Source organism: Gossypium hirsutum, chromosome A11 (assembly GCF_007990345.1).
Source record: "Gossypium hirsutum isolate 1008001.06 chromosome A11, Gossypium_hirsutum_v2.1, whole genome shotgun sequence".
Taxonomy (NCBI): domain Eukaryota; kingdom Viridiplantae; phylum Streptophyta; class Magnoliopsida; order Malvales; family Malvaceae; genus Gossypium; species Gossypium hirsutum.
In genome coordinates this window covers 109,360,302-109,432,390 of record NC_053434.1, presented here as the reverse complement: position 1 = coordinate 109,432,390, position 72,089 = coordinate 109,360,302, and the positions used below count along the sequence as shown (strand labels likewise).

General features: G+C 32.0%; 4 protein-coding genes and 1 long non-coding RNA gene across 6 annotated transcripts; 2 read left to right on the top strand and 3 right to left on the bottom strand.

Moving 5' to 3' along the window:
• Nucleotides 1-24,715: 24,715 nt before the first annotated feature.
• LOC107888756 (guanosine deaminase) lies at nucleotides 24,716-27,664 on the bottom strand. The gene is made up of 5 exons (XM_016812952.2): nucleotides 27,337-27,664; nucleotides 26,905-26,964; nucleotides 25,752-25,942; nucleotides 25,164-25,268; nucleotides 24,716-25,000 (listed from the first exon to the last, which is right to left on the bottom strand). Exons 1-5 carry the CDS (start codon nucleotides 27,350-27,352, stop codon nucleotides 24,812-24,814), a joined length of 561 nt encoding a protein of 186 aa, XP_016668441.2. The 5' UTR covers nucleotides 27,353-27,664; the 3' UTR covers nucleotides 24,716-24,811.
• Nucleotides 27,665-32,310: 4,646 nt separating this feature from the next.
• On the bottom strand, nucleotides 32,311-34,784 carry LOC107888763 (40S ribosomal protein S24-1). Its single transcript, XM_016812966.2, has 5 exons — nucleotides 34,463-34,784; nucleotides 34,019-34,060; nucleotides 33,742-33,912; nucleotides 32,664-32,750; nucleotides 32,311-32,549 (listed from the first exon to the last, which is right to left on the bottom strand). The coding sequence occupies exons 1-5, from the start codon at nucleotides 34,532-34,534 to the stop codon at nucleotides 32,517-32,519; spliced, it is 405 nt and encodes a 134-aa protein (XP_016668455.1). The 5' UTR covers nucleotides 34,535-34,784; the 3' UTR covers nucleotides 32,311-32,516.
• Nucleotides 34,785-35,770: 986 nt separating this feature from the next.
• Nucleotides 35,771-47,149, top strand: LOC107888772 (uncharacterized). Of its 2 annotated transcripts, XM_016812977.2 has the most exons (6): nucleotides 35,771-36,606; nucleotides 37,339-37,441; nucleotides 38,034-38,089; nucleotides 46,043-46,207; nucleotides 46,667-46,780; nucleotides 46,856-47,149. In XM_016812977.2, exons 1-6 carry the CDS (start codon nucleotides 35,932-35,934, stop codon nucleotides 46,946-46,948), a joined length of 1,206 nt encoding a protein of 401 aa, XP_016668466.1. In that variant the 5' UTR covers nucleotides 35,771-35,931; the 3' UTR covers nucleotides 46,949-47,149. The 2 variants fall into 2 exon arrangements, with proteins under 2 accessions (XP_016668466.1, XP_040937630.1); XM_041081696.1 differs by lacking the exon at nucleotides 38,034-38,089 and having other exon boundaries at nucleotides 35,774-36,606; nucleotides 46,047-46,207.
• A 4,315-nt stretch (nucleotides 47,150-51,464) lies between these two features.
• On the bottom strand, nucleotides 51,465-55,069 carry LOC107888781 (probable serine/threonine-protein kinase WNK9). Its single transcript, XM_041081695.1, has 7 exons — nucleotides 54,453-55,069; nucleotides 54,296-54,333; nucleotides 53,892-54,119; nucleotides 53,557-53,777; nucleotides 53,180-53,337; nucleotides 52,650-53,088; nucleotides 51,465-52,563 (listed from the first exon to the last, which is right to left on the bottom strand). The coding sequence occupies exons 1-7, from the start codon at nucleotides 54,528-54,530 to the stop codon at nucleotides 52,004-52,006; spliced, it is 1,722 nt and encodes a 573-aa protein (XP_040937629.1). The 5' UTR covers nucleotides 54,531-55,069; the 3' UTR covers nucleotides 51,465-52,003.
• Nucleotides 55,070-57,675: 2,606 nt separating this feature from the next.
• Nucleotides 57,676-59,107, top strand: LOC121209867 (uncharacterized). The gene is made up of 3 exons (XR_005905018.1): nucleotides 57,676-58,228; nucleotides 58,356-58,420; nucleotides 58,546-59,107. It is a non-coding gene; the product is annotated as an uncharacterized lncRNA (long non-coding RNA).
• Nucleotides 59,108-72,089: the final 12,982 nt, after the last annotated feature.

Genomic DNA, 72,089 nt, shown 5'->3' with positions numbered 1-72,089 from the left:
TATTTGTTATGAATATCTTATTAATTGAATGGCCATCATGATCAATATAAAGTTTTAATGTCCTTTAAATTCTAATAGTTATTAGAATTAGATCTCTACTTCTCCTGTACTTCTTATGCCTATAAATAGAGACTCTGATGAAGCATTGTAATCATCCCTTTTGATCAACAAAGTACATCCTCTATTGTTTTCATATTTTCTTTGTTCTTTATTTTCTCCATCTCTCTTTATTTTATAACACGTTATCAGTACGATCTTGCTCAAAGTGATAGTTCCTTTTATCGATGATCAAATTTATCCTTCATGATTTTCAATATCTTTGACGGCAAGATGCAAAGTTTTTACAGGAAGTTTCTTTTATTTTATGTTTCATATCTGATTATTATTTTTCATTCCTCTTTCATTATAAGTTATCATTTTTTTGATTAACTTATTTTACTTTTTGTTCATAAAGATGGTGGAAGATTTGATACATCGAGAAATAAGATCCACTCTCAAAGTCTACTTTTTGATATTTGCTTGGGGATGATCTCTTTCTTTTCATTACAAAGGATATTTATAATCATTACTTCTCATCCATGGTAACAAAGTCGATCTAATTAACATCTTTTGAAATTTGATTTGATTTCTATTAAAAATTTCAATTTATATAATTCACTATCCATATCTCTATAAATTTATAAAATCTTTCATGCATTTAGTTATTGGGATTTTTATGTGGAGATAAATATTTTTTTTTATTTTTAATAGAATTGATTGCTTTAATTTTGATTTTGATTAAGATATATGATTATTGTGGAATGTGAGTAAAAATACTTTCTTGTCTTGAACATTGTGATATTGATCATGTCTATGATAATTTCATATCATTGTAAAATTTGAAATGAAATTATGTATAAAAGGTGGAGGTTACAAAATGTTTATTTTTAAACATTTATAGTTGTAAAGTTATTTTAATATGACATTATAATATTTTTTATTTTCTTGTGCTATGATACATAAAATATATATTATCTAACCACAATGATTTATTAGTGACAATGAATTTATTATTTGTTATGTTTAATATGTTTTATTTATTGTAACACCCCTTACCCATATCCAACGCCGGGACAAGGTTCGAGGCGTTACCAGACTTAAATATTCACAAACACGCAAAATCGATTCATAAAATTTCTCCCAAAATTAAAACTTTTCAAATACATGTATATCGTCCCTTATACGGGCTTTCGAGGCCTAAAACATACATCAGGGTGGTTCGAGACTAAATCGAGAACTTTAGAAAGTTTTGGGAAACTTATAAAAATTTTCATGAAACAGGGCCACACGCCCGTGTGGACACAGGGACACGCCCGTGTGTCTCCAACACGCCCGTGTCCTCAAACCGTGTAACTCTCTGTTTATGACGTCAGCAAAACAAATTGAACCACTGGACAGATCACACGCCCGTATGCTAGGCTGTGTCCTCCACACGGTTGAGACACATGGCCGTGTCTCTGCCCATGTGGCTAGCACTTAGGCTATTTTCAAAGCCTTTTTGTTACCATTAATACCTCACATACTTAAATACATTATAGACACATACAATGTAGCATCAAGTAAATTATTAAACATCCTCCATTAAGACTCAATTGTAATATTCATATATCATCATACATGTGTTTTGCTTACTCATTTTATACCAAGTCTAAACACACCAATTCACAATCAATTGAACATGTCATTTTGATTATTACTTATACATTTATACCATGCTTGCCTAAGTCATTCCACACCAATTTCATGTTCAATCAGTATTGACTTATTGCTATATCACACTTTTATTTTCTGATTATGACCACTTTGTTTGGTCATAAGACATTCATCAAGCATACATACCGTAATACTAACCATTCATGTCAAAAAATTATAATCACATGACCACATCACAAGGCATCAATAAATAACTTGGATAAATAGGCTTACAAGCCATAACCCATACAAGCCACATCTCATGGCTAAACACAACGAATCAATTTAAGCCAACATCTTGGCCAAATCAAAAGAATACACATCATAATGACTAAGTCCCTATACATGCCATTCACTTGAAGACATTAAGATCCATCAATACTCCAAATGTGGTAGCTTGATAGTGTGATGCTGCCTCCGACGATCTCCAATCCCGAGCTGACCTAACAACACTAAAGAAATGGAGAGGAGGGAGTACTCTTATATCTTAGTAAGTCTATATGAAAATAATAAGCAATTTATCCACATGATTCCATGGTAATATAATCATAATTGCATTTTTACTATGTTCCAGTTAAGCTGTTTACTCGAGTCATAGTCACTCAGTTACTCATAAAATGAACTACGGAACTCCAAATCAAGATCTTCTAATTTTCCCTGAAAATATACCCACATGTCTTCTTATCATAAAATTTTTATAATTTTTGGATTATCCAATAAGTACAATTTATTCTTCAAAGTCTCCCCTGTTATGCTGTTTGACAGCTCCAACATTTCCTCACTAAAGATTTATTATCTCTTAGTAAGAGATTCAAATGATGTTCTCGTCTATTTCTATTGAAATTAGACTCATTAAAACTTTATTCATATAAATTCTAACCCATAATCATTTTTGTACAATTTTTAGTGATTTTCCAAATTTGAAACAGGGGAGCCCGAAATCACTCTGACTCTGTCTCACAAAAGTTACAATATCTCATACTATGAAACTCTTTTGCTTACACTGTTTCCACTATGGGAAACTAAACTCAATAAGTTTTAATTTCATATTTCATACAATTTCTAATTCGATTTCTACAATTTTGGTGGATTTTCAAAGTCACACAATTGCTGTTGTCCAACACTGTTCTAGTGCAATATTATGATAACTATCATAGGATGACAGACTAACATGATCACCAAGATTATTCATCATTCAAGCATTCTAGCTCATTAATCAAATATTCATATATATATACATGAATGTACCTTTTCATCATATATCATCTTGTAACAAAGCATTACTCATGAGTATAACATACGTACCTGCACATATCCGTAGCATATCGAATAACTTTACCTTCATTACCGTGCCATCTCGGGACTTTCATCGCAACATTCATTATAATACCCATTGAACACTTGGAATACTATTGGATACACGGAAACTTGCACATAAGTGCCACATAAACATACGTAGCCAAAGCTACCTTATAACATGTAACACATCCATAATGAACTCGGACCTCTCAACGAGCTCGGATGTTACATGTATCTCATCTATTATGAACTTGGATCACTCAACAAGCTCGAATGCCATACATATCACGAACTTGGACCACTCAATAAGTTTGGATTCTCACATATATCACGAACTCGGACTGCTCAACGAGCTCGGATTTCTTAATTCCTGGTGACATGTCACTTGTATCCTAAACTATTCCTAAGGTTCAAACGAGGGTTTACACACTTGCACATAGCATCTTTATCGCACTTACTTGTCATGTCGTGAACAATGACCATAATACAATTCATGCTTACAAATTCACCATTCTCATATTCATGACATAAACATGGCATTGCTCATAATTACATTTAGGCATTTGTCACATACTACAATCATCATATCAACTATATAAATATTCACCACATAATTTTAACACATCAATTTAAGTTCAAGCATAAACAATGATATTATTGCATTATTATTGACATACGAACCCTACCTCGAATACAAGCACGGCTATTTATTCTGATTTAGTCCATAATCTCATTCATTTCCAATTTATGCTCGAATCTCATTTTCCTTGATCTATAATATCACATTTAGCTTACTAATTAGTCACATTATTCCTATGGGTCCAAAAAGTATACTTTTACAAATTTGCATTTTGACCCCTAAACATATATTTGCACTTTTGCCCCAATGCTCGTAAAATGATTTTCACTCAATTTCTTTGTACTTCAAGCCTAGCCGAAACATTTTCATAACTATAGCATCTCCTAATTTCCACTCAATCACACTTTTATGGAAATTTCTGTAACTTTTACAAAACGGTCCTTTTAAGCATTTTCACCGAAAATTACATAGCAAAACTCGCTTATTTAACACCCAACATTCATTTTCTACCGTTAGACATCAAAACACATGCATATCATTCATAGGTAAATTTTTAAACATGAACCCTAGCTCCAAATAATGGTAGAAATAGATAGATCAAGTTACCGGGACTTCAAAAATGTAAAGAACATTAAAAACGGGGCTCGGGATCACTTACAAAAGAACTTGGAAGCTTGAACCAAACCCTAGCCATGGATTCCATGCAAAACTTCGGCCAAAGGTTGAAGATGGACAAAAATTGGCTTATTTTGGCTTTTTAATTCTTTTAATTATTAGATTACCAAAATGCCCCTAACTTAAAAATATTCTATTTCATCCATTTCATGTCTATTTTTGTCCAACAATTAACCAATGGTCTAATTACCATTTAAGGACCTCAAATTTAAAATTTCAAATCTATTTGACACCACAAACATGTAGAACTCAACTTTTGCACTTTTTACAATTTAATCCTTTTGACTAAATTGAGTGCCCAAACGTCAAAATTTTCGAACGAAAATTTCATGAAATCATCTCGTGAAATTGTAGACCATAATAATATAATACAAATAAGTTTTCTTCTGTCGGATTTGTGGTCCCAAAACCACTGTTCTGACTAGGTCCTAATTCGGGATGTTACAACTCTCCCCCCTTTAGGGATTTTCGTCCCTAAAAATCTTACCAGAAGAGTGGTTTAGTTTACACATAAACTCCACTATCACATAATCACTGCTAAAGAATTTTTACTCAGGCTATGTTTAATACTTAGCTCTTTAATTTCTCATACGAAAGTCATGAACAATTCTGTGTTATGCGACGCATCAATCGAATCTTGACTTTTATCAAAGATTTCATGTATACAAGGGTTGAACCCATACCGTCATAGAATATACATACACATCATACTTGAATCCTCTCAGATTCAAATGGTGTAGCCAGCTCGATCATCACGGCCTTAAGTTCTCTACCATTTTATAAAGCCGACAGTTTACTAATTCGACCTCTAGTCATCATTAAAATTCAGAGTCTCATTTAGCTTTTTCAATAATTCACGATATAAATCCCGGATCTCAATCCGATTAATAAAAACTAACATTTTAAGAAATTTAACAATCTCAAAGATACTTAATCCCATAAGTCTAATGAGCGGAAATTCAGTACTTACCGACATGATTTGTAGATTCATCAATTACTTAACAACAAGTCTCGTGACATCTTTCTCTTTCAAAGATAGGAATAATTCTGATATGAAATCTATAGTAATCACATTCTCATTTCCATTCAATTACCACCACTGGCGAAAATCGTTCTAACATCACCTGATATTCAACTTTAACCCTGATAACATTTCATGTATCAAACACAAAGATCTGTCGAGTTCAAAATTTGAACACCAATACATTACTCCCGTGTGCTTCCTTGCAAACTCTCTGTATAAGCTCTAGACTTTCTACCCAAGCACTTGTAACCACATTTTCGTTTTCTCAAAGATCATACAACAACAATCTCAAACTCAAATCTTTCCATGACAGCAGATATATTAAGCTATCACATTGCCTTTTTGTCCCAAAACATATCACAATCCTTTTAACGACAAATCATAGAAAAATCAAGAATTTCTTGCCCGATGTACGCTAAACCAAGTCTAATGTTCTGATTAACAATGTTCTCGTCTGTTCTAAGCTTTACTAACATGCAATGGACCGTTCAACTTTCACAAGGCGATAACTTTATCATTCATAGCAACTTTAAAGCATATCAAAGTCTGCTAGGAAATATACACTTTTCATTCAGACTATTCGTCTTTTACCCATAAAGAAATGAAATTTTATTCCCAGACATAAATATCTCATTTAATCTTTCAAACAATAACCAACACTGATTGATCAACCAAGTTGGTCTTAATTATCAATAAATGACATTTCAAGAAATCCTCTCTTCCAGCCTATAGAACGATTTAACATGTAATCAATCAAAATTCATTTATCATGCTAATCAAAAACCATTTCAAATGCATTAACTCAAGTAACAAGGATATCTCAACTAAAGGCATCAACTTCAATTAACTTACTTGAGAAAAGAAATCCACCATGCAAATTGTAACTAGCAATTTCACCACTTATGCCTTTGTCGATGTCAAAACCTTACACAAAGTTTAAAGAAATCCGAATACTAGAATCATCATGTTACTACTATTAACCCAAAGGCATATTCATAATTGACATAGTCATCATAGGCCAAAGTATACACTTTAGATACGAGTCATGATTAATAATTTTCAGAATAAGAAGACCAATGTAACAGCCCGATTTAGACCCTAATCAGAACGGTGGTTTCGGGACCACGAATCCTAGTCAGAAAAATATTTTAAAATTATTTTTTGTGTTTATTTTGTGTGAATTTATATCTGTGAAATTTTCATACTTTAATTTTATCGTTTGAGTATCCGATTAAATAAAAGGACTTAATCGCGTAAATTAAAATTTTGATAGTTTAAAATATAGGGGTCGAAATGTTATTGGCTTCCTAAATTGGAGTATTTATGTTGTAAATATCCCATTAGCCTATTGGCTGGATAGTAATAGGCATATATTTTACTATTTTTATATTATTTCATTAAGGATAATTTAATAAACTAATAATATAAACTAATATAATATAACATATCATAAAAAAATAACTTTAGTGTTCATACTTTTCTCCATTGCCGAAATAACAAATAAGAAAGAAAAAGAACTAGGGTTCGGCTTCATTCAAGCTCAATCAAGGTAAGAGTCCAGCTCGGTTTTTGATAATTTCTACGTTTTTAAGATCGTTGCTTCGAGTACTACAAAACCCATGCTTAATTTTTTTTTGTTTTGGTGAATATTTTGAGTTATGCCATTGTTGAGAGCTTGTGATTTTTGTTGTTTGATGATGAAATATGAAAGATATGTTTTAGATTAACATGTTTTGTATTGGAGTTTTTGATGATTTTCAGTAATTAGGACTAAATTGCAAAAATAATAATTTGAGGGACTAAAATATGAAATAAATAAATTATATGGGCTTGTATGGATATGGGTAATATTCGGCCTAACTTGGGTATAGAGAAATTTTGTGTATTTTGTGTTTTTTGCAATAGGGACTAAATTGTAAAAAGTGTAAATGTCAGGGGTAAAATGGTAAGTTGCCCATTTATGTGTTTTAGACTAAATTTAATGAAAATATGTTTGAATAAGCTTAAGTTGAATATGTTTAGATCAAGAACCAAAGAAATCAGATTTGGATCGGGGGAAAACGAAAGTTGTCGACTAGCTGCCCTGTTCCGTTTTATAACGTTTGAGGTAAGTTTATAAGCAAATAGACATACTTAGTTTTAATTAAATGCAAAATATATATGCTGAAATGAAAGTTATAATTTTATTTATGTTATAGTCGAATATGATTAAGCTTGATTACTATGTTTTCGAATTGGTTTCGACCGAGTTACAACGTCCAGAAGCCCGGTATGAACCTTAGGAATAGTTAGGATACATATGTCATGATATAGGACTCCGATATTTTTGTGTCAGTAAGACCATGGCATCGATATGTGACTCCGATATATGTGTGCGAGTAAAACCCTGTCTAGAACAGTGGCATCGATTTGTGATTACATGTAAGACCACGTCTAGGACGTTGGCATTGTACGATATATGTGTGGTTATCTGAGTGTCCTATCCAATTCCAAACGGTTCATCGGGCTACGATAAGATGTGAACGTACATGTTGTATAAGCTAAATGACCAGGTATGGAATAGGTTATTATTACTTGTGATAAGGTAAATAAGTACTTAATGTTTGTTACAATTGACATATGAGGTAAATATAGAATGTGTATAATTATAAAAGTGTGTTCGCTCTTGATATGCATACTATGAATGTCTTCGAGAGGATACATGTTATGTGTATATATGTAACCATGTGTATTCGGCCATTTAGGTAATATGTGTACATAATAATATATTATGATACCTAAACTTGTGATTAGGAGAATACGTATATTTGACTATCTGATGACATATTGGCTTGTAAATGGAAGGTAAATTATTTTAGCTTGGTTAAATGAGCATTCGGCCAAGGAGGGAATTATGTACGAAAAAGTATCATTTATGAAATTTGTAATTTGAGATTAAACATAATAATGCTTAAGTAGTTCGGTTTAGTTTAAAATGAATTGGTTATATCATTAAATTTTTTATTTGCTTATGACTTACTAAGCTATGATAGCTTACTCTATGTGTGTATGTTTACTCTGTTTTATAGATTTTGGGTGATATTACAAGCTCGGGGATCGTTAGCAAAGTTCATCACACTATCTACTGCTTCGGTATTTAAATATTTGAACTCGAATTATGGCATTTATAGGCTGGATATATTTTTGAAATATTGCGTTTTGGTCATGTATAATTAAAGCCATGCGAAAATGACTTAATTTCTAAGCTTTGATTTGTTTATGTTTGATCATGGTTTAATCTGTTTTGGCTATTATAAATGTGTTATAAATTATAAGATATTTGTGTTAATTGTGACATTTTTGGGAATTGAATTGATAGTGATGCTAGTTAAAATGTGTAACTGATTGTGTATTAGTTCACTTTAGAGATTATGTACATTATGTGTGAGTAGGGTACTTGACTAAACAAATCGGTTGGAATAATGCAAAGGTTGGTGAATGTGAACTTGCTAAATATATATGTATATATTTGAGTGATACTTGTCACTATAGTTCAGTTATGTTTCAAAATGATGGAAACATGATATGTAATATAGTTTAAGTGATGAATATGTGGTATGTATTGTAGGTGTTATATGAATAATTTGGTCGTTTGTCTTGATATATATATATTCAATGTTAAATGTGACCTTTACTTTGGGGAAATTTGCGTATTATATGCATGGGCATTAATAGCATGTTCGACCCTAGTATAATGTATTTAAATTACATAGGTGATTGTTTAATAAAGTTTGTAACATGATTTCAATTGGCTTAATTATGGGTTGTATGGAAGTTATTAATTGATGCATGTTGGGTGAGTAATAATCCATACATGCATCTTATTATAAACCTTATTTAAATGTGTCTAGATGTTTTTTTTTAAATGTCGAATGAACAATAAATGTTATGCTACCTTTGTTTAAGTTGATTAATTATGTTTTATATGTGTTAGTAAAGATTCAAATGAGTTCATAGGTATTATTAAATAAAGATTGGTATGAGACATGAAAATAATTGATTGTTAGTTAGGTAGTATATTCATATTTATGAGCACCATCATTAAGTATAATGGCAATGATCATATACATACATGATTTATGGTTTGAGTTTACATTGAAAGAATATTTTAAAATATGATGTTTGTGAGTTTTGTTTATGAATTTGAATTATTAATTTGTACAGATCTGTCATATATTAGTTGAGTATAAGAAAAAATTTTCAATTGTCATATGTTAGATAATGCCTCTTAACCCTAATCCGGCGACGGATACGGGCTAGGAGTGTTACAACCAAAATAAAGAAATCCAAGATAGAAAAATCCAAGATGAAGAAATCCAAGATACAGAAGTCTAATATACGATACCGTACCAATAGATCAATAGTAGAACTCTTGAGAAAATATGAAAGATCTCGATAATTTCTCAGAAAAAGAAGTCCAAAAGAATACATCATTCAAACCCATGGAATTAAATGCTACAAGGATAATGTACCTTCCCATATATATATCGAAATAGAATATCAATTAGATGAAACAGAATCATAGCATCATGTGCATTTTCTCATAAAATCCCAACAGACGGAATGTAACAGAATACCAGAGAGAAATAGAGCAGTGCTGATTATAAACCAATCAGGTTATCAATACTTTCGTCTATACATCATGATTAGAAAACATTCCCATACAATAAAATTTTGTTAGGGGATAGATAGCAACAAGAATACCTCTGAGAACAAATATTCACATAGAACACCTTAGAAGAGACTGCCAAAATCTGTTCAGTTATAACTGCCACACTCAGATATCTTATCTTTCAAATATTATTCCTTCAACCGCTTCTGAATAGATCTATTCACCAAAGTTAACTTCTTCACCAACTGTGATATCGTATAAACCGAGAGATTCTTTAGATCAATCCGATACCATTCTAATTATGCCTCTACTCATTAACCCATCTCATTCTCTAATCATATTTGTAATCATTCTACAGTTGAACTCTTAGGTCTCATACTTGTGAGCTTAGTCAACACTGATATCATAAAATCATTTATAAATACCACTCTGGTAAAAGGGTGGGGTTGTAAGGCCCCTAACTCGTCTCTCATATGCATATGCTTATAGCACTATCTCATCATCATAGTAACAGTTTCACAAACATAACATTCACTTCAGGCAAACTATTATTCACATTTATATGACACGAGCTTCCCAATTATCTTATTTAAACAGTGCACTTATGCATGCATTCTATGGATTCTGAATAACATTACTAATCATTTTCATTTACTCAAACAACTCATGCACATAACATCATACGAGGGCCAAACAAACATGGATAAGCATATTACAATCTAAACTTTCATCTCGCACTTCATCATATACATATCATTACATTCATATGAATCAATCCATCAATTTAACATAGATAAGTTTATTACATTATAATCATTGGTCTCAGTTAAAGATATCGTTAAAATTCATCAACATTCAACGTCCAATCGTGAAAATGAAATTTTTATTCGTAACATGATATTATAAACCTTTATTCATACCTTTATGAATTTCTTTTTTATCACATTCACTTAATCAAACAAGTCAAGTGCACAATATCATATAAACATCAAACAAGCATGAGTAATCCTCGCAACATAAACTTTTATCTCACATGTTATCACATACGTATCATGAACTTTTATTAATACTTTTCTAAGTTTCTGCTCATCATAAATGTACTTTACCGAAATACCTTAGCTTCACATTTAACATGGTCGGTGTAGCTCGATTGGAGAGTACCTTTGTCTAAACAAGAGGATTCTCCTTCGTGCCGAAAAAGAAAACACTATCACAGACTGGTGGCATGTATAGCTAGACTCTCATACATGCTAGGTTAGTCCGAGAACTGACTAAAACATAGCTCTGATACCACTAAATGTAACACCCCTTACCCGTATCTGATGCTGGGACAAGTTTTGAGGCATTACCGGACTTAAACATTCACAAACATGCAAACCCGGGTCACAAAATTTTTCCCAAAGTTAAAACTTTTCAAATACATGTATATCATCGGACCTTCGAGGCCTAAAACATACATCGGGGTGGTTAGGGATTAAACTGAGAACTTTAGAAATTTTTGGGAAACTTATAAAAATTTTCATGAAACAGGGTCACACGTCCTTGTGGACACAGGGACACGCCCGTGTGTCTCCAACATGCCCGTGTCCTCAGGTCATGTAACTCTCTATTTATGATGTCAGCAAAACAAATTGAACCAATCGGACAGATTACATGCCCGTGTCCTCTACACGGTTGAGACACATGGTCATGTCTTTGCCCGTGTGGCTAGCACTTAGGCTATTTTCCAAGACTTTTTGTTGCCATTAATACATCACATACTTAAATACATTATAGACACATACAATGTAGCATCAAGTAAATTATTAAACATCCTCCATTAAGACTCAATTGTAATATTCATATATCATCATACATGTGTTTTGCTTACTCATTTTATACCAAGTCTAAACACACCAATTCACAATCAATTGAACATGTCATTTTGATTATTACTTATACATTTATACCATGCTTGCCTAAGTCATTCCACACCAATTTCATGTTCAAGCCGTATTGACTTATTACTATATCACACTTTTATTTTCTGATTATGACCACTTCGTTTGGTCATAAGACATTCATCAAGCATACATACCGTAATACTAATCATTCATGTCAAACAATTATAATCACATGACCACATCACAAGGCATCAATAAATAGCTTGTATAAATAGGCTTACAAGCCATAACCCATACAAGCACATATCATGGCTGAACACAACAAATCAATTTAGGCCAACATCTTGGCCAAATTAAAAGAATACATATCATAATGATTAAGTCCCTATACATGTCACTCACTTGAAGACATTAAGATTCATCAATACTCCAAATGTGGTAGCTTGATAGTGTGATGCTGCCTCCAACGATTTCCAACCCCGAGCCGACCTGACAACACTAAAGAAATGGAGAGGAGGGGGTAAGCTTATAGCTTAGTAAGTCCATATGAAAATAATAAGCAATTTATCCACATGATTCCATGGTAATATAATCATAATTGCATTTTTACTATATTCCAGTTAAGCTATTTACTCGAGTCATAGTCACTCAGTTACTCATAACTTGAGCAATGGAACTCCAACTCAAGATCCGCTAATTTTCCCTGAAACTATACTCACATATCTTCTTATCATAAAATTTTCAGAATTTTTGGATTATCCAATAAGTAATATTTATTCTTTAAAGTCTCCCATGTTCTGCTATTTGACAGCTCCAACCTTTCCTTACTAAAGATTTTTTATCTCTTAGTACGGGATTCGGATGATGTTCTAATATATTTATATTGAAATTAGGCTCATTAAAAATTTATTCATATAAATTCTAACCCATAATAATTTTTTTACAATTTTTAGTGATTTTCCAAAGTTGAGACAGGGGAGCCCAAAATCACTCTGATTCTATCTCACAAAAGTTCAAATATCTCATAATATGAACCGTTTCCTCTATGGGAAACTATATTCAATAAGCTTTAATTTCATATTTCATACAATTTCTAATTCGATTTTAAAAATTTTTGGTGGATTTTCAAAGTCACACAACTGCTGCTGTCCAACACTGTTTTAGTGCAATATTATGATGACTATTATAGTATGACATATTAACATGATCATCAAGATTATTCATCATTCAAGCATTCTAGCTCATTAATCAAATATTCATATATATATGAATATACCTTTTCGTCATATATCATCTTGTAACAAAGCATTACTCATGAGTATAACATACGTACCTGCACATATCCGTAGCATATCGAATAACTTTGTAACACCCCAAACCCAGCCCAGACGTTATGGTCGGATCCGACATGCCACATCGAAGCATTCAAAATATTTTATATGTCCAGAAAAACTTACTTAGTGTTTTAAAAGATGATTTCATTATAGGTTAAAGTGGATGGAAGCTGTGCATCAGGTAGGAAACCGGAAAAAAGGAGGTGAGTCCATCAGACTGCTTAAGTACCAAGCTCCCTTCAGATCCAATCCTAGACATGCACACAGCCATTGCCACACCTTAATTTCATGTATATTTCTAGGAAACTGATTTGATTAAGTCCTTTTTAGGAAAAGTGATTAATTTTGGAAAATATCTTCATTGCGGAAGCTTTGCTTGTTGTTGTGTTATTTTGAAATCAATTACTGTTTTTGAAAACGCGCCCTAAAGCTATCCAATTCCAACAGTTAATATAAGTAATACCTATCTTAATAAAACATATCAAAACCATCAAAAATAATTAAGCGGCCTTATTACAACTTAAAACCCAAATCATAAAAATAAAAGAAAAGATGTCCAATTCACCGGAAGAAAACAGGAATTTGCAGAATGTGTGGCCACTCCGAATTCCCTCACAGCTCCAAGCCCACTATGGTTGGGGTTTACCTACGTGGATGAAAAATAAGGGGTGAGTTTGGGAAAACTCAGTGTGTAAAATAACCCAACCATAGTCTAAATCAGCTCAAACCACAGAAACAGAATAAGTTTGCCTTAGCCCAGAACAGAAATTCAAAATAAAGCCCATAGGCCCATAACAGAACAGAACAGATATTACATGTTTATGCAGAAACCCAACCATATCCAACCGTATACACCCCCGTACCAACCTTACACCGTGTGAGGAGACAACTCGACCCACCCAACCGCTACACACCACAGAATTTGCAGCATGGCTGCCAGAACAGATAATGTGACAGAGTCACCAGATACAGATAATCGTGGCAGAGCCACCAGAACAGATATATGTGGCAGAGCCACCAGATCAGATAATCGTGGCAGAGCCACCAGAACAGATATATGTGGCAGAGCCACCAGATCAGATAATCGTGGCATAGCCACCAGGACGCTTCCTCCATAATATAACCCATGTCCCCATGCAACAGAAATAATATGTCATGGCATATGTATACAGAAACAGAACATCATGCTTTTCAGAAAAAAATAACCCTAGGGGTATAACGGTAATTTTGCATACATAGGGGTGTTCAAGTAATTTCACTATTCTTAAGGTTTTCATACATAACATAGTCATTTACGTACGATCAGAAACACTTACCGCGTTTTCTTACCAACTTGGGCCCGTTGGCCCATTATCCCGTTTTTGGCCCATTAAGCCCAAAAACATCGAAATGCACGGAATCGCGCACTCTACAGTCTTATCACTTTAATTTACCATATACATCAAACTATTAATCTCATGAGAATTAGCATACTCGCAAGATCCCAAAATACCTGCTTTTCGGCTTTTGCCGATCTAGTCTATAAGAGGGTGTTAGTTACACACCTGTTTGCGACGATATGCTGACGAGATCCACACACAAACTGCCTACAATTGGATTACTAACACATTAATCTAACTATTCAAACACGAACTACATATTAACCCCATACCATATTCGGCCAACCACACCTACAAATCATAGTAAGCTTATAAGAAATCAATAAGCAACTCATTAACAAATTTTTGTCAATGTTTACCACATAATCAAAATTTCACTGCAAGTTGTCTTCCTGAGCAATAGTCACTAAATCATTTATAACTGGAGCTATGAAACTCCAAATCAAGTTCCGTTAATTTTCCCTAAAAATAGACTCATATATCTTCTATCCATAAAATTTTCAGAATTTTTGGTTTAGCCAATCAATACCATATTTTTCTCAAAGTTTCCCATGTTTCACTGCTTGACTAGTCTGACCACTCTTCTTTACGAATCAAATTTCTCATTGTACAGAATTCAAAATATGTTCTCGTTTATTTCATTTGAAACTAGACTCATTAACATTTAATTACATAATTTACTCAGCTTCTAACTCATCTCCCACAATTTATGGTGATTTTCCAAAGTCACGTTACTGCTGCTGTCCCAAGCAAATTTATTACCAAATCACCCTTTCACACACCTAACTTGCATGCATGTTATTTAAACATGTATATCACCAATCAATCATCACATATCTATGATTTTACTTAAGTATAATCTCCATTTCATCATTTTAAAGCACAACATGTTAGCCGATTTTTCCCTTAGCATCTAAGGCACATGCATGCTCATTTGTTTGGCTCAACTTCACCTATCTTCCATTTTTCATCAAAAGAACATGAAACAACAACCAAAAACCAAAATATCCTTCATGAGTTAGGATAGAATCAAGAAGAACCCATGAACATCAAAATAGAAGCAAAGTACCAAGAACTTACCTTTAATTTTTCCTCCTCCTAGTGACCGAATATTCAAGGGTTTTCTCCCCTATTTGCTCTCTCTCAAATTCGGCTATGAAGAACAAAGAATGAACAAAAACCTTCCTTTACTTGCTTTTGTTATTCTTATCACTCAACATTTTATGACACATAAATGATATACTAATATTTGTGTCATACTCATGCCATAATTCCAATAAAAAAATGCCCATAATGCTTATCATGCCCATCATGGAACATTTTCCTAACCCATTATCAATTTTTATCAATTTGTACCATAAATTATTAATATCAAGTGCACATATTGTCTACCACCAACATGATGGCTGGCCACTACTTGTAAAATGGAAGGTTTGACATGCAAATCCTTCTATTTTGCACTCCTATTTATTTGGCCACTACAAATTAGCCTATAGCATTTTCAAACATTTTCACATAGGTCCTATTTCATAATTTCACCCGTTTTTTCTTATGGAACAAAAATTAACTAAAATTGTCGGGTTCTATCTTTAGCTTGGGCCTTCTAGAGGCCCACTAACATAATTAAACCTATGCCAACATTCACAGAATTCCTGAAAATTGGGGCGTTACAAACTTTACATTCATTACCATGCCCATCTCGGGTCTTTCATTGCATCATTCATTATAATACCCGTTGAACACTTGGAATACTATTGGATACACGGAAACTTGCACATAAGTGCCACATAAACATACGTAGCCAAAGCTACCTTATAACATGTAATACATCCATAATGAACTCGGACCTTTCAACGAGCTCGGATGTTACATGTATCGCATCTATTATGAACTCGGACCACTCAACAAGCTCGGATGCCGCACATATCACAAACTTGGACCACTCAAAAAGTTCATATATCACAAACTCAGACCGCTCAACGAGCTCGAATTTCTTAATTCTTTGTGACATCTCACTTGTATCCTAAACTATTCCTAAGGTTTAAACGGGGTTTTCCACACTTGCACATAGCATCCTTATCGCACTTGCTTGTCATGTCGTGAACAATGACCATAATACCATTCATGCTTACAAATTTACCATTCTCATATTCATGAAATAAACATGGCATTGCTCATAATTACATTTAGGCATTTGTCACATAATACAATCATCATATCAACTATATAAATATTCACCATATAATTTTAACACATCAATTTAAGTTCAAGCATAAACAATGATATTGTTGCATTATTATTGACATACGAACTTACCTCGAATGCGAGCACGGCTATTTATTCTGATTTAGTCCATAATCTCATTCATTTCCAATATATGCCCGAATCTCATTTTCCTAGATCTATAATATCACATTTAGCTTACTAATTAGTCACATTATTCATATGGGTCCAAAAATCATACTTTTACAAATTTTCATTTTGACCTCTAAACTTTCACATATTTGCACTTTTGCCTTAATACTCATAAAATGATTTTCATTCAATTTCTTTGTACTTCAAGCCTAGCTGGACCATTTTCATAACTATATCAGCCCTTAATTTCCATCCAATTACACTTTTATGACAAATTTTGTAACTTTTACAACACGGTCCTTTTAAGCATTTTCACCGAAAATCACTTAGCAAAAGTCGTTTATTTAACACCCAACATTCATTTTCTACCATTAGACATCAAAACACATGCATATCATTCATGGGTAAATTTTAAACATGAACCCTAGCTCAAAATAATGGTAGAAATAGATAGATCAAGTTACCGGGACTTTAAAAATGTAAAGAACATTAAAAACGGGGCTCGGGATCACTTACAAATGAACTTGGAAGCGTGATCCAAATGCTAGCCATGGATTCCATGCAAAATTTCGGCCAAAGGTTGAATATGGACAAAAATTGGCTTCTTTTGGCTTTTTAATTCTTTTAATTATTAGATTACCAAAATGCCCCTAACTTAAAAATATTCTATTTCACCCATTTCATATCTATTTTTTCCAAAAATTAACCAATAGTCTAATTACCATTTAAGGACCTCAAATTTAAAATTTCAAATCAATTTGACACCTCTAACATGTAGAACTCAACTTTTGCACTTTTTACAATTTAGTCTTTTTAACTAAATTGAGTGCCCAAACGTCAAAATTTTCAAATGAAATTTTCATGAAATCATCCCGTGAAATTGTAGACCATAAAAATATAATAAAATTAAGTTTTCTTACTTCAAATTTGTCGTCCTGAAACCACTGTTCCAACTAAGCCCTAATTTAGGATGTTACATTTATACCTATTCATTTTATTTTTATATGAATAAATAAATTTTTATTTAAAATAAATTAAGCATTCATTAAGGTTATACAATAAAATGATTATATGCTCCTAAAGAGCTAACATTGCATCAAACTGTAAAAAGCTCTTTAAGAGCTTATATTTTAGTTACTTGTGATGCAAAATTTTATAAAATATAATATTATTTTCCAGATCAAGAAGATATATGTTGAATAAAACCTTCATGTGCTTTACATTAGAACCATATATATAAACAACATGAGATACTCATGTATTTATATTATATATTCCCCAAAGGAATACATTACATTATATTATTGAAATGTCTAATGTGCTCCTGCAATAGCAATATTGTGGAAATGACTTTAACAGTATTTTCGAGCAATCCCATACCTTTTAGTGGGTAAGCAAAATAATAAGTTACTAATGGAAAACTATGAAATTCATCCCACTAGTTTTGCTTCATTCCTTGAAGTGAATGTAGCAGTACATAACAATTATGAAAAATGAAAATATAGAGATTATGATTGTTGTTGTAATTGAGGATGTGATTGGAGACTAATCATGACAACATGAATAGATAGATTTTGATTTGAAATCCACGTATGTTTTGAGATGGTGATTATGAAATAAATAATCAATGGAGGCGTTCAGAAGTCTATCCTACTAGATTTATTGCATTCCCTGAAGTGAATGTAAACATAAAGAAAATAAAATATATAATCATGGACCACTAAAAGTAAGAACATAGTAATAAATAAGAGAACAATGAGAGTTCTCAATATAACTCTTCAAATGGTAAAGATAACTTATGTTATTAATGTGATATGAAAGATTATTGGCCACATATGTGGCATATGCCAAAATATTTTGTTTCTATTAATATTCTTTAAGGAAGGATTTTGAGGAATGATATGAGAATGTAGTAATAAATTCTATCATTACAGATAGAAAATATTTATCTTATTCGGTACTAAAAAAATAAATATTATTCTAATATTTGATAGTACAAAATTAGTCGAAAGTTCTAGAAGAGCTAATATATTAATATCTTATGACGGTTAATCCATTGGTTTTAGAAGATATTTAAAATGGATTTTATATTGAGATTGTAAATAAGGAAAATATTATATTTTATATGAATCACTATTGCTATAAATATCTATTTTGAAAGAATGAAAAATAGAGGATTGGGTTATTTTTAAATATGACTCCTATTTTCAGTCAAATTTGAGAAATAATCTTTCAGTTAAACTCTGTTTACTTGTTTCAATCAAACACTGATTAGTTTAGATTGTTTTATTATTATTTGACCTATGAATTTAGCCTATAAATAAGCTCTTTTACAACCTGAGAAAAAAAACCTATTAGATATTAGAAATCATAACACATTTAGAGAATTTTGTGTTTACGTTTTAAGGGTTCTTTATTTTTAGGTTTTTGAGGTTTAGTTTTTATCTCCATCTTTTGTACTCTTCGTCCTTTTGCCATTATAGTAAAATTATCTTTGCCCGTGGTTTTTTATCCTCTTTGGAGGAGTTTTTCCATGTTAAATTTGCGTGTTCAATTTCTCAATTTATTCTGCTATTTTTACTTGTTCGTTACTTAATCAGGTCGATCCTAACAAGTGATATCAGAGCTAGTTCAATTTTCATAGATCAGCTCATTTAGAGATGGCAACAACAAGGTTTGAAATTGAGAAGTTCGATAGTGAGAAAAATTTCAATCTGTGACAAGTTCGAATGATGGCAATTCTAGTTCAATCTAGCTTGGAAAAGGTTGTTACCGGGAAAAAACCTGAGAATCTAAATAAAACAGAATGAGAAGAGCTTGATGAAAAGGCTTTTTTTGCAATCCAGTTGTGCCTCGTAAATACGATATTGCAGGAGGTATTGATGGAGAAAACCTCATCCGCCTTGTGGAAAAGGTTAGAAACTCTTTATGCGACTAAGTCTTTAGCTAACCGTTTAGTGTTGAAACAATGTCTATTTACGTTTCGCATGAACGAATGTGAGCTTCTTAGAGATCACATCAGTCAATTCATTACTCTTTATGCGACTAAGTCTTTAGCTAACCGTTTAGTGTTGAAACAACGTCTATTTACGTTTCGCATGAACAAATGTGAGCTTCTTAGAGATCACATCAGTCAATTCATTACTCTTTTAAATGATTTAAAGAATATTGAGGTTCATATTGATGATGAAGATCAGGCTATGCTATTATTGTGCTCTTCCTGATTTATGGCAGAGACAAACTCTCGTTCAAAGATGTGAAGGATCATTTGTTGAGTAGAAACAAACTCGACAATGAGTTTCATTTGGATAGCAAGACAGATAGGCAAGCTTCCGTTTTGGTAGCATCAAAAAAAACGAGACAAAAGGTGAAGTTAGGTCACGTCAAAGCAGATTGTTATACACTGTGAATAAAAGAGCTGCTGAGAGTAATGAGGAAGATATAGCTAGTGCTAACTTGGCTAGTGAAAACGGTAATGATTTCTTGTTAGTGTCAACGAGTGGTAACTCCAAGCTCACGTCTGAATGGCTCCTAGATTCGGGATGTTCTTTCCACATATGTCCCAATAAAGAATGGTTCTCCACATACAGTTCAGTTGAAGGTGGAATTGTGTGCATGGGAAACGATTCATCTAGAAAGGTAATTGGTATTGGTACTGTTAAAATTAGGATACACGATGGGACAATTAGGACACTCTCAGATGTTAAGTATATACCTGATTTACGAAAGAATCTTATCTCCTTGAGTATTTTAAACTTGAAAGGATGCAAAATCAATATTGAGTCGAGCGGCATTAAGTATCTCGTGGAGCTCTCGTTTTGTTAAGAGGTAAAAGAACTGGTAGTCTTTGTATTCTAGAAGGTTCTACAGTGACTGGTGAAATCAGACGTTCCTCGTCCATTACAGAGTCGAAGTCAACTCGTTTGGAGCGAAGGCAACTTGGTCATAAGAGGGAAAAATGTATGACCGTTTCGTTGAAGAGAGGTTCTCTTTTGGATGCAGGTTTTGAAAGGTTAGGGCACTGTGTTCGTGAAAATCAGACTCCGGTTAGTTTTGATTTGGCAGTGTACAAGTCGAAGGCTAGAAGTCTTCTAGTTTCTAAGCACAAATTTGACTCAATTAATTCCTGCATAGTTCAAGATAGGCTCGTGGCGAGCTTTGGCAAAGATGGCATTGTGGAAATATGAGTCAAGGTGGAGATTTGTTAAATATGACTCCTATTTTCAGTCAAATTTGAGAAATAATCTTTCAGTTAAACTATTTTTACTTGTTTCAATCAAACACTGATTAGTTTATATTATTTTATTATTATTTGACCTATGAATTTAGCCTATAAATAGGCTCTTTTACAACCTTAGAAAAAACACCTATTAGATATTAGAAATCATAACAAATTTAGAGAATTTTGTGTTTACGTTTTAAGGGTTCTTTATTTTCGAGTTTTTGGGGTTTAGTTTTTATCTCCATCTTTTGTACTCTTCGTTCTTTTGTCACTATAGTAAAATTATCTTTGCCTGTAGTCTTTTATCCTCTTTGAATGAGTTTTTCCACGTTAAATTTGTGTGTTCAATTTCTCAATTTCTTCTGCTATTTTTACTTGTTCATTGCTTAATCAGGTCTATCCTAACAATTATTAATTTATATTTATTTTATAATTTTTGTGATCTTCTTTTGTCATCATCCCCATTAAGGGGTTGGAAACAAAATATTTGACTGTGAAAGATCTATTTATGAATAATAAAATATGATAATTCTATCTAAAACACGTTATGGTTGGATGCACCTGAAGTTGCAATTTTTTTTAAGATATTTGAAGATTTTAGCATATTTCTTGAAGCAAATATTACATATAATTGTTTGGAAATTATATTTATTTTGTTGACTTAGTGACATTATAATATTCACATTAATATAGACATTTCTAGTAGTAAATGTCACAATAGTACTTATATGTGGATATAAAATAAAAAGAATGATAGCAAAATTATCAATTTGTTACAATTTAGTACAATTGAAACGTGTATTAAAATAAACTAAAAGTTTACTGATACAAATGCATTTAACACTTGGCGTGACCAGTTAGACTATCCTGGATCATATATAATGCAAAAATTAATTAAGAATTCATATAGGCATTCATCAAAGATCCAGAAGATTCTTTAATTTAAAGAATCCTCATTTGTTACTTGTTCTTAATGAAAATTGATTGTTAGAAACTCACTAACTAAAGTTGAGATTTAATGTCTTACATTTCTAAAACGAATATGGGCCCATTCATCCACCATGTGGATGGTTTTGATATTATATGATTTTGGTAGATACATCTACAAAATAATCACATATGTGTTATCAATTTGCAACATGTCATATGCAAGATAGCTTGTTTAAATAATTAATTTCAGATCATGCAATTAAGTCAATTCATCTTGCTAATACTGATGAGTTTATATGTCAATCTTTTATTGATTGAGTTTGAAAAACTTTTGTAAAAGTTTGTGCATAATGGTTTAGACAAATTATTAATTAAACATCTCTGATTAATGTCTAAATCATTACTTATGAGAACTAAATTTCCTATTTCAATATGAGATTATGTTGATTTACGTGTTATACGCATCAAGCCAATAAGTTATAAATACTCCCCATTACAATTGGTTTTTGATCAAGAGCTAAATATGTCTCATTTTTGAATTTCTGTATGTGTATATGTTCCAATTACTCCACCACAATGCACAAAGATGAGTAAATCCACAAAGAAAGTTGGGAATATATATTAATTACAAGTTTCTTTATATTATTAGATGTTTTGAATATATTCGAGATTCAATTATGACATGATTTGTGATTACAATTTTGATTCAATAGTTTTCTCGACATTAGGGAGAGAGAAATAATAACTCGTAATGAGTTGGGGGGAAATAATTTAAACTAGAAGTTCAATAAGGATAACTCATTACAATTTAACTATTAGATGTATTTACAAACTTAATAAGAATAACCAAGTGTCATATACTATCTAATATTTTAACTTGAATCAAAGTTCCAATAGGGCAATCAGTTAAAATAAATAATGGATTGATTGGTTCCAAAGATGAAAATTCTTCTAGATGGTCATCTAGTGGAGGCGGGTGCTTCAAAAGAGACCCCAGACATAATTAATAAGTAAAACTCCAGAGAGATTCACGTACTTGAAATTGAAGATTAAAATAATGAAAATAAGAAATCTCGATAAGTTATGTCAATTCGAGAAAATGTGGAACCGAATAATAAAAGTGGTCGACAATGATTTTGCATGCAATATTATTATTGAAATAATGAAATAAAATGAGGGTTTTGAATAAATTTATTGAGAAATATAGATATGAAATAAATTGATCAAAATAGAAAGACACAACTCAAGTGCAATTAAATTCGTGGAGTTTTTGGACCGGTAGTCCAAATATCTAAATGTATAAAGCCAGTAAGGGTGCAATTGAAGTAGTTTTGCACAAGCAGAATAAAAATTTTTTTAAGTTTTTCGCTAAATCCTGACATTGATTATGAAAAGATATAATATTCTTTTATGGTGGATGCAATAATCTTTAAATTTATTATTAAATTGACAGTTCATAAAAGATTTAACTTGCGTTTAATGGTTATTGTTACAACCTTTTATGAATTACTATATATTAAAGTTTATTTTAAAATCCTTGAAGGATTTAGGATGCTAGAAGCATATTGAAATTCTCGAGAAATTATTTATTTATATAAATTGAAATAATTTGAACATATGTGATAAATTTGACTTAGTGAATAGTAGTTGAAAGAGAATTATAAAATGATCCAAAATACCTATTTCTGTTTTATAAAAGAATCATGATTAAAGTTTGTTACGATTATTGTTAAATCTCCTGAAGAGATCAAAATATATTTTCCTAAATTTTCCTCACTCATGACTTTTAAAAGAATAGTACTATAAATGCTTAGCAAATAAATTCAAATAGTTATTTGAAAAACTAGTACTTAAGATTGAATATGTTGAATATGAGAAAATATGTGACGTTTTCATGATGGGAGTAAATACACGTTGCACTCTTTTTCACTTAATTAAGGTTTTGTCTCATTGGGTCTTCCTGGTAAGATTTTTAATGTAGCATATTATGCATATTATAGATTGTATACTATTTTTTCTTTATTAGGTGTTTATCCCACAGGATTTTCTCTAATAAGTTTAACAAGGCACATTATCTACCAATTGTCTTCCAATGAGGAGTGTTATGAATATCTTATTATTAAGTGGATGTTTGTATACTTTAAATTCTAATAGTTCTTAGAATTAAATATTTACTTCTTTTATACTTCTTACTCCTATAAATATACTTTATTTTCTCGATCTCTTTATTTTATTTACACATTAAAATTTTGATTGATTCACATCTACCTAAAAATACCAACATTTAACACCTAAAAATACTAATCAACAAAAAGATCATACTGATAAAAATAATAAAACCTTGGGCATTCAACTAAAGCATTGATGTGATTAAACTTAATTTTAACGAATTTCAGTTTCAGTAACTTTAAATGCTGCCTTTTAGAGTAATATAATAATAGAAACTAAGACAGGCTCTCCCTCTCCCTCTCCCCAACCCAAAGTGTCTCCAAATGTGGTCTAGTCATAGCCTTGGGCCCACCAGCTGGACTGCCACTTACTTTTGGGGACTAGACGAGACCAGACCACCATTGATGGGACAATTAGGCTTGGAATGGCCGTTCTTTCGGTCTCGTATCTTAATCATTATACTTATAGGGTTTTTTTATTTTATGAAATCAAACAATGCGTTGCTTATTATTGATAACTTCAAAGAGGGGGCAGTTTTAACATAAATTTCAAACTGTGTTTCTAGTAATGAAAAAGAAATTAATACAAGGTGAACTTTTCCTTGGTCTTCTCAAATACTTGTTCTGCAATGACAGCACCTGTTCCATCGGCTTGCTTGATCTCCAGGTTAGCCTTCTGGTAAAACCCAGTACCTCTCAATGCATCCGCAATGAAATCATCAAATCCTATTGCTATGGCTGCCTCTGCTTTCGCTCCATAAACCAGCCTCTGCGTTCCCATTACAAAATAAACACGTCACCATTTCGGTTTCATATAGCCACTCTTAAGAAGTGACATCCAACAAGTCCGGGGTTGAAATCTCAACATATACAACCCTGAGTTAATGACAAAGATTATATATGTTAAGAAATAGTAAGGTTTGGCATCGGACCTTGATTCTCGACAGATGGATAGCACCGAAGCACATTGGGCAAGGCTCGCATGAAGCATATATTTCACAGTCCGAGAGCTCAATTTGATTCAGCTTCTTGCATGCCTGACATAGTATGTTATGTTCCAAGCATTAGTAAATAGAAAACATGGATTTCTCGTACATTTATATGAGAACCTAAGAATCATTATATGCTAATTCTAACAGTCACCGATGACAATCGAGCTGAATTAGTCGTATTTCCTCACTATATTTAACATACATGTAAAATTATTGACTATCACATGACTGCTAGAAATACAGCAAATTCTTGCCATCAAACAAAATAAAGCCATAACAATTCCAAATAAATCATAGAATGATGCCGCAAAACCCCACAAAGGAAAGCTACTGTATATTTATATGTAAATCTTCCATTGAAGCTATCATATTTTCTTACAATCAACAAACAAAAAATTAAAGCTTTTCGTAACATTTCATGGTTTTCAGGAATTGGAACTGTTTCAATCAATTCAAGTAAACATATGGACAGGATCGATAAATTTGATTAAATTGTTTTGTTGGTTTGTTTAGTTCTTTTGATCTGACCTCTCTAATAGCAGTAACCTCTGCATGTGCAGTAGGGTCAGTGTTTCTCAAAACCATGTTGTGACAACTCACAACGACTTCGTCATTGCGAACGACAACTGCACCAAACGGCCCTCCATCCTTACATTCAACCCCTTTATATGCTTCTCCAATTGCTTGTGTTAAGAATTTGTGATCTCTATCCTGTACAGCTGGTTGAACAATAAACAGAAACAAGAGCATTTTCATAACCATCGAACAAACATTAAGCATGATGGTTTTCTGAAGGTATCTACATCGTTAATCAAGTATCTTTGAATCATTCACTCCCATGTTGTCCAGAACCCCGTCTCTTATACTTATGACATATTGATTATCCAAGCAATAATGACAACCCTCACTATGATCCATAACTTGTGATAACTAAAAAACCTACTATTGGATAACACAGCTATGCCATCCAGACTCTTTGTTTCTCCCGAACCCATGGCTAACACCTATGTGCAATACATATCTAGATATGGATATGAACTCATCCTCAAGTCTGGGTAACATAGATCAAAACAGCATATCTAAGCAACATACCAGATCAACAATACTGATAACCATCACCATGATCCATAAACTCTGACATAGATTCTTTATTTTTCCTAAACCTGTGTCCAACACCTATGTACGACACATACCCGGACATTGATATGCGGTCATCCTCAAATCCAGGAAACATAAATTAACACGGAATATCTAAGCAGTATACCACATCATCAATGATAACCATCAGTATGATCCATAAACTGTGACACAGCTAAAAGCCATCACATAACACCTACGTTATTTCTACTCTTCGTTTTTCCTAAACCCGAGTCTAACACCTATGTCCGACATATGTTCAGACTCGCCCCAGGTAACATAGATTAACACAGCATATCCAAGCAATATACCAGATCATAAATATCAGTCTGATCTATAAAATGTGACAGCTAAAAAAGTAAACCATAAGATATGTGTATTGAAGGAAGTAAATCTCCATTACTATACTAAAACAATAGGCAAAATTCAATGAATGAAAAAGAATATCTTGAATCTACCGAAATAATTCTAATGGTAGCAACTATGAAGAGGCCATTTAATATTAGCTTTTTAACATTAAATCCTATGAAAAGTTGACAATTACCTTCTTGATGACCAGGAAAAGCAGAGGCAACGGAAATGGTTCCTTCTTTAGCTTCCAACACTGTTTTTTTTTTAAATAAAAATAAAAAGAAACATTAATATTACAATTAATTATTCACAAAATAAGATTGAAAATTGAGACACATAATATTCTTCAAATGCATGCATAAAACCTAAAAACTATAATTTAAAACAAATTGTGGAAAAAGTGAGTTCCTTTTTTACTTCCAGGCATTCACAAATTCAATTGATCTGTCTAATACTAAAACTAGAAATGCAAAGCGAAGTGGAAAAATTCAGTTCTCTCAGATTCTGGAAAAGTAACAATGAAATTTTCATGAAAGATGAAAAAAAAAAGAGAAAGAAAGGATTAAAGATCAAGAAAACAAAATCTTAAAAAATATAAAAACAAAACCCAGAAAGAAAAGCATACCCTTTGCCTCTTCCATGATGAGAAAAAAAACAGAGAAGAAAATTGAAACGCTGGGTTAAGGAAAGGCAAATGGGGGTAGTCAACAGAATATGGGAAAAAGAGAAGATAAAATGTGAAAGAGAGAAAGATAGGAGAACCAGCAAGGCTTGTTCACGTAATTATATAGGAATGTATATTTATATGTAATATATATTATTAAATATTAAATAAGACTCATGGAGGAGAAAATTAAAAATAAAGAGTTACAAAGGAAAGGGAAAAGGAAAAAATTCAAGTTGCAGAAAAAACACATGCAATATAATAAAAGACAAATGGGAATCTCTTTTTTATCTTGGGGCTGATTCAGTTTATTTGTTTTCTTTTCAATGCCCTTTTTTTTAAAAAAAATTATATTTTCCTATGGGAGTCTATGTTTTTTTTTTTTTTTTTTTTTTTGGTTTTCCTGAAAGCACTTATAGGAGTCTCCAGAGTTGTTTGTGATGGGTTATTTTTAGGCTGTTCTCAACCACTAACTTCTTTTTGAACTATTTCTATTTTGTTTTTAAGGTCAAATCTAAAAGCTAAAATAAATATATTAAAACGTTTTAAATTTTATTTTTATTATATTTAAATAAATATTAATTTATTAATTTATAAGTTGTAGGATCGATTTAATTTGTATCATGTTTTCAAAATTATAAAAATAAATTTATTTGTTTAAGTAAATATATGAAAGAATTTTAAAATTTGTAGATAATTTCAGGGGGGGTTAATTTTCACCAAACTTGGTGGTGTTTAAAAGTCATAATTACTTATTTATCCTTTTAGCTTTATGAAAAAATCATTTTACTCATTCCTTTAATTTATTATCCATTTTAGCTCTTAAACTTATTTTTTGTCATATCACCTAAAAATAAATAAAAAATTATTATTATTTTAATTTTATTAATGTGATCCATGCAAGCAATTAAATATTTTTAAAATTGTAAAAATTAAAAAATATATAAAAAGTATTTTAAAATTTTAATTAATTGCTAACGTTGTATACACATAGCAATCAACATGTATGACGTCATCAAAATTAACAAACATTAACTTTTCCATCTATTTTAGGGTGATTTGACAAATAATACAAATTCAAATGTTAAAAAGATGAAAAATTAAATAAAAGGTTAAAATAACTTTTTTTATAAAGTTGGAGGATCAAAAAATTCATTATGCCTTTTCAGAATTACTCATATTTCTATTCCATTCAAAATTCATTATTATTTATTTTATTTTATTAAAACTATTTATAAAAATACAATTAAAATGATATCCATCTTGGATATTTTTATATTATTTATTTTTAATATAATTAGTTTTTTTAAAATTCTAATAACCTATTTTTTTTTCTAAATCAATTATTTATTTGAATAAAGTAATTGTAAATGTTAGTGTTTTGAACTAATGAATTCTAAACAGTTAATATTTTAAAATTTTTCATCCAAACATGCTGTTAGGATCTGTTTGAGTAAGGAATTTGTAGGAGAGATTTATTTTTATGAAGATTTTCAAAATTCTAAAAAATAATTTACTTGTTTGTTGAATATATTAGTGAATTTCAAAATTTGTGGATAATTCCACTTAAAGAGGCGATTTTTTAAAATTTTTCATTATTTTATTTTATTTAATACATGTAGTCTCATTCCAAGATAGAAAAAAACCTTCAAAAATCGTGTTTTTAATAATCTAATATATATTTTTAAAATTTTGTTTTTATTAAAACTATGTATATTTTTTTTACAAATATAACAATATTTATATTGAACCTTTTGAATTATTTATTTTTTAAAATCTTTAAAATTTTAATAACTTAATTTTTCTAAAACAAGCAATCATTAGCATTTCAATAACTTAATTTTAAAATTCTAAACATTTTAAAATTTTATTCAAATACACTCTTAAATTAGAGGATAACATATGCTTAAATACATTAAAATTTATGTGATCTTACATGTTGTGATAGCAATAATATTGATTCCGATATAATTTAAATTCAATATTTGATTTATGTTAATATAAGAAAATCTTAAACTACTAATTTTGGTTTATTTATTATTTATCTTTAAAATTTACAAGTCATTCCATATAAGTTGTTGGGATTTTTTTTATAATATTAGAAATATAAATATTAATTTCTAACAAATTAAAAGCTAGTAGAAAAATGAAGCTTTTAATTAAACCGATAAAAAAATAAAAATGAGAGCTTATCTAAATAAAATCATAAAGTCTTAACAACATTTTCATTATTTTATTTTTGCTAAAAAATATTTGATTCTCTTAATTCTTGTTTAGAAAGAAACCAAACTCTTTTTTTAGAGCCAATAATACGAATGTTTATCTCTTAATCAAATCTATGTTTATTACTTATCCCAAAACATATTTCGTATTTATTAGACGTTCTGAAAATATCTAAAAAAAAGTTCGATGATTTACTGAATAATAGGTAAAATAGAAGCAACGTTGCGACGAAATCCTAAACAAACATGATGGCGACGTCGTGACGAGCATGCATGAGACGTCACGACATCATGGTGATTCTCCAAGTTGTACAGTCACATTTTAAACTTCAAGTAGAACTGCTATTCTAGGGATATTTTAGTATGATTAAAACTCTAATCTAAGTCTATTTAAAGGGGTTATAAGGTGACAAGATGTAGTCACATATGAGTTTCGTGATAATTATGGTGAGAATTTTGTTCTCGTATTAAGACTTTATTTTTGGGATTTGAGATTGTACATTTAGGTTTATTTTCTCCATATTGTATTCTCGTTTGTTTACTCGTTTAGTGAAAAACCGAAGCCTCATTTGCCCTTAATTTTTATCTTCTTGTAGGAATTTTTCATATAAATATTTGTGTGTTTAATCTTCTTTATTTTATTTGTTTATTGCTTATACGGGTCGATTTTCAACACATACCAACCTAACAAGAGATTTTTTTTTAATGCAGTTTTTAAAATTATTGAAGTGAACAGTACTACGTAATTAAATAGGGTTGAATCTACATATTGGTAGTAAAATAAAATATTAATTGGTGTTTAAAGTTAAGTGATAATTATTAATTTTACCGTGATTTTAGAATGTGATTTCCAGATGAGAACCGACCAAAACGTGAATCACACAGTACATTAGATTAAATTAATAAAAGCAAAAGATAGATGGCCAAACCGTAGGTGTGAAGTCAAACATGGCATTCTATCCTTTACCCACGTTCTACCAATTATTAAATTTAAATCATTATTCTTTTTCTTTTCTTTTTTATACTTTACATTATCAAGTGAATTATAACATGTAAAATAACAATAAATTCAACATGAAAGTGAATCGAATTAAGTGAAAAATTGATTTATTCGCGTTGACAACTCCTATTTTATTAATTGATTGACTTGAAATTCAAGTCGAGTCAAATTAAATGAATTTATTTGAGTTTTAAATTAAAAAATTGAACTTGTCAAATTAAAATATTATTATAATATAACTAATTCCATGTTAAATTACATAAATTTAAAACCATATATATTATAAAATATTTTCAAAAAAAAAAGAAAAAAATTACAATAAACTTAAATCATTAATTAAATTATTTGGATCCCAAAATTTTTATTTTATAAAAAAATTAAAATTTTAATTTTCTTTATATATGACCAAAAGGATATTTATATTAATCCATTATTTGAATTGTAAAATTCAACTCAAATTGACTCAAAAAAATTAAATAACTCCTTCCATTAACTGGAAATTCAAAAAAAGTTCAATTTTTTTAAAATTGAAAGTTTTTTTCGCATATGCCAATGTTGACATGTTGAATGATAAAATTGTTTATATAAGTATTAAAATATGTTATATATCTAAATATTAATAAAATTTTTAAAACATTGATATATATATATATGGCGAAATTTCATATAGAAGGGAAGGTTGTTCTTTGCTCCCACGAAACATGGTGGAAAGCTGGAAGAGTTCCAACAAGTTAAGGAAACGCCCATACTGAATGGCCTTTAATAAAAATTCAAACCAAGGAATTTAGGTTCAACAAAATAGAGAGTCATTTTAAAATAAATTTGTAAATGGACATTAACACTTATATCTAATCCTACAAGCTAAATATTTCCCCCTACGAATGTGATTCTGCCGAATTTTTCCACCTTTTATGTCGGCATATAAATAATTTACTAAAAACCACCCTCTCAATTTCAATATTAAACACATTGACCCCTCTAAATTTCATAACTTATCGACTAAAAACAATTATTGCTTTCCTTAAATATTTTTGATCTATTTGATCCTGATACTTAAAAAACCAAAAACAATACACATAAAAGAACTTCATAAAAATAAATAAAATGCATATTTTTTAAGAGCTAAATTTATTATACCAATTAAAATTGCGTAAATTTGACAAAAATATTAAAATAAAGATTAATTGTACATAGATGTTAACATTCGAAATTGACAGATTAAATTGCTCAAATTTTTTGAGAGACCAAATTGATTAATAAATTTGAGAGGGACTGAAAATATAATTCTACAAAGTAATTTTCATTAGCATTATCAATTTAACATCCACAAAAAGTATATCTTTGGGCGTCATTTAAGTAGACTCTCACCTCTTCTAGCCTTTGTAGGGCTGAACCATGGCTGCTGAAAAGCAAGAGAAAGTGGTGTGGCTTTGAAGAGCACAAAGTGGTTCGAACCCAAAACACTACTTGAACTAGCATCCCATAACCTGCTCTAAATCCTAGAAGTTGTGGGTTCATTTCATGCCTTCTACTTCTCAACAACAGGAATTTCCACATGCACTCACTTTTCAGCATGCCATAAATCTCACTCTTCAACAACTTCAAGAGGCACCCATAGGTTCTCTTCAACACAACGGCACCCAAAGAAAACAAATCTTAATTTGTGTGATCTTTCACATCATCAAATAATTACTCCAAAAAAAGAATATGATCTAAATATTTCAAAATTCTGCACTGCAAGAGTACTCAAATTAGAACAATCAGATAATACAACATCAAAATCCACTTTCGAAAACAAAAAGGTAAATCAGGTTCAAGGACACCTAAACACTTGAGGCAAGGCTAGTAAACAAAAGCTGTTGAAAAAGACTGACCCTAAGATAGACATAGATTTCACCTTTTCTTTCATCCCTTTTAGCTCACTTCTTCTTTGCTGCTTCACTGGCCTTGGTCTACAGAACAAGCAAAATGGTCAGAAAATTGACCCTCATCGATCATCAAATTTTTCGGAAGTGAAATCAGTTCAGGTAAACTAACATGAGAACAAAGAAATAATTTAATCTTACCTTCTTTACTCCACGGATCTTCTTAGCCCTGTTCTTCCTTTCCTTCATTTGCTTCCTTGATTTCTCCACCTTGGTGTCGAGTCCATTCTGAAATAGTAACACAAATAATTAGTGTCTTGCATTGTACCTTTGATGCCCTTAAAAGAAACCAATTCAAACGGAATTAATAACAATGAAAAGACAATAAGTATGTGATAGGGAATCAAAAGAAAATAACTGCAAGAAAACCCAGAAGGTTAAAGTAACATTACATAGTTATGCTGACATAAAGATGAAAGCCCTGGTTCAATGCCTTGCATAACTATGTTGCTTGGACTAAGGAGTGAGTATCAAATACAAAGTATATTCAATTTTTTTATAAATTTTGAAGGACTTTCGAAGGTCATGCCTTCATATCCATATTCAAGTATGTGTCAGATATAGGTGTGAAAAGTCAAAGCAGCATAGTCACATAATACATTATAGGGTAATTCACATTCAGATCACTAAACAAACATAAACTATCATACAAGTCTCAACCCTTTAATTCCATCACGTTATATCACTGAACTCCTATTATTAATATATTAGATTACTTATGCAAACTCAATTAAATAATTTTAATTTAAAAGCCATCTTAACATGCATAAGTAACTTATTCTCTAAACAAAACCAAGGTCGGGATTTCATGCTTTCCCACATGTTCTTTGAGCCAACATTTTCATGAGAATTAGTACAACTTAATTTATTAATAATAGAAATTCAATGATGCAATTTGATGAAATTAAAATGCTTATGACCTACACTGACGTAAATGCTACAATAAGTAACCTAAAATGCAAATCACCCCCACTCGTCTTCTTCATAACCATGCAGTACTCAAGTACAAATTATAAAAAAGGCTCTACTTCCAAGTCCATCTTGTTACTTTTAAAAGGCAACATTGCCTCCGTGCTCACTAGTATCACAACATTGCTTTTTTGAGAATACCAAAAACAAAACTATGTGGAGAAAAATACTTCAGTATGCAGTTACTAATAAAACAGACACACCACTAACAAATCCAGAGAAAATGTAAATAAAACACATCAGAAATTACCCTGATCAGTCTGTATTTGGGCTCATACTTCTTTGCGTTCTCGACAGAATCATATATCAAACCAAATCCAGTAGATTTACCACCTCCAAAATGAGTCCTGAACTTGAACACAAAGATCGAATTTGGGTCCTTCACCTCATACATTCTAGCAAGCTTCTCCTTCAACTCCGCCTAACAATACAGGATCGACAAATCAAAGATATGTTAACACAAGCAGTCCAATTTTCTGGAAGTTAAGACAATAAAACAATGTTATTGAGAATCATTAAACATTTACCTTAGAAACATTGGGCCTCCCAGGATGCAAAACATCAATGATCTACAAAACAAGTAAATAACAAGTTTCATCTTCCAAGTTAACAATTTCAAACATATATAAGCTCATCTGACCTTCAGTTTCCCAAAAGAGCAATTTTATTTTATTGCAGGCTTCATAGTAAGAAAAAAAAAGTCACTTGTTTCCAAATGACAAATCAAGGAAAGACCTAAATTAAGCATCCTACAAGCAAACTAACAAAAAACAAATACTTATTTTCTCTCATTTTCTTCTATTTTCTTTCTTTGAGCAGATCTACAGCCGAACTAAACCTTACTGAAAGCAGGTAATGGAAAATAATGTGAAAGATTACGAAAGAAATAAGCTCCGAGCCTTAAAATTTAACGTTGCCCATTGTTTGGTTAACGAAGAAATGAGCGGGAAAAAAATGGAAATGGAGCTTACGAATTGTTTCCTGGAAAGGAGCCTGTTCGTCATGAACTTCCTTGTCCTAATAGTCACTGCCTTGTCCGCCATGGTTAAGCAAATATCTTCCTCTTTTCTTGGTTTCGACGCACTGGAAGCACCAAAAGTTACAAACAGCGGCAGCAGTTCAAGGAGAGAGAATAGCAATAGCGAAAAAACAAGTTTTTATAGGGTTTCCTATGGAATCGACTTATCACTGATTAGGGTTTATTTTAGGTTTTGAATTTGGGCTTTTTTAGTTTTTGCATCTTGGGTTTTAAATGGGGCTTCCCTTTTTTAACGTTAAGTTCTACAAATGGCTATAGTAAATACTTGAGTCTGCCCTTAAAAGGGTTAATTCTGCCTCGTTGTCCTTTTACTCTTCAAAGTTTTAAAACTTTAATCCTTCTGCTTTTAATTTTAAGAATTTAGTTCTTTTTTTATCTTATTTAAAAACTAAATTGCAATCGGTATGACACTGTTAATAAACTTTTGTTAATTTTGAATATGTGGTATTTTAAAATTTAAATGTTTGACTTAAAAATTAAAGTACAATTATAACATATATTCAAAATTTTTAGAAATTAATTTTAAAAGCAAATAAGTAAAGGGACTAAATTCTTTTGGTTAAAAGCAAAGAGACTAATTTTTAAAAAATCTAAATAGTACAGGGATTGGAAGAATATTATACCCTTGTAAAATTTATTTAACTCTAAATCTAGTTAAAATTTTTCATGAATTTTTTCACTATATCTTGAAATATGATTGTGATCTTAGTAATGATGTACTAATTAAAAATTTTATTACAGGGGCATGTGTGTAAAAATTATGTATTTAATTGATGAAAGTAATAAAAAATATATAATAAAATAAAAATGTTAATATCTTATTAAAATAAAGCTTTGATTTAGTGATAAAAATAATATATTATCAATGTAATTAGTATAGATTTAAATTCAATCGTACCTAGTTTTTTTATTGATTCTTTTAAATAAAAAAATTAAAACGCCCTTGAATAATATAATTTATTTTAATTATAGAAGGACATTTTCTAATTTCTTTAATCGAGTTGGTGTCCAGTTGATTCGTGATACCAACATTCAATTAAAGACTTAAATAATAGTATAGATAAATATGATTATTATTTTTAATTATTGGTTTATTTAGCAACGAAAACCCTCATTATTTTTTATGGATGCATTTTGACAAAGCTTCAATTATTAAAGAGAAGAGGGGTTGAAGACAAAATTAGACCTAAAACTTTTGAATGGGAATTTACAAATGAAGATGAGAGGTTCAAAATGACACTATCGGCCTTCTCTTATCATGGCCACAACTCCCTCAAATTTCACCATCACATTCACCCAAACTCATTCCCCGCAAAACCAAATCATTTCTTGATCTCACCTTCCCTCATTCTTCAAAAAAATATCTCCGCACCCAAAGCTCATAATCTCTCTCCATTCACCATGGCAACTTCTACTTCTTCTTTGCTCCAATCCAACACTTTGAACTTGAAACACTATTTCCCCCTTCATTTGCCTCTTCCTTCTCCTCCTCGCCTATCTCATTTCACTGGAACTTTGGCTTTCAACGGTCAACGTTCGGCAAAGTTCACTGTTAAATGCTTCTTCTCGTCGGAGCAGAGGAAACATTTGACGAGCTCGAGTTTGGGCTCCAACAACCAGTTGAGTTCCAGCTCAAATGACAAAAACCCATTCGAGATTATTTCTCAAACAATGTTAAAAGCTTTGAACGCGTTAAAAAAGCCCGCTATAGCCGCGGTTTTATTGGGTTTGTTGCTAATGTATGATCCTAATAACGTAGCATTGGCTGCATCAGGTGGGAGGATGGGAGGAAGGTCTTTTTCTTCGAGTTCTTCATCTTCGAGGAGTTATTCGGTGCCTAGAAATGGAGGGTCGAGGTTTTCTTCGTATTCGGCTCCTTATTATGCGCCTGCTCCATTCGGAGGTGGTGGGTTTTACATGGGGCCTGCAGTTGGGGTAGGTGTTGGTGCCGGCTCGAGTTTTTTCTTGATTTTGGTTGGGTTTGCTGCCTTTGTTTTGGTCTCCGGGTTCCTTTCGGATCGGTCTGAGAGTAGTGTGCTCACTACTAGCGAAAGGACTAGTGTTATTAAGCTTCAGGTAAGCTTTTGGATTTTCTTTTATTGCTTTTTAGTTATTCTTTTGCTTTAAGTATGTTTGCATAGGTGATAAAGTCCTTGAATGATGTTTAACATTAATGAATCAACTGCTTTCTTTAATCATAAAAAAGCATGCTGATCTCCTTGTAATGATGGTGAAGCTAGTTTTTAGATAAAAAGAAATACTATGTTTTAAGGATTTGTTCCTTTGTTTTTTGCATCATTGATGCATATCAATAAATTAATATCCAATTTCAGAGTGAGAATGCTACCGATCAGATGTGTTGAAGTAAGATATGAAGTAGTGGTGTTCAGATGTATGGATAAATACACGGTTAATCAACATGTCGAAATTCAACTGAATAGATTGAATGTGAAATAAATGTGATATACAGAGAAGTTGTAACATCCGGCATGCTAGACAAAAGACACAAAAGAATGGACCAATCCAAATTAGGAGAAATCAAAGTGAGACTTGAGAATGACCCTGACAAAATCGGGTGTCTATGGAGGAGGGTTGCTTAAATGTGAATTCTGGTAGAATCTTTAAAGCTGACTTTAATATGAATTCCTTTTTGTAATAAAGTGTCAAGACTTAATTTTGTATGAATAATTGTCATGTGAAATGAGCTAGACAAGGAAGAGAGATGGACACAGAATTGTGATGGTTGCCATTACTGATGGAATTCAATTACCATTTGTTCATTTGTAGTCTCTTTGTTTTTATTATTAGGTTGGGTTGTTGGGTATGGGACGGTCTCTTCAAAGGGATCTTAATCGGATTGCTGAAGTTGCTGATACCTCTACCTCTGAGGGTCTGAGCTTTGTGTTGACAGGTAAAGCATTCTAAGATCTGTCTATAGTTAATTAGAGTCTTACTGGAGATAGTGGTGGTGTTCTATGCATTATGTAGATTACAGTTGGGAAGTGAAGATAGATGAAAATGCTATTCCTTTTTAACTGTTGTAGCTATCATTTTTGCACTATCTCCGAGTATTAGCCTAGTCATAAAGAAAATATAATAACCCAAGAGGCCATGCACAAGTCTTATAGCTCTATAGCATAACTATCATATTTGTTATTCTGAAATCTGCTTTAGTAAATAGCAACTGCATGAGAGCTAATAAAATTTTTGACATACAATTATGACAAGAAAGGGCATAAGCTTTTTACCCTATTTAATGATTTAGTTTGATTGAAATGCGCATAGAAGCCATTCATTACATTTTGTTCATGGTTAAATGATATTTCGGATGCAAGAAGTGGGCATATGACTGCTTTCTTCTTTTTGTTTTACTGTAGCAATACTTATGACATGTAGAAGGTGCCCTGGTTCTAAGTGGTGTATTCTCTTATTTTTCTTAAACATGTCAAGTTCAATATCTGTCAGACTGGTTATGTTACATTCCTATTTTTTTTTGTTTGCAGAGACAACTCTAGCTTTGCTTCGCCATCCTGATTATTGCATCTCTGGTTATTCATCTGTAAGTTAACCTTTCTGAAATATATACATACATATTTGTCTCCCTTGGTGAACTAATTACATGCGTGGATATGCTTTTTTGTACCTTGAGTCTCCAAGAATCGTTTAATGAACATCATATGCTTAGTGGTAGACGTAAAGGTTCTGGTGCATGCAGATAATGCTCTAAAAACTAAAATGCTGCCACATTTTTCTTTTTGGTACATAATGCAAATATTTTGCATGGAAACCAAATAAATCCGTATGCTACAATCAACTAAAGGATATGTTATCTTGTAAGCTCTCTTGTTTCCTTTTTCATTCCTTGGTTCGAGAAGTCTCCTGTACAAATCTTTACCATATGCATTGGTTCTTTAATGTCTGCCATCCCTGGATAAGTTTCCATCCAACCTTCGTTCTGCCTTTAATGATGTTGAGCCAATGTTTTTCCTTGTTAATAATTCTACAGGAGTTGGCCTCCTATTTTGAGCGGTGCAAAACGATGAATTAAAATTCGAGCTTTAACCTTCGAGTGAGCGAGCAAACTTCTGCAGATCAAAATAGAATTTGCTCTCGAATCCCTTGCAACAGCCGCTCCTCCATAATGCATATAATCTTTGACTTTGTTGATCCATAAACTTAAGTTCCATTCCATGAGACTAGATGTCAAATTGAGAAATGAGCATGAGCTTCTGGAACAATTAGTCTAGATCTACTAGAGTGGACAGGTTGATCAAAAGCTTTTGTAGAAAAGAGCCAAATTAGCTTGTATATATTTGGAATTTACTGATATGCTGTAATCTGGTAGATTAGGATTTATTATTTAGTTTCCTAAAACAAATAGGATCATTCATTATTGATTTCTAATTAGTTGCTTTCCTAGTTTATTAAGATTCCTAACTTTGTGGGATTGTCCCATTATCTTTCCTAGAATCATCGACTGAAATGTCAGTCATCCTAATATATAAGTTAGGTTGTATTTCCTTTATAAAAAGAAGAATTTTCCTACACTAAATTTCTCATGGTACCATAGCTAGGCTCTAAACCCTAAAACAGCATGGATACACAAATCATCTTCTCCTTGGAAGTCAATTCCAGACCCGAACAAAATCCCTCAGCCAAAAACTATGAAAATTCATCAGCCAATATCATCGAAAACTCTCATCTTCCTATCACTAGTCACAAACTCAATGGCCACAATTTTCTTCAATGGTCACAATCCGTCCTTATGTATATTTCTGGTAGAGGCAAGAATAATTATCTCACCGATAAGGATCCTATTCCGATAACAACGGATCCCAAGTGTCGCACGTGGAAGATTGAAAATCACATGGTCATGTCATGGCTAATAAACTCTATGAAAACGGAAATTGGAGAAAATTTCCTTCTTTACAAAACAACCAAGGAAATATGGGATGCGACAAGAGAAACTTACTCCAGTTCTGAAAATACCTCTGAACTATTTGAAATTGAAACTTGTCTTAATGATCTACGACAAAGGGAGATGACTATCTCTCAATATTTCAACACAATAACCGAGTACTAGCAGCACCTTGATATGTTTGAAATATACCCTTGGAAATGTCTAGATGATGTAGCTTTACACAAAAAGATTGTTGATCAAAAGACAATATTCAAATTTCTCCTTGGTGTCAATAAGGATTTGGATGAAAGGGGAGAATCTTGGGTAGCAAGCCTCTACCTTCCGTCCGAGTGACATTTGTTGAAGTCAGAAGACAAGAAAGCAGGAAGAAACTGATGATGACAGAAAAAATGAATTTCCCAGTTGTTGAAGGCTCAGCCTTGTATACACATAACTTATCTCAGGATAACAAGCAAAGAAAAGGAAGACCATGGTGCGACCATTATAAAAAACCTGGTCACCTCAGAGAAACTTGAAATTATATGGGAAGCTTGTTGATTGGAGGCCTAACTGAGCACACCAGGATCAGGATAGCCGAGCAAATGTTGTCAACACTTCCAACAACAACAACACTAGCAAGGAAATCAATCCGTTCACCCAGTAGCAAATTGAGGTACTACAGAAATTTCTCGGACAGATATCACCCACTACTGAACAACATACAAGCATGCTAGTACATCAAGGTACATTTTCTTCTGCTCATATTGCAACAACCAGAAAATTAAGACCATGGATAGTTGATTCTGAAGCTTCAGATCACATGACCGAAGACATCAATGTATTCCACAAGTTCAGTCCATATTCAAGCCCTTATACAGTACGAATAGCAGATGGATCACTCTCAAAAGTGGCAGGAATTGGATCAATCAAATTGATAAAGGACCTTCTTCTCTCATCTGTCCTTTATGTTCCAAAATTAGATTGTAATCTGATTTCTATTAGCAAACTCACCCATGACTTGAATTGTGTGAATAAATTTTATCCAAATCTTTGTGAATTTTAGGCAGCGAATTCGGGGAAGGTGATTGGCAGTGCTGAAATGTGTGGTGGTCTCTACTTGCTCAAAGGGAATTCTCTTCTAAATGAACAAGTTCATTCAAGCTGTGTTTCTAACTCTTTCTCTAATTCTGTTTCTGTTTCTGTTTCAAATGAAAATCAAGTCATATTATGGCACTTTCATTACCTTGAAAAATTGCTTCCTCATTTGTTCATCAATAAAAATTCAAAGGTTTTCATTGTGAAATATGTCAACTTGCTAAACACACACAACATGTTTATCTTACCATCCAATATAAGCCTTTACATCCCTTCTCTATAATTCATAGTGACATTTGGGGACCCTCACGAGTGAAAAATATTAATGGGGCTCACTGGTTCATATCTTTTATAGACGATCATACTAGAACCACTTGAGTATTCCTTATGAAAGAAAAATCTAAAACTGGGGAAATCTTTAAGTCTTTTTATTCCATGATTCACACCCAATTCAAAAGCAAAATTCAGATTCTTAAGACCGATAATGGCAAGGAGTATTTTACATCAGCCTTGGGTTCCTATTTCATAAAATAAGGAATTATTCATGTGAGTTCTTGTGTTGGCACCCCTCAACAAAATGGCATAGCCGAGAGAAAAAATAGACACTTGAGGTAACTAGATCACTCATGTTTACTAATCATGTACCTAAACACTTCTGGGGTGAAGCCATCCTTACTGCCACCTATCTCATCAATAGAATGCCTAGTCGAGTGCTAAAATTTCAGAGACCTCGTAAAGTCCTCCTACAAGCCTTTCCTCATGCTAAATCTTTTTCTTCTGATCTTCCACTTTAGAGTCTTTGGTTGTTTAACATTTGTTCACATACACCAACAGCATCGAACCAAACTTGATCCCAAATCAGTCAAATGCATTTTCCTAGGATATTCTTCTAGTCAAAAAGGGTACAAGTGTTATTCACATGTTACTTGAAAGATGTACAATTCCATGGATGTTACCTTTTTTGAACACCAATCCTATTTTTCCAAATCCGAAATTCAGGGGGAGAACTCGAGGGAATTTCAGCTTTAGGACATTCTTCAAAACACTCAATCCATGTATGTTCTACCCCAAAGTGTCAATCTGGCATCCTTACCCCGTTCCGAGTCCTCAAAATCCAAATCTCCATTCCACATCAGGTCCAAACGACACACCGTCTGAGTCTCAGTTCCATGAGTCCACTAATCCTCAACTTGGTGCAAATCATCAAAAACTTCGTGTCTATTCTAGAAGGAGATGACCTACTGGAAATTAGAATGACACTCAAATCAGAGATTGTCAAGAACTTGAACCGGAGTCTCCTGCTTCAGAATTTCAGACTGGTATGGATTCTTCAACTCTTGAGCCTCTTATTCCTTTTGTTGATGATTCTTATTTGCCTATTGCTTATAGAAAGGGTGTCCGAACATGTACAAACCATCCTATTGAGAAATATGTGGCATATGGGAAATTGCTGCCATCATATATAACATATATTTCAGCTATTGATAATATAAAAATATCAAATTCAATTCAAGAAGCCTTGAAAAATCCAGCGTAGAAAAAGGTTGTTGAGGAAGAAATCAGAGCTCTAGATAGCATTGGAACTTGGACCCTTACAAAGTTACCTCGAGGGAAGAAGCGAGTTGCAAGTGGATATTTGCAGTTAAGCATAAAGTAGATGAAAGTATCGAGGGGTTTAAAGCTAGGCTGGTGGCAAAGGGCTTTACTCAGTCATATGGAATCGATTATCAGGAAACCTTTGCACCTGTTGCCAAGTTAAACACAGTTCGAGTTCTACTGTCACTAGCAGTAAACAAAGATTGGCCCTTGTACCAACTAGACATCAAAAAGTCCTTTTTGAACAGAGATCTTGAAGATGATGTTTACATGGAAATACCTCCAAGTTTAGAAAACTCTTCAAACAGCCATCAGGTGTGAAAGTTGAAGAAATCATTGTATGGGCTAAATCACCTCGTGCCTGGTTTGACAGGCTTTCCAAAACAGTAGTAAAAAATGGATACAACCAATGCCAGGCAAATAATTCCTTATTTGTGAAATCCTCATCAAAAGGTAGAATTGCTATTCTCATTGTTTACGTCGACGACATCATTCTAACTGGAGATGACTCAGAGGAAATTATCAAAACTCAAAAGATTACTTGCTACTGAATTTGAAATTAAAGATCTTGGCACTCTTAGATATTTCCTAGGCATGGAGGTTGCTCGATCTAAGGCAGAGATTGTTATATATCAAGGAAAGTACACCTTAGATTTGTTGAATGAGATTGGCATGCTTGGGTGTAAACCTACAGAGACGCCTATGGATCCCAACCTAAAGTTAAAGAAAAATGTGGGAAGTGTACCAGTGGATAAAGGGCAATATCAAAGACTAGTGGGCAATTTGATCCATCTTTCACATACGAGGGCAGACATTGCATTCCCAGTTAGTGTTGTTAGCCAGCACATGAATAATCCGCATAAGGAACATTTAAAGGCTGTGAATCGGATTCTCAGATACCTAAAGATGACACCAAGCCACAGATTACTCTTCAAAAAGAGTGAAAGTCATGAGATAGAAGTTTACACTGACGCAAGTTGGGCTGGATAATTGACTGAAAGAAGATGAACAAGTGGTTACTACTCCTTTGTTTGGGGCAATCTTGTTATATGGAGAAGCAAAAAGTAGTCTATGGTGTTAAAAAGTAGTGCAGAATCAGAGTGCTCTTGCTTTGGGCATTTGCAAAGGAATGTGGATTTAGAGATTACTAAGAGAATTAAAGGTTGATTTCAAGGACCAAATAAAATTACATAGTGACAGTCAATCTGCCATAAGCATTGCTAAAAATTCAGTTTATCATAACAGAACCAAATATGTGGAAATTGACAGGCATTTCATTTCAGAGAAGGTCAACAATGGAATAGTCCAACTGAACTACATCCCTACTCAACTGCAACTTGCTGACATTCTCACCAAAGCTCTTCCAAGAATCAGCTTCGATGAATTCAACTCCAAGCTGGGATTGTATAACATATACGCCTCAGCTTGAGGGGGAGTGTAGAAAGAGCCAAATTAGCTTGTATATATTTGGAATTTACTGATATGCTGTAATCTGGTAGATTAGGATTTATTATTTAGTTTCCTAAGACAAATAGGACTAGTCATTATTGATTTCTAATTAGTTGCTTTCCTAGTTTATTAAGATTCCTAACTTTGTAGGATTGTCCTATTATCTTTCCTAGAATAATGGACTGAAATGTCAGTCATCCTACTATATAAGTTAGGTTGTATTTCCTTTATAAGAAGAAGAATTTTCCTGCGCTAAATTTCTCAGCTTTCATTGTGAAAGCAATCATATAATTAGCATGTCGAAGAGCATTGAGGGGATTAGGACTTCCTTTGTTAAAGATTGTATCATTTCACACTTTCTAAATAGCCCACAAAATACACACGAAGGTAGTATGGAACCCCCTAGTCTCCTGAGTATCGATATCCTTAACCTGTAGCCATCGATCCATCTATTCTGATAACAAGTTTAAGCAAAAAGAGATTAATTCTTAGAGTGAGAGTGCTTCCAATTCAGACAAACCTAGTAAAAGAACATGAAATAAAATGTGCTCTAGGTCCTCAGTATCCTCAGAGAAAAAGGGACAAAGTGTTGTGAGAAATTATATTTCTTTTCTTAAGTCTTTGGTTGGCAAGTATTTGTTGCAAATCTTCTGCAGAAAAATGATGAACTTAAAAGGAAGTTTGAGCTTCCACAACCTTCTCCATTTATTATTGATCTTACCATGATTGCTTTATCGCTCTTCAGATTCCATAGCAGGCTATATCCCCTTTAGCTGAAAATCTACCTTCAAGGTTGTCCTTTCTTACTAGTTTGTACTTCCCACCAAAATAAGAGAAAGATCTTGTTGTGAACTGCATAATCTTCGAGATCCTATCTGATCTTATGCTCATTTCACAACTTACCGTTACTTTTTAGCAAGCTGCCTATATGAACTTGGGAATAGTTGGTTCTAGTTGTATTCAACTGAGTTCCCGTTTGGGATGTCTGAACCCAACATTGTTCCCCACTCCAAATTTGGATATCTTTGCCTTTATTACAGAGGTTGCTCCTCTTTAAGAATCCCTTTCCAGTTGTAGGGAACCGAAAGTTTAGGACAAACAAGCTCGAAGTCTTGTGATTGACAATACTTGGCTTTTAAGATCTTAGTAATGAGAGCATTAGGAGAAGTCTGGTGTATACCAAGACCACCTTCATTAATAGGTGAGCAAAGTTTATCCCAATTACAAAGATGAAGTTTTTTTGCCCAATCTCATGTCCTCACCAGAAGGATCGAGCCACTTGGTCAATCTTTTCACAGATGTTTTTTGGAGCTTTGAAGCAAGCGAACGTAAAATAAGGGTAAGGGGGCTAAAATAGATATGATGAGGGTTAATCTTCCTCCTTGAGACAAACATTTAACTTTCCACAATGCAAGCTTGCTATTAATTTTGTCAAGTATGGATCAAAAGAACTCCCTTTTCTTATTAATGGCATCAAACTTCACACTCAGATATTTGCTGGGTTGACCTTTTAACATTGAAGATTCCGCTAAACCATCTTCTTGCATTTGATTTGGTGGAAGGACTCAACAAGAGCTCAGACTTCTCAAAATTAATCTTTTGCCTTGAAAGCCTACAAAATTCATTGAGAATACCTTTGACGGCTCTACATGCATGAACATCAGCTCTAAAGAAAATAAAGGTATTGTTTGCGAATAATGGACGAGTGATAGGTGAGGCTCCCATACTGATTATGATCCCTTTCACTTGCTGCTCATTTTCAGCCTTTTTTAGCATCAAAGAGAGGACATTTTGGCACAACGAGGAAAGATAAGGAGATGGGATCCCCCGACATAAACCTCTACAAGGCTTAAATTGTTCTGAGAGGCTTCCTTTCACAAGGACCTGATATGAGACTGTGGATATACATTGCATAATGATTTTGACCCATTTCTGACTAAATTCTATAAGCTCAAGGATTGCTTGGATAAATTTCCGGTTAATTCGATTGTAGACTTCGCTCATGTCTATTTTGAGTGCTGCCATACTCTGAGATATATGTAAGTTGATAGTTACATAGGTAGACATATTTCAGCATACTTCATTAATTGAATGGCTGACAGTGAGGCTTTCTCTTTGGATGTGTGTCTATCTGTGACAGTTTATTTTAGGAGCTCTTATTGTGGATGTAAGTATTTTGTTTTAAGGATTTCAACGATGATAAATTGTAGTTTGAAAGTTCTTGGTTGAAGATGTTCACCACTCTTTGTAATTTATAAAAATGGGCTTATGGGGAGATATCTAGGACTGTCATTCTTTTTGCAGTCCTCATTGACCATGTGACCTGAGGGTCCTATTATTGTAAGAGTTCCATTCAAAGTATATCATTGTTATAATTAGACCTTTTTCTTTGTAGTTCTAGTTTATGAGCTTTCTTTAAATTCACAACTTGATTGTCGTATGCATGAATTTGTACATATCATATAATGTCAGGTAGATGTGAAACGGAGCATAGACGATGGGGAGAAACGCTTCAATCAGCTCTCTATTGAAGAACGGGGTAAATTTGATGAAGAGACTCTAGTGAATGTGAACAATATTAAAAGGCAAAGTACAAGCAGCCAGAAAGCTAGTGGATTTAGCAATGAGTACATAGTGGTAAGACCTTGCCTCTTAAGTTATAGTTTCTGCAAATGTATTGGGTGCAATGTATTGAAGACATCATTCTGGAATATTGTGTATTCTGCATAGCATCCACCCATTCAGTGAGTTGTATCATGCAAGCATTAGAGGAACCCACATACTATGTTTTATCTGCATGGAAGTATGGAGAGATATTGCTTCTTTAGGATAGTAACAAATTACCATTAAAATTGATGTAAACCAGGTTTAAGGGATAAATTTCTTCAGCATTCTAGTTAACCCTTGAACTCTGATATTAAATTTTCATTTGTCTAGAGTATTAATCCATCATTCTGGATGAATAGACTATGAAATGGCATGGTTATGATTGAGTTGTCTTTTTGAGTTTCAGATGGAATAAGGATTATAACTCAAGTTTCAAGTTAATTGTTTCTGTTACTTTCTTTAATTTATATCCAATTTCTGAAATTTCAGATAACAATTTTGGTGGCTGCTGAAGGAATGCATAAATTGCCCCCCATCAATGGAAGTGGTGATTTAAAGGAAGCCTTGCAAAAACTTGCCTCCATCCCTTCAAGCAAAATATTGGTATGAATTGTCTTATTCCCCAACTATGACTTTTCGGGATTGCTCATTCCTGACATCTCTTTGATTATCATTCAGGCAGTTGAGGTCTTGTGGACACCTCAGAATGAAAATGACACATTGTCAGAGCGAGAATTACTTGAAGACTACCCACTATTGAGGCCTCTATAAAATTTCAGAACTAGACACCTTGTATCTTCTCATCAGAGGTATAAATTGGCACTGCTTCTTAAATCCTTGTGTTCATTTGTATATAATAAATATATACTGTTATACTGAGGTTCTGGTTGTCTAAAAGTAGATGTAGTCTAGTGAACATATAAATGGAAAGGATACATATTTGCTTGAAAGCATTAATTTTTTATTTCCCTATTTATCTTTCTGGTCCTACTCCAAGACTTCGATCACAACCTGTACTTGTTACCTCATAGCTCTGCTCTTGCCTTCTATGATATATTGTCGCTCTGACTCTTCATTTTTCATGAAGTATCCATGTTTGACATATTTTGTGACATGGGTATGGGATATGAGCCAACAAGGAACCTCCAAATGCATTGAAAAACTTATAGCAAACGGACTACACCTGTGTTGGATACATACCTGCCAACACTCACATCCAAGTCCGAGTAACATAGTTTATAATCATTCACTTCATAATGATTCTAGCACTAATTTCACACCTCCCTTTGGTTACATAGTTTTCCCAAAAGCTCTTATTACATAATCTTTGCAATGGGATTTATACCAGAATTGCTATTAGGATAAAGGGCTTTTATAAAAACTATAACCTAAAAGGTTGATATCTATCATTTTCAAAGGGTTTTGTGATCTTAAACAGATGGTTATGAAATGTTCACAATCTATGTTTCATTCATTTTTGGCGATGCACGGTGCATTTCAAGGCTTTTAAACTACTCTAGTGCCTAGATCATAAAAGAAAAAGGATCAAAACACAGGATATTTCAAGTTCCTAAGTGGAATGAGGCTTTGCCTGTTAACTAATGGTGTGATTAGGAGGTTTACCTGGTTGTGAACATGACAGTGACTAGAAGTTGACTCATATTTTAAAAGTGTTTGCCGTCATGCCTAACATTCACTACTGTTCAGATGATACAATTCCATTACCGTAACATCAGTGCATTTGTTACATTGATTTTGTCCTATTATCTTGGAGTTGGAAGTGGTCAGAATTGTACAAGTTTCTGGTTGTATGTCTTCATTTTTTCCTCAATCTATCCACATACACATCTAGTGTTGACTTGTTCCTCTATGGCAAATTAGTCCTAGATGTTAGATCAAAAAGTAAATTGGTCCTTTGTCTATGTACACATCAGAATGATGTACACGTGGCATGCCATGTATAACTATCTAGGTATTCTACTAACTATGTCAATTTTTAATGGTAGAAATGGATAATTCTTTTAATAGAAAAGACCAATTTGCTCTTTGATATAACATGCAAAGATTAATTTATTTATTATTTGAGTAAAAGAGGAAATGTAGATTGACTTTTAGTGCAAAATTTGAATGATATTTTTACTCGTTTTAGCCTTAGAGATAAAAAAGGAAAGGGATTGCAGATGTTAGGATTCGGATATACTGATACAACTAAGCTAGGTTTTAGGCTCATTCGGAGTTGACTTTAATAAGTTCTTTTTGTTTTTATTCATATTTGCCTCTTTGGTCATTGGTGATCTTGGTTATAAAAGTTTCCACTTTCAATTGCCACTTTTGAAACATATTATTTGTGATAAACGTTTGTAAGGATGAGGCCATCATTTCAGTTTTAGTTGCCATTGACCAGGAATGGATTTCTACATAATAGTACATTGTAGCCATATAATTGGATTGTTTATGGGGCAATGGTATAAGAATACTTTATGATAAATTGACTGACTGCCTTTCTTCTGACTTCACGTTTCACACTTGAACCATCCTATTTCCTTATCAATCAAACAGTATATTATTTTTTAAATTTGAAATTGCTAAATTATATTTTTTAATTTAAAAATGTTATAAGAATTGCAAATTTAAAAGAAATTGAAATATAATCATTTTTAAAATATGAAAATTTAAAATTTACTTGTTAAATAATTAACATTTACATTTTTAAATAAATTACTTTTAAATTAACAAATATTTTTAAAATTGATATATTTTTTCAAAAAAAAAGGGTTAGTATTAAAGAGTGAATAATTTTTTTAAAAAATAAGATAACTATAATAATGAATAATACAGTTTAATATTTTAAATAATCTCTTTTTGAATTTTAAAAAGTAACATTACTTTTAAATATAATTTTAAAATGGAGGGACCACATCGGAATTTCAATGGACCTCAGGGACCATTTACCCATAGCTTTTGACTTATTTCGATAAAAATCAACATCTGACCTATTTTATTAATTATTTTTAATATATATAAATCTATATTATTTATTAAGGTTTTTATTGAGTTAATGTCACTCATTAGTCGATTTTTAATTTAGTTAGGAAATTATTAAAAATTAATTTATTTGCTAAGTGAATTATATGATTACGTGGGTATTTTTGTCTTTTTATATTTTTATAAATAAAAAAAAATTTGTCAATAATAAAATTCAAGCATAGAATGCAATGCATGTAAAACATTTTTATTTATCATTCGAATTAATGCAATTTTTTATTTTTATATAGAATTTTAATAAGTATATTTTTTACATACATTTTTATATATTTGTGAATCTATATTATTTATTAAGCCTTTTAATAAGTTGTGTCACCCATCAATCAGGTCTTAACTCAATAAGGAATTATTAAAAAACTAGTTTATTTGTAAAATAATATTTTTTTGTATAAATTTTGTTTTATTCTCAATTTAATCTATTTTTTAATTTTAATATTGTACATATTTCATTTTTTACTACTAATTAATTCAAAATCATACTTTTTATTATTTATCGTATATATTTTTAAAAACACATCTATATTCTAAATACGTAATTTTACCATTTTGCTTTTGCTTTCAACACAATACGAAAAGGATAAAAAAAGATACAGTAAAAAAGTATGCAAAAGTTATTAAGATTATATGTTAATGCATACTTTTCTTTATTTATTATATGTTAATGCATACTTTTCTTTATTTTTTCCACTTTTTTTATCCAAAAGTAAATTTCCAATATTAAAAAGTAAAAAAAAAAGTAGTAAAATAAGGAAAATTATCCATTTTAATTTCAGCCACGTGAATAATATTGTAACATGCCTTCATCCAAAATTTTCAACCTCTTTTTGGCTCATTTCAAGATTCCTTTTTTTTTTCCAGAATATCTCAATTTAAACGGTCAAAAAAGGGAAAAGACGATTTATAAAATGTGATTATTGTGAAGTTATTGTTTTTTTTAATAATTTTATTATAAGATTTGATTATATATGTTTTTAAAAAAAATATTTAAAATTATTTATAATCTCTCATCAACCTATAAATAAGAGTATAATGCATTTTAACGCACTTAAACTTATATATTCTTATATTGATAATAATATCTATACTAATTAAATTAAAATTTAATATGCTTGTAAAAATTATTATTCTAATATTTTTGACTGAAGTCTCAAATAGAAAAAAAAACGTAAAAGTTGGTAAATCCTCTTAAATCAATGAGTTGGTCTCCACTTTGCCTCTGAAATTATAATTATATTAATTACTTTTTTGACAAGGGATAATTCCCCCCTATTGGATTGGAGGCATAAAAGCAACCTTTCCATTAATTTATTAAATCACAAACAGTGCTTTGAAAACTTTGACCAACCCATCTTCACACTTCAATGCTTGTACCATCATCTGTACAATCTGTAAGGAAACCATTATTCATTACTTCTGGACTTATTCAATTTTAATACTCCATCCAGCTATTCACATTTACATATATATATTTACATATCACGTTGTATTTAATTATATTTGTATATGGTGTTTAAATTTTATGAAAAGATAGGATAATGAGGTCAGCAGAGGGATGTCCTCTGGTCATTGGAAATGATGATAGGTGAGTGGGGCCAAGCTCAAAGAGATTTAACATGCAATGCATGGGATGGAACATGATTCTCAATCTCATCCTCCATCCCCCCACCCCCCACCCCCAAATTGGGGTCCCATCTAATTTACTTTCCTTTTGAAACTCCCAATCAATCATTGATACCATGGGGCATCTTCATACCACATGAATAATATATATATTTTTACCTTAAATCTTATATAACAAGAGGCTCACAAGACATGCAAAGTTTAGACTCATACTAAAAAGTTTTTATCTTAAAATCCGATGATTATGACACAAGAAAATACACCAACATAATAAAAAAGGATTGGATTGCCAGATCTAAATGGGACCTCTTTAGCATCAAATGTTAGAGCTCTTGGAAAACTTGTCATTGGCCAGCTCTTTTTTGCTTTTTGTTGGCACATGATTGGCCTGGCCAGCTAGAAAGATGGCAATATTATATGCTTAATGATTCATCCACTCAATTCCAACATGCAATGCCTTTGTGTTTTAGGCTCTTGAGTTACTATAATGTTTATATATTCAAAAAGCTAAAACCGAATCTCCACCACTGGAAGTTCAACATTATAAGACGGCAAAGATGTCGATTTTTGTATGATATTATAGAGAAAAACTAATTGGATTGAACATTGATGGACCAAAAAATAAAAAGGGGTTGATTTCATATTTATTTCAGCCTCTAAAAATGTAGAGAAATGTTCAAAAGAATGCAGAGTCTTACGTTATATATCAACAGCATCAACTGGAAGGGAAGTTGTTCTATGAAGAGATTGTGGAAGCAGTGGTCCAGTAAAGAAATTTTGAGCAGTGACCATCTCCTTAACTCTTGGAGATTCTGCCGGTTTGCGATACTGGCCACCTCGGTTAGCTGAATTGGGGCACCTCTTATTCTTATTGTCATGGAAATCGGAGTTAAAATGCTTGTTAGGGGCAAAAGTCGATAATGGCGGAATGTCATTGTTTCTGTTCTTGTCTTTGTTACTGCAGTTTGAAGAGTCTGATACAATTCCTAATTGTTGTTGATCTCTAAGTTCTCTTAATTCCATCTGGTACTGTGCTTTAAGCCATCTCAGTTCCTGTTGGACTTCATTCTCGTAATTGTCGGAGAGATCACAGTATAATGAATGAACTTCGGAGAAAGACCGAGAGCTTGTCAAACATTGGATTGAATTCCTGTTAGGAGATTAGATTTTCTTTTCTTCTCCAACTTCTTTATCATCATTTGCCGAGAATGATTGATCTGATTTATCGAACTCTTCGTCTGAATTTCTGTGTCTAAGTTCATGATTTTCGTGCTGATCCCATATTTCCTGGTAATGCAAATTGTCCGATTGGCTTGACTCGTTCGGTGCACCATCTGTCACACAATGCTCGGATTCCTCGACTTGAAAAGTAATCTCTTCAAACCGGCCATGCATTGAAGCACATCCAGTTCTACAACACTGAAGAACTCGCGAGTCTTTGACACCTCCATTATGTGTCAAAAAATCTAAGAGGGAGCCGGTAGATGTACAGTTTGAAGCACAATTGTGACAAAAGTTCTGATTCGAAAAGCACGGTGATTCATCAATTCCCGGCCCCCGTCTCCAACCAGGTACTAAGGAAGCAATTTCTCCATCGATCATATCAGCTATTTTAGTCACATCTTGGTCAGTGATATCCAATTCTGAAACCATTTCAGTAGCAACACTCAATGCTGTATCAGTTTCAACATCGAATGGGAAATATATGTTTCTAATACGACCTGCAAGTTGACAAAAAAGGGAGAAAGTTCAAATCAGATCTCCACAAAGAAAAAGTTGACAAGAACGGATGAAATATGTTCCTAACCTTCTTTATCGACAATCCGAAGTCTCAAAAAGATACCACCATCATCTCCCATCTTCCCCTTGATGCTTATGTCTACATTTGCAGCATGTTCATCCTCTTGATATTCAAAAAGCTCGATTCCACTTGGTTCAATTTCAGCAGGATGATACCCCCATTCATTTGGTGTTTCGTAACCATAACCATTTGAGTATCCGTTACTATAAGAATTACTATAGTGATGAAACTCGAGATACGGTAGCCTAATGAGAGGACCGACTTCATCAAGTTCCCTCCCATATTCTAGTTGTCTCAAATCATATTCACAATCATCAATCTGGAGAAAAGGGTCATTTAACAACTCTCTCGCAGATAGCCTCAAAGACACAGTTGCCAAACATTTCTCAACAAATTGTCGGACTTCCGGATCCTTAACTTTATACAAAGCATCTGGTTTTCTACCCTAAAAATAAGAACGTGTTAATGAAAATTCGGTCATTCCAGCAGATGAAACAAAGCGAGAAAGCAAGTCAAGAAAAGTGAAAAGCCCTTACAGAGACAACTTTCTTGTAGATTTGAGCTGGATGCGTGCACTCACTATAAGGATACTCGAAAGTAACCATTTCTAAAATGCACATTCCGAACGAATAAATGTCAACTAATTCATTGTAGGCTTCTTCGTAAACCTCTGGAGCCATAAACTCTGGTGTTCCTGAGGAAAAAGCAAGCCCCAAAAATGGTGACTTTCCATTTTATTGAATCAACCCCCTTCCCCCCTCCCCCCCCTCTCCCCCAAAAAAAAAACTCGAAAAGTTCAATATTTCTCAAACAAGATAGACAGCATATTGTTTCGTACTGAAATCATTTCTATGAGTCTACCAAAGTTAAGTTCAGTTCAAGTTACCCAGAAAATTGGTTAAGATAAACATACCAACACAATGAGCAGCATGAGATTTGCGGAGAATCGCAGCAAGGCCGAGATCGCCGATCTTAACTTCTCCTTGGTTGCCATTGACAAAAATATTGTCACATTTAAGATCTCTATGAATCACAGGGGGATCATGGCTATGGAGATAAAGAAGGCCTCTCAAGATCTGCCTACACCAATGCTTCAATGCTCTAATGTTCACTCTCTTATGCTTTAGCCTATACCTGCAAGGGGATCCCCCATCACAAACAAAACATCAAACATCTAATAAACAACACCAAAAGAAGCCATATTTTTAACATTAAAAAACACAGATTTTGGACATGTTTTTTTCTTACTGTCTTAAAGTTCCAGAAGTGAACATTTCAGTGACAAAATTAATGTTCCTATTGGCGGTATCAACCCAAGAAGTATAGAACTTCATAATATTCTTGTGCTTCAATGTCTTAAGGAGATGAATCTCACAATACAGTCTTTCAAGATCTTCAGGGCTTTGAAGAAAATCATAAAGTTTGACTTGGTTCCAAGCAACTTCAATCCCTTCATACTCATCAAATGCTCTATAACTGCAATAAACATCAACCATCTATGTTATGCCCCCCCAAAAAAAACTTCATTGGAAATATCAAATGAGGCTCAAATTCTGTAATAAAAAAAAAAGATGCACAGAAGCAAATATAATGAAGAAATATGGATTGGGTATTAAAAAAAAAAGGGAAAATATTTGAGTTTTGAACCATACACTGTCTTTGAAGCTCCTTTTCCAAGGATTTCATTGTACTGCAAACAAAAGAAAGAAAGAAAAAAGGACAATACAAAGAAGGTATAAGAATCAAAAACTTCAACTCAAAACTAAAAAAAAAAAGAAAAAAGGAAAAAGAAAGTTAATTTATGAATACTCTGCCATATCTTCCAGTTGGATCAACTTCAACAAACTCAGAACAATCTGGTTCTTCAAGATGTAAAAGACCATTCATACTCAAAAGATTAAAAATTGTAATAAAAAAAGGAATAAATTTATTTTGTGTTTATGTTATCCTTTATTTTCTTCCTTTTGCCTGTTAAAACAAAGATTTCTCTTTATAAACTGGGCAAGAAATGAGGGGAAATTTTGGGGTTTTTTCATACAAATATAAATAAATAAAAACAACTTTTCTGTAGCCTTTTTGGAGAGAGAGAGAGAGAGAGAGAGAGCGGGAGGAGGGGGGAAGGGGGAAGGGAGAGAGAAAAAGAAAGATGAAAGAAATGATGAATTATTCACATGAAAAGGAACAAAGAAAGAGAGGTTTTGAGTTAAAAGACGAGTTTTTTAGGCAAAACCTGCCACTTTTTTTTTTTTTTGAGGGGACACATAAAAAAATGAAAAAAAACACCCCCATGAAAGAACATGACAAACAAGTGAAATAAATCTTAAGAAAAGAAAATGTTAAAAATTTCAAGGTAATTTAATTCATTAGAAAACAATGACCCCACCTTTGAAGTTTGATGCTCAAACCTGTTTCATGTTCCAGTTTTTATCACATACATATGTTACAATTTGGACATTAAATAATCCAAATAAACAACTGCTACTTTGTCAAAACTGTGTAATATCTAACATTCTAGCTCTTCCCCTGTGTCTCCCATACCAAGCTCCAACCTTTTACCTAACCACCAATCAAAACTCCATATTCCTTAAATATTTTTTTAGGAGGAAAAATTTTATCATTGTATTAAGAGTTTCAACCACCACAATGCCATGCACCATACAGCAAAGTTTGTCAAAGACTTTTCATTTCATATCTATTCTCATGATAAATTCTAATCTCAAATATGACCATTCAATATGTTAATTACCTCTATACAATTCATCTCTAAGACAATCTTCTTAACTCTTTTCTTTCATGCTAGTTTAACTCCCTTAAAAGTCCCCTATAACTCAGCTTCCAGCACTGGACAACTCCCTAACTTACAGGAGAACCCCCTGAGCCAACGTCTCCCATTGTCCTTGACCACTTGCCTCCTCCCTCCTAACAACTAACGAGCCAACTCCCACAGCTGCAACAATATTCACCTTTATCTATTCTCCTTCCGGCACCTCTCATCTTATCCTCCTCCTCTTCTACTAATGTTATACAACTCTTTTCTAATTCAGTTGAAGTTTAAAAAATAATTTATCCAGCCAACTTTTTTTTTCCTTTTCTATGTTTTTCTTTTAAAAATCATTAAGTACCCATTTCTCTATTGATCACATATTCTAATATTCACCAACCTTTAATTTAATTTATGTACAAAATCAAAGGAAAAAAAAATTAGCTTTTAAAACTGAGCCACACATGTATATATGGGTTAGGTACATTATTAAAATTTTGATTTTATAATCGTAACAATGTTATTATTTTTGGTTAAAAGAAAATAAGTTAGATCCAATGAAATCATATTAGAATCTTAAAATATCTGTTCATACCGAACACTGGACAAACTTAATATTTACCGTCAAATAAGATATCCAATCATTTATTTGAATCAATAATGGTGGATTTACTTTTTGTGAATTTGATTTTTAATTTTCGGACAAACAAACAATTCATGAGTTTGTGATAAACACCAAATATAAGCAAACAAGGTAAGGATAAATCTCCCCAACACACCATTTTTGTGTTGGGGATTTTAGAAAAAAAAAAAAGAAGAAATTATTAAAAAAATAAAGGGCTTGAACTTGATATATATCTGAATTTGCCACTTGCAACTTTGAGGGATAGCTTTAATAGGAGGGTGGCTTCCTCTAATTTGCTAATTGCTAACTACTCTTCGATTTAGCATTATAAATGCTCATTTACCACTTATTTAGATTTTTCTCTTTTTTTTTCTTTAGATTTATATTATTTATCAAATCACCTTAAAATGAATGAAATGTTAACGTTTATTAATTTTACTGGCATAGTATACACGTGAACTGTCGTGTAAATGTCACGTCAATAAAATTAACAGATATTAATTTTTCTAATTATTTTTAAATGATTTAATAAATAATAGAAATTCAATAATTGAAAGAAAAAAAATTAAATAAAATACTAAAATGAATTCTGTTGTAATAGGTAACTTTTTTATAATTAAATTAACAATGTATGCCCAATTTTTTCTTATATTTAATTTTTTATTGCGATAAACCAATGAATGTTGTATTTATAAATGCAATGAAAAGTTATTGTGATAAAAGTGGTAGGATAGATTTGATTTAAATGCAGTGAAGAACAACTATGACAATAATGTTAATTTTCAACTTTGTTTTAAATGATTTCAAAATTTAGTAAGAGTAGGTGAAGATTATTTACCTATAAATAGGCCATCATTTTATGAAAAATAAATAAGTGAGAAAAATGCCATCATTTTTCATTTGAATGAAGTTTGTTGAATTTGAATTCAATGCTTTAAAATGATTACAAATTAAGGAACAAGTATATTACTATATCTTTCTTTTTACTTTGCAAAAAAAAATGAAATTTTAAATATGGCTACCTTTTTTTAAATTTTTTACGCACATCGAATTAATTATCTTTTTTATCAAATTATATAATAAAAATTTTAATATTAAAATACGTTTCAAGTCATTGCATTATTTGCACATTTGAAATTTAATTCTTTTATTTTCGACTTTAAGTCTTCTATTAAATTTATTGGTGCAACCTATTAAAATTAAAACAAAAACTCATTTAGTGGTCATGTAATAAAAATGTATTGTAATGAACATGGATTTAATAGGAAATTTTAACAATGTTAACAATTATTAAAAATTCACGTTAGCAATCTAATAAGAAATAAAGTATTTAGATTAACTAATGATATTATAAAAATTGAAATACCAAATTATGTAAAAAAATTAAAGTATATAGTTTAAACCAAAAATTTAAACATAATATATCGAGTATTATCTAAAAAGAATAGAAGGTGATAACACGTGTCACATGAGAAATGCCCGTATCATTCGTTTTTATATATAATAGCATAGATTAGGGATGATTGTGTTAGGTATGAAATGTCTTCAGTCATGTTATGGTACTATGCTTAATTTTGAGATTTAGTCTATATACTTTTATTTGGTATGTGTTAGTATAGATCGTCTTGGGCTATATTATGGTTTTGATATGTTTAAATTTGAGATTTAGTTCCTATAATCTTTTTAGGTAAAATTTGGTCTCTAAACTATTATAATTGTAACGCCCTAAAAATTTAAGTATTGTTAGCTAAATCCTGTTTAATAAAGTTTTGTAATTGTGGCTAAGTGCCCTACCTATGAGTTGGGGATTAGGGGTTTAAATCCTACTTTTGGAAATTTTGTTATTTTATTTGAATGAATCCTTATTCCTGAACCTCTGACTTAAGCTTAATTACGTGTGATTTTATGTCAAGAAAGAGCCTGTTGATTCAATGTTTAAGTTTTTATATTCTCTTGGTCACATGTTCAAGTCTCTAAACATATTTTTACACTCATTCGTGAAGTCGGTTTATTTTTCTTTTGTTAATTGATTTTATTTTTTAAAATCATTTTTTCACGTTTTAACTTTCTTTTTATTTTTCGTTATTTTCCTATCTTCTTCTTCTCTAAACATTCTTCCTTTTCTTTTCTTTTTTCTTTCTTGTGATAAATTGTCATTGGATTGTTGCGGAATTGGGTTGGTTATCGTTAGATTGACAGGTATTGGAGTAAATTTCGTCGTTATTCTCTATTATTTTTGCCTGACTTTGTTTGTTCTTGTCGAGATTGAAATATCGTCGTCTCATTCTGAACTTTCTATTAAATAATCAATTGGTTTCTTTTTTAGGCGAAAACCTCAGGATTAAAGTTTCTTCATCAAACCATGATCGTGTTTCGCTGTTACGTATGGGGGTAAGTGCTTAATTTCTGAGTTGGACTTTCATGTCGAAGTTATTCGACATAATTTTGATTTGGATTTGGTTAACGATTTGTTTGGGAATAAATTGTTTGATTCAACAATTGAATGTCATTTTTAGGCTTCGAGATTAGCGTGGTTGCTTCTACAATGAAACCGTACCATGTGTGTAACAAAAACCCCGATTTTTGCGTTCTGTGAAAGTTAAAAAACATGACTATCGACACCACACGGCCTTGTAACTCACTATTTTAGAATTAGAATTACGTAAGCCAGGAACACGGGCGTTTGCCCAGGCTGTGTAACTCACTATTTTGGAATTAGAGTCACACGGGCCAGAGACACGGGTATGTGTCTAGGCGATGTGAGAGATAATTGGTGTTTGAGTCACATAGGCGTGTGCTTGGCCGTATGTTAGACCATGCAACTCATTGCTTTGAGCCACACAGGCGTGTGCTAGGCCGTGTAGACCATACGGGCCAACCTTTCAAGCTGTGTGAATCCATAGGGGCGTATGGGCCAAAATTCAAGATTTTTCAATAAGACCGTAAACATCATTCCAGTCGAACGTGAGCCTATTGTAAAGTCCGTATGGTTTGATTTGGGCTATAAAGCCCATCAAATGATAATCTGTTTTTGTACAAACTGTTATATATATCAACGATATGTAGACTGGCGAGTAAGTGTATTCTGTATTAAATGAGTATAATATGAATTTGTAACACCGTATGCTTATATCTGTATCTGTAAATTTGCATATGCATTAAGGGTTTGAATGAGGAGAAAGTGTGGGCAGTTTAATAATCTGCCAAGACTGGTGGCTAAGCCACATATATATCTGATTTTGGCGACTTATCACATTCTGTTCTAACTGCTAGTCTACAACATTTTGAATGTGACATACAATCACTATATGGCGTGAATGGATAGAGGGGTACTTCATACCCTTTTTGGTGTGTAAGGTTGGACAGAGATGGTGTAGCAGTTGGGGAGAGAGGGTTTCAATATGAATTTGTATCTGAAATTGATATATTATGTTCTGTTTCTGTATCTGATTCTAAGATCTGCTTGAATAATGAGAAACTAAAAATCTGTTCTATAATTTATGCTTAATTAAAACTATGAGTTACACACTGTGTCTATCAACTCATTTTGTCTGTTTGATTGGATTTCAAGTAACCCATCGACTTAGGCGGCTCGGTGTGGCTGGAGCTAGACCATTTTTATCTAGTTATCTTACCATTTTAATTAAACTTATACTATAGTGTGTTTTATCTTGGATTACTTATTATAAATTTGGATTTCTATGTGGTTGAACTACTTAAATGATTTATGATAGTTAAACTTTAAATAGTTAAAAGTTGGACTTTTTGAAATGATTCGATGTAGCTTTCCAGATTTGGTCTTAACATTTAGGCTGGGTATGGAGTGTTACAATAATAACATTAATTAATCCAAATAATTAACACCTTTAACTATTTTAATTGAAATGTTGATGTGAATTTTTCTTTAAAAGTACTCATTCAAACTCATCATAATATATATTTTTTAAATAAGGTCATTGAGAAAAAATTAAAGCCCACATTTTAATTGGAATAATTAACAATATTAATTACTTTGACTAACTAATGACTTTAAGAAAATAAAGAAATAAAATTATATCAAAATTTGAAATATTGGAATTAAATTTCAAGTTTTAAACTTATTATAAAGGAAGAATCTGAAAATTATTATAATGTCAAAAAATAAAATAACTATTAAGCCATGTGGCAAAGGGTAAGATGGTTAACGCCATCCTTTTATCTATATTGATGGAAAAATTATTTTATGAACATTTTCTACCACATCATCTATGGTCTTATCCAATTAAAAAAAGACACATCATCTTTGATTTAGAAGTTTTGTCCAAATATACATATAATGTGGAAAAAAAAGATTATGTGTCCTTTTTTAATTAAACGAGATCATGGATGATGTGATGGAAAAGGTTTATAAAATAATTTCTCTGTGATGATGATATAAATATTAAAAAGGTTAGAATGTGATAAATTAGTTGAGAGAAAATGTGTTAAATTAAGCTTATTTAGTTTAGATTTGTTAAACTATAGAACTGCAAAACAAAAGATTTTTCTTTCACTTCAAATCAACCCACCAATTTATAAAATAAAAAAAAAGTTTTTATTTTAATATTACATTTTATTATTTTTTAAAATATTTATATTTTAAGATTAATTTTTAAAATATATATTTTTAAATATTGAACGAGCTCATTTAAAAATAATAATATAAAATTATAGTGATATTGGCATTCATAGATGTCAAGATCCGCCTTAAAATTCTTATTACATTTTTCAACATAAAAATCTTACCCCCTATTAATAAAAAAACTTGGAACTTATTTGTCTTCCAAGGTATAATATGGAGTACTGAAGATTTGATTAAAGTTTCATACAATTGGGCTAAGTAATATACCTCTTTACTAAAGGTAAATGTTTCCAATTGGCAAATTCCAATAACAGTTCCGTCCAAGTTCGGGAATTGGATTCAGCTAAATTTTGATGGTGCGGTAAAAGAGGATTCCAGTTTAGCTTCAATTGGGGGAATTCTTAGTGACAGATATAACAGATGTATTATTGGGTATAACTATTTTGTATGCATTTATTCAGTTTTAGATATTGAATTGTGGGGCATTTTGGAAGGTTTGGCGATTGCTATTGATAGGGGATTTCACAAAGTATTTATCTTATCAGACAGTCAAGAGGTGATACAAGTTGCTCAATGGAGTGATACAAAGGTGTCGATGTCTACTTTGGTTAAAAGAATCAATATATTATTGGCTAATTTGGCATATTGGTCGATCCTGCACGTATCCAAATATTATAATAAAGAGGTTGACAATCTAGCTAAAATGTCTATTGGTAATAATGGTGGTACTAAATTTTTTGAAATACCTCTATAGGGGCTTAGATGTATCTATGGGTAGTTTTCTTATAGTGTCTTTCATTCACCAAAAAAAATGTAGTACAATTAATTCATCAAATTTTAAAATTGCATAGCTCATAATTTAAATGATATGCTATTAAGCTTTCTTTGGTATAATTCATACATGATGCTTGATTTAATATCTGATAAAATGTAAATTTAATTGAATTGATGTAATAAATTATATAAAGTCTAAAGTTAATTACATAAAGTTTACGGTTTTGGGTTTAGTATTTATGTTTAGGTTTTAGGTATTGAGTTATGGATTTTAAGGGTTTAGGGTTTATAAGTTGTACATTAACACACATGGGTGTAAATATTAGATAAATGTTTAGTTTTCAGGTTTAGGGTTTTTTGGTTAAACCTCCACACTCATTGGTCTTAAAGTTAGGTTTTGAATGCAAAAGTTCCTAAGAAAATATAAGATAATATAATTTTTAACATCAAGGCATATAGAAATAACAGTACCTTGATAATGAGTGTTGAGTTTAGATTTTTTTTTTTTAAGATTCTCAAATTGGCTTAGAAATACACCACAACTATTAAATAATAAGAGTAAAAAGAAGTTTAAAGGTATACGAGTAATAAGAGAAAAGGAGAAAAAATAGGACTGACTTTTCATAAAAATTGAAAGGGCTCTAATACCATAAGTGCACAATAAGAATAATAGAAATTTTTTTATCCTTTTTTATTGATGAGAACAATAATTAAATACAAAGAAATGACCAATGAGTTATCATATATTAGTGGAGAATTATTCAAATAAAATCAAGCAATAAAATAATAAACAAATATTGCTAAATAATAGGAAGATTATTCCTAAAAAAAGGATAATAGGAAGACTAAAGAAAAATGACTTGATCATTCATATGTTAATAAAATCCAATCCATGATCACATTTACAACTGGATTAAAAACTTACTAGTCTTGACACCTATTCTAATAAAATAATGTTGAATTATATGTATTTTGAGAATATATATATTTAAATAAAAATTGCAATAGTCCAATACCCTAATTTTTTTAATGGAAAAAAATCAACTAAAGAATTTGCAATCAAAATTATTCTTCTTCTTCTTTTTTTACTTTTTTATTAGTAGCTCTTTTTTTCAAATAAAAAAGTTGATTAAATATTTTTTCAATAAAAAAGATGGTAGTTTGAAATAGAACAAAAATTATAGATGACATTCAAATTCTAGAAATATTAGTATATTATCTTGGTTAAAACAATGATTACAGTTTTGGTCTAGCATCTAGATGATATAGATTCAAACACTATTATTCCCTTCCTTTTTCAATATTTTATAATAAAAAATACAAAATATCTTTTCAAAATAATTACATAAAATTAATTAAAGGTTAAAATATGCATAGCCCTTATACTTTTATTTATAAGATTAGTACCTCTACTTTTCAGATTTCAAAATTCAAATCCAATTGCTAACACTGTTAAATTTGTTGTGTGACGTTTTGAAATTAAAAAAATAACATTCTAATGAACCTGAATTTAACAAAATAATTTTTACAGAGTTAATAGTTGGACTTAAATTTTAAAATTTGAAAAGTAAAAGGGCTAAATTCCTATAATTAAAATTATAGAAACTAAATTCTAAATTTATGAAGTGTAATAACCCATTTTCCAATGGTGTCGGAAATAGTAGTTTCGAGATCACAATTTTGACAAGTGAGTTCGCAAATATTTTTAATTAATATTTATGAGTCAAAATAGTAATATAGTGAATCGGGATTTGATAGATTTTATTACTTGGTCAATTAGTCAATGTACAAGTGGTTTGTATCTTAAGTTGTGGCTTTAGAAAATGAGGTCTCGGGATCTCGTTTTCATAAAACAAGCTCGTAAATATTATTATTAGATATTTACAAAGTTTTTATACAGGTGAATTGAGGTTTAGTTTGGAAATTTTGATGATTTGATAATTAATTAAGGAAAAATGATTAAATTATAAAATCGTAAAATTTGATCGATATTGATTTTTTATTAGTTAAAAGGCTTAAATGGTCAAAGTGGGAGGATTTAGGAGGCAATTATACCCTTTTTAATGTGGTGGATGGTTAATGCTTACTTCCTTTAATTATTTTATGTTAAAACAAAGACATCACCATCTTCATTTTTATCTTCCTCCAAATATAGAACACCAAACCTCCTTTTTTGAGCACTCTAGGTTCGTCCAAGCTTAGGGGCCTTGCATGGTAAGCTTTTTCAATCCTGTTTTTAGTAATTTTTATATTTTTGAGTTCGTTGCAATTAGGTTCAACTAACTCGTATCTCCGTTTTCAAAAATTTTACAGATTTTAAAAGTTATCATTGATGAAATTTGAAGCTTATGATGTTTAATAGCTTGATTATAAGCTTAGATGTGTTTAATGACTAATTTGTAAAGTAATTTTTGGTTAGTTTTGAGTTTAAGGACTAAAATGTAATAATGTAAAGTTTGATATGAAATTTCTTAATTTTATGTGTTTAGAGGGTTGTAGAAGGATTTATTTGAAATAGGAGTGAAAATCGGAGTCCAAATGTTAAAGTTATACTTGTTTCGATTTTAAAGACTAGATTGAATAAATGTAAAACTTTAGGTAATTATGTGATTTTATATATTTTTTATTGAATTGTGAATTGATTATGTTTGAATGCATATTTTAAATTGATTACAAGTTGGTACAAAAAGGTGAGAAAAGAGCTACATTGGAAAGATATGGTAAATATGGATAGGTATACAGTATTGAATGATGGTAAATTTTATTATACAAGTATATGATTTATACAAAGTGATGTTAGATTGTTAAAAGATATATATTGTTATAATATCAAGTGAACTAAATTGATGGTATGCGATTATATTATGAATTATGATTAGAACAGTACAAAACATGAGCAATGAAATGAATTGTATTAAATGTTTTGATATGTGTATTGAGTCCAAATGAACGTAGGATAAGATACGATTGGCATGCTAATAGGGTTGATTGCACGCTAATTGACTTCGAGAAAGATCCAAGGGAAGTGGTGGTGTAGTTTTTTATTTTGTTGAATGAGACTTTACAAAATCCTCAATAAATGGTATCTTTGCGATTTCTTTCTCAGATAGGGTTCAAAAGTTTCTTTCAAAGGATATGGAAACTACTATAGTGGTTAAGCTCTTGGGACATAGCATTGGCTATACCACTCTGCTAAATAGGGTTCTGAGTCTATGACATCCTTCAAAATCGTTTCGAATCATGGATGTGGAAAATGAGTATTTTCTCGTAAAACTACAAAACAAAGAAGATTATGAGAAAATTCTTATCCAGGGACCTTGAATCGTCTTCTGTCAATATCTTAATGTTCAACCGTGGACAATGGAGTTTAACCCATTTCAACCCTTCCCGACAATGGTCATGGCGTGGATACGACTACAAGGCTTGCCCGATTACCTGTATAATAAAAAGATTCTTAAGAAAATTAATGATTTAATAGGTAAGGTTGCAAAACTCGATTTCAATACTGATAATCCACTAAGGGGATATTTTGCAAGGTTGGAAATTTTTGTGAATTTAGATAAACCCTTAATATCCTAGATTATGATTAATGACAGACTTCAAAAAATCAAATATGAATCCTTACTTTCCATTTGCTTCTCTTGCGAAAGGAACGGTCACGTGAAGGAGCTTTGTTCGTTTTCGAACAAGGATAAAGAAGAAACTGGTGGCAATGAAGGGTTGAAAGCGGCAAAATTGACGGCTGAAACTCTGGTGGTTGACTCAGCGAAGTATAGCCCTTGGATGGTCCTCATCAAAATACGAAGGAAACTCGTAAATTGGCGGCTAAATTCCCGATTAAAGGTAAAGAATGGTCTAAATTTAGGGCACTTTCTACGGAGACTAATCGAAAAGCGGAAAATGAAAGTTTAAGGGCAGATTTCTCAGGATTAATTTTCAAGAAAAGGTGATTTCTTTACAAAATTTGAAAGGGAGAATGTGTAAAAGAAAGGGAATGGGAATGACGAGTTAGATAAGGAGGAAGTAGGGGTAGGCAATGTGGGTTGTGAGAGCTTGATTGGGTTAGGAAAATAGTCCAAATTTTTTTCTATTATTTCTAAGAAAGCTAGGGCATTAAATGTGGTGGAATTAGTTTTGGGATTGAGTCATACAGGGGTAGCTACTAGAAAGGAAAAATGGAAGTCGGGGCCAAGGCTATATTGGCTCGGGTTTAGCTAGCATTAGGCCAAGGGTTAAAGTTAACTCAATGGGCCTGAGTGTCATCAACAATTTGGTGAAGGCCATTGGGAATGGGTTATTTATTGCGTCTATTAAAACCGCAAAGATGGATCAATGCATTGAAAAGAATTTGAATAATTGTAAGGAAATGCCTATTAGTGTAGGAGATTTTCATATATGTGCCATGCCACACTTTAACCCTACCTTTAAAGGTCTAATCAAATTGGAGATTTCTTTAAATTCTAATATGCTTGACCCATCGAAGCATACAACAGTGGTTTTTAAGGATAATTGTAGAGACAATACTACTACCCTTTTAGAGGGTGGTGATTTAGGGATTTTTAATATAGGAGGTTCAAACAGTAAAATACGTACATCAAATGGGAAAAGAACTACTACTAGAAAAAGGAAGGGTATTTAATAAAATTATTAAGGATCGTGTAGAGTGTTTTAAGGCAATCAAGAATACAAAAGTCTTGCTTTCAGACTCAATGAAATCTATGGTGGCACTTATTAATTCTTAGACTAATACTAGGCTTATTAAGGCTTCAGCAGTTTCAACGAACTTGTAATAGCGTGATGAGACCGATTCTAACCAGTAGAGGTTGGTTATCTATCCTTTCTTTTATTAATTTAAATATATTTTCTTAGAATTGCAAAGGATGTACTAGTAGTAAATTCCGCCAATTTTTTTTAGAATACAATCGGGAATTTAAACCAAATATTATGGGATTGCTCGAGACAAAAGTCAGTGGTGGCAAAGTTGGTTTGATTATCACTATCCTAGGTTTCTAATATTCTCATAGGGTTGAGGCCATGGATTTTTTGGTGGTATTTGGATTGGTCAAAAAGATTCAGTTAGAGTTTAAGTGGTCTATAATCACCTTCAATTTGTCCTTATTCTGATCATTGACAACTCCTTTTGAAGGTCTATTTTAGTTGCCTTTGTGTATGGTAGCCCAAATAAGTAAAAAATGAAGTTCTTGTGGGAAGGCCTAAATTTGATGTTACCAAATGATGATGTTCCTTAGATGGTGATTGGAGATTTTAATGCCATCCTATCTCTCAGTGAAAATAGGGGGCGAAGAGAAGAGAAAATGTGTTATGCTTTTGGTAACTTTGTTGAATCAACTAATCTTCATGACATCAGATTTATATATTCAACGTTTACCTGGCAGAGAGGAGGTGTCCTTGAAAGGCTTAATAGAGCTATTTGTAATGATGCATGGATTTCAGAATTCTCAAGCAGTTCAAAGACACATCTTCCTATACTCAAATCAGACCATCGGCCTTTATTTCTTTCCTTAATGCAGGATATGAATTCAATTAAAGGTAGGTCTTTCAAATTCCTTGCTGGCTGGGTTAAACATCCAGAATTCTTTCATTTGTTAAGGATTCTTGGAATTTTAACGATAATATGAAGGTATCGATTAAGCAGCTCTCAGATAACATGAAGAATTAGAATAAGAATATATATAGGTATATTGGCACTCATAAAAAAAAAATTTCTTCTATAAAAATTAACTAGTATTTAGAAAGCGATGAATAGATCGAATTTTGAAAAATTATCCAATGATGAAATGAATATTAGAGAGGATTTAGAAATAGTTCTCCACTATGAGGAGCTGCTTTAGAAATAGAAGGCCAGGTGCAATTGGCTTGTCTTGGGAGACCGAAATACCAAGTTCTTCTTTAGTGAAGAAAATATAATAAAATCTCAGCTCTAAAGAATGATTTAGGGGATTGGGTTTACGATGATGAGGCCCTACAGATGAAGACTATTATATTTTTCCAGCAGCTCTACTGGAAGTATCTGGAACCTATGTTAGGGTTACCCCCAACTCTTTTCCTAATTTCTCTTAAAAGGACATATAGTTTTTAGGTATGGTAGTCACAAATGAAGAGATCAAATGTGCTCTTTTTGACATGGCACCCTTAAAAGTCCAGGAAGTGATGATTTTCATTCTTTATTTTTCCAAAGCCAATGGGAGCACGTTAGTAGTTCCGGTTGTGGTTGGGTTAAAAAGATCTTTGATGGAAAAAAACCTTATTCAAATTTAAACAACACTTTAGTTGTTCTTTTGCCTAAGGTCCATGCCCCTAAAATTTTACCTAATTTAGGCCCATCAGCTTGTGCTTGGTCTTATATAAATTGGTTATGAAGATCATAGCTAATCACTTTAAATCGATTTTTCCAAGAATTATTATGCAGGAATAAGCGAGTTTTATAGCAAGTCGCAATATTATAGATAATATCATTATGGCATAAGAAGTCATTCACTTGATGAGAAGTAAGCAAAAAATAAAAAATTAATGGCTGTGAATATCGATTTAGAGAAGGCATATGATCAAGTTCGTTGGGATTTTATTAAGGCTTCTCTCAAAGTTGAAGGTATTCTTGATCTCGTAATTAATGTTATTATGTCTTCTATCTCTAATTCTACTATGCAAATTCTCTGGAATGGTGTTCCTTCCTCGAAATTCAAATCGGCCAGAGGCATTCGCCAAGGGTTCCCTTTATCCTCGTATTTATTTATCTTGTGTATGGATTGGCTTGGCCACACCATACATTTGATAATTCAAAAAAACCAGTGGCAACCTATCTGCTTTAGTCACTGAAGTCCAGCTATCTCTCATTTGTTTTTTGCAGTTGACCTAATCATATTTGGAAAAGCAGATGAAAATCAAGCTAGATTGTTGAAGGGAATTCTAAAAGATTTATATAATTTCTCTGGCCACTGGGTGCATATAAGGAAATCTAACATCTTTTTTTTCTAAAGGAGTTAGTGAAGAATCATGGAAGGTTCTTTGTGACATAATGGGTTTTAATAGGGTAAAAAATCTCGATTCTTATTTGGGAATTTCGCTCTTTCATGAGGTTCATTGTTGATTGGGTTTAGATTAAACTGCAAAACTAGAAGGCTGGGAAACTATCTTTAGTTGGAATGGTACACTTGCTCAGTCTATGTGGCTAACAATACCAAGCTACTTCATGCAATAGATGAGGATACCAAAAGGTCTATGTGAAGAGATTGAGAAATTGGTTAGACAATTCATTTGGGGAACATCTAAAGGGGAAAGGAAGATGACGCTTGTTAGTTGGAAGTCTATTTTTCAACCAAGGTCTAGTAGAGGCCTTAGGTTTAGGATACTAGAATACCATAATACTTCCTTCTTGATGAAACTTGAACTTAATCTTGTTTCCAATTTGGATGTTTTATGGGTTCGAGTGCTCAGATTGAAGCATAAAGTCCTTAATGGTCTACCTAATTCCTTAACTCAATAATGTTGTTCTTTTCTTTTGAGAAGTCTTTCTAAAGTATGGCAATTGCCCAGAGAGAATCTTTTATGGTAAGTTGGAGATGGTAATTCATTAATTGCTGGAGAGACCCTTGGATCCCAAATTGTGGCTCATTGTTAAATCATATTCCATATTATTCGAATATAAAAAGGGAAAACATGTTGAGTAAAATGGTTACGAATGATGGGCTTTAGAACTTTGATGTATTTTGCCTATGGGTGTCAAAGGACGTTATTAGACGTATTATGTGTATTCCTCCATCTCAGTCAAAAGTCAGGCCAGCTAGGATTACTTGGGCAAGAAACTCAAATGGTTCCTTTTTAATCAAGAGCACATATTGAAAAATTAGGGAAGAGACCTGGAATCCTAAGAATGGCATATGGCAATTACCTTGGAAGTTTCGAAGCCCTTAGAGAGTTAGATATTTTATTTGGCTTATTCTTAAAAGACGTCTTTTTACTAATTCCGAGCGCGTGAAAAGAGGAATTAGGCTAGATAGTTCTTGTGGTATATGTGGCAATGAACATGAAGACATTATGCACGACATTTGTGATTGTCTTGCTGCTAAGGACACTTGGAAACAAATTATTCCAGAGAACAAACATGTTTCCTTTTTTTTTTAAGTGTTTTGCATAATTGGATTTCAAACAACCTTCAGAATTATCACGAAATGAAATTAGACGGAGTAGATTGGCAATGTTTTTTAGTATGGTAGCTTGTCGTGTTTGGAAAAACTAAAACCTCTTTATTTTCCAAAGCACAACGTGGAGTATCGAGGAGTTGATTAAAATCTCCTTCTGTTGGGCTAAACAATACACTTCAACTCTTAAGGTAAATGTCTTCTACCGACAAGCTCTAATAATAGTAATACCCAAGCTTGGGAATTGGATTCAATTAAACTTTGATGGAGCAGTAAAAGAGGACGATTTAGGGAATTCTTCGTGATAGTTACGGTGGTTGGATTCTTCGGTATAACAGGTGTGTGGGTATATGTTTAGTTCTCAATTCCAAATTATGGGGAATTTTAGAAGGCTTAACGATTTCTATGGATAGGGGTTTCGATAGGATTTTAATCGTCTCTAACAGTCAAGAGGTGGTTCAAGCTATTCAGGGGAGTGCTACAAATGTGTCAAATTCTGCTTTGGTTAGAAGAATTAATCTTCGTGTGGCTAAATTGACTCATTGGTCGATTTAGTACATTTCTAGAGATTTCAATAAAGAAGCTGATAGTATAGCTACAATGGTTGTTAATAACGAAGGTAGTACCCAATTTTTTGAAACACCTCAACAGGGGTTTGGATGTATCTCTAGCTAGTCTTTTATAATGAAGTTTCATTCATGAAAAAAAATGATTTTTTTCCTTTTTTTTCTGGAATAATATAAAAAAATGATTATTCGCTAGAATAATATGGTTTATTTTTTACCAAAATAATGTGTGTTGCATGGAAATCCCTAATCGACATGGTAGCTGACAGTTTAGGGTTGAAACTAATGCAACTAATGTGTCTGAAATAGACTTGGCATCTCGATATCTTAAATCGATAGTCGACATACCAATTTAGGGCACTTGGCGATGCGAGTTCTACCAAATCATCTTGGCGACTGATGATTTGGGGATGGGTGTGCAATTAAAGCCAATCGCCACCCATCCCCATAAAAGTCGTCTCACCTATTCATCCTATAAATACCCCTCATACCTTCATACCCCCTTTCTTTACCCCCCACGCCACATCATTCTTTTCTACCCCCACCCCACTTCCTTAATCTCCCAGATCCACAATCAATAGGAAAAAAAAAGTCAACCAATTCCCCCAAAAATACCAAAAATTCTAAACTTAAATCACTTTCAAAACTATAAAACTATCCCAAAAAATTTATTTTTTTCTTTTACAATCCAAAAAAGTTAGTTTTTGAGAAAAAATATTTTTTAATTATAATTTATTTTCAATATAATTTAGTAGATAACATATTTTTTTTAAGGTTTAGAATAATTGAATTAATAAGGTAAATGTCTAACCAATCGATATAATTTTATTTTAAATTATAATTTGTTAACAATTATATGTTTATTGTTATTTAAAAATGTGAATAAATTGTATGTTATTGATGAATGTGATTATTGTACTTATTTAGTAATCAGTGAGTAATGATGAAATAAGGTTATTATATGTTTAAATAAAATAAATATTATTATATACATGTCGTAAATATGAGAAAATATTCTACAAACAAATTTATTGGTATATAAATTTCCATAGTGTTTTTTTAAGTTACAAAAATTTTCCTTAAAGGTTATTATGTTAAGTAATTAAGTGTGTGATGGACAATGCGTATTTTTAAGTAATTATTGAATGTAGTATGCTATTGAATTTGGTATTATGATATATATATGTTTAAAGTATAGGGTTTGGAATTTTATTTCTAATGTATTTTGGTTTATGCACAATAGGCTCTAGGTATGACATTGATAAGATTGTCACACGTGTCTGATGATATGCAAAATGCGATAAGTTTAATTCAATAGTTATAAGAGTTTAATAATAAATTTAAAATTTTGCTGAATTGATTGACTAAATAAATTGACATCCTGTTTATCACATCCTTTGTAATCAGGAGTAGTCTCAGCTTGATTTAGGTTTGGTAGATGATCGAATCCGTGAATATTTGCATGTTCTCTGGTTCAGATATGTTTTAAACTTGAGGTCATGCATAATTTTCCCAGAGTTGATTGTTGCGTTGATAGAAAGAAGGCGATCGGAGAAGCATACTTTTCACCTACCGTGGAGGGAATGTACTATCATTCTGGAAGACGTTGCAAGAGGTATCTATTGATGGGTTGGTCATAGTTGGGAATACTAAACTAACCCTGACTATTGTTTATAATGGTTTACTTGGAGCAATTCCTTCAAAGGGTAAAATCGTTGGTTCATTCATTATACATACATGGCTAGACGAGTTCCCTAAAGTTTTAGCAGAGGTTTTGGAGGATATAGATTTGCAATATGCCACCCGAACATTAATTCTGAAGCTCATTAGAAGCATACTGATGCCAGATAAATTTGGCAATAGAGTCAATTGTCATTACCTATTTTTACTACATGATTTATCTACTGTAGAAAGATATAGTTAAGGATTTTTTGTACTAGCACATTTATATCAAAAGATGC

What these genes read in the sequence shown, in the direction of transcription:
- LOC107888756 (XM_016812952.2), bottom strand. An exon ending in TTTTCCTGGTCATCAAGAAG is followed by an intron (nt 25,943 to 26,904) that starts GTAATTGTCAAC and finishes TTGTTCAACCAG; the next exon opens with CTGTACAGGATAGAGATCAC. An exon ending in TCCATCTGTCGAGAATCAAG is followed by an intron (nt 25,001 to 25,163) that starts GTCCGATGCCAA and finishes ATGGGAACGCAG; the next exon opens with AGGCTGGTTTATGGAGCGAA.
- LOC107888763 (XM_016812966.2), bottom strand. Translation starts at nt 34,534, where the DNA reads ATGGCGGACAAGGCAGTGACTATTAGGACAAGGAAGTTCATGACGAAC. An exon ending in GGAGGCCCAATGTTTCTAAG is followed by an intron (nt 33,913 to 34,018) that starts GTAAATGTTTAA and finishes CTGTATTGTTAG; the next exon opens with GCGGAGTTGAAGGAGAAGCT. An exon ending in CCAAATACAGACTGATCAGG is followed by an intron (nt 32,751 to 33,741) that starts GTAATTTCTGAT and finishes TTACTATTTCAG; the next exon opens with AATGGACTCGACACCAAGGT.
- LOC107888772 (XM_016812977.2), top strand. Translation starts at nt 35,932, where the DNA reads ATGGCAACTTCTACTTCTTCTTTGCTCCAATCCAACACTTTGAACTTG. An exon ending in CTAGTGTTATTAAGCTTCAG is followed by an intron (nt 36,607 to 37,338) that starts GTAAGCTTTTGG and finishes TTTTATTATTAG; the next exon opens with GTTGGGTTGTTGGGTATGGG. An exon ending in GCATCTCTGGTTATTCATCT is followed by an intron (nt 38,090 to 46,042) that starts GTAAGTTAACCT and finishes ATATAATGTCAG; the next exon opens with GTAGATGTGAAACGGAGCAT.
- LOC107888781 (XM_041081695.1), bottom strand. Translation starts at nt 54,530, where the DNA reads ATGAATGGTCTTTTACATCTTGAAGAACCAGATTGTTCTGAGTTTGTT. An exon ending in AAAGGAGCTTCAAAGACAGT is followed by an intron (nt 54,120 to 54,295) that starts GTATGGTTCAAA and finishes TGTTTATTGCAG; the next exon opens with TTATAGAGCATTTGATGAGT. An exon ending in ACTTCTGGAACTTTAAGACA is followed by an intron (nt 53,778 to 53,891) that starts GTAAGAAAAAAA and finishes ATCCCCTTGCAG; the next exon opens with GTATAGGCTAAAGCATAAGA.